Below are 72,089 nucleotides of genomic sequence, written 5' to 3' on the forward strand. Positions count from 1 at the left end.
CATTTCAATTATAAAGTAGTAATTATATGGCTGGTAGGTTATTGAGAACCACTTGAAGTAATTCTAGCGAGTGGTACCAGTGGCATCAACGGGCATGGCTGCATCCATGGCTGCTCTCAAGAAGGCGATGGAGGCTCTGGTAGCAGTAACTAAGGTAGTGTTCCTGACCATCCTTTTGGAAACAATGGCGAGCACGGAAATAGTGGTGGTGGCGACGGTGGGGGTGGCAGCGGTGGTGATGCCTGCAGCCATGGCTGCATGAACTGCAACGGCCTTGCCTGAAAATGCAAAAAAAAATCTATATTACACTTTTGAAGCATACAGCTTTCTTTTTGCAGGTTGAATGGAATTTTTTTGTCAGTTTTATAATTGTATCCAACCTGTCTAAACTGACTACAATATGCTTTCGTTGCTTTGTTTTTGGTTCAATACAGTGAAATCTCATCTTTTCAAACATGCTAAATAATAAATAACAATTCACGGGAGAGTGAAAACTCAATGTGTGACATCTAAAACGACAGTATTATCAACATCAGTGCCCTACACACTGAGAAATTAGGGTAAATGCACGGGAACAAAGGCGCCGCAGTAGAACGTTCGTGAAATGGTCCTTATGATGTCGGACAAACTGTTTACATTTATTCCCTAGTAATCAAACTAGCTCACTAAATAAGGAACCTTCCAAGCATCAAAGGACGTAAAAAATTCTGCTTGTTTAGTTGTTTGGCTCATGAAAAAAAAACCGCCGGGAGTTACAATGGGGAATGACACAAGTGGTTAGAAAAATCAGTTTTTTTCTGGTTAAACTAGACAGGCCGTGCCATCTTGCGGGACTTAATGGATTCAAAAGATGTCTGCCATCACGGAGCCTATTGTAGGAAATTGATCGATGGCCGGTGTAGCTGTTGCGGCTCCTGGTGCTTTAGTTCCGCTAGTAGTGTCGGCAACCGTACAGTAAAAAGCCACGCAACGTTGTGGACGGCAACAGTGACGTGAAACTTTCCGCTTCTTGAGGCCGGTAAATTGAAGTGTGCTACGTGATGCAGACCACTAAAACGTGATTTTATTTCAAAATGAGCACTTCCTTGGCACAAAAGTTTTCTGGGCCGGTAATCCAACATTGAAGGTCGATGACTTTGATTCTCCAGCTCGCAAATTTGCCTCAACTGTACTGCTGACATCACTTTAAGTCGACCTATGAGAAGTCTCCGTTGTTAACAAAACGTGGCAGCGCAGCCATTGTTGCCGAGGCATATTTGAGTGAGGTTCGTAGTACCATACTGGTTCGATTGTGCCACCATAAAGGTATTTTCTCATTGATAAGTTGGGCAGCAATGTGTGATGATGCACAAGGTTGACTGAATATTGCATCAAAATGTTGTGAAATCGGCTAATCATAATTGAAGCAGGAAAACAACAAATGGGCACAGTTTCATTCGCCTTCCACGACTGCTTTTAAACAACAGATAACAAAAATTATCTTTTTCTTTTAAGTCGATTGTATTGACCCGCCACGACTCCCAACAGCTTTTTGCGCTCCCAGTTGTTTTACAAATGCCTCCGGGATAGCCAACCTTAAAACAAGCAATGCCATTATGTGACGTCGTGATGACACGACAAATTGGGGAAACTCATTTCTGACGCCACGGTGATGGCATCACAAGGTGATATTTGTCACATTTGTTAGTGCTGACGGCCACTTTTCTCACTTAATGAAACATCCTAATGCGTTGTCATATGCCCATACCTTTTCTTGAATGCTCCTGTGGGTGGCCTCATTTTCATAGGCTCCATGATTATTTGATGCGCTTGTGTGGCATTGGTGGTGGCAACAAGAACGGCCGGCCAATGTTTCTGGAAAAGAGCAAATGTGAAAAATAAAGAGGGTACATTTCTTAATGGCGTCCTCAACGAAGCATTACTTTTTCAGAACTTCAATATATCACAATTTGATTATTACGAACACAATTTTGTGGTATTTGCTCAAATCTACACTAGCGTGTCAGGCTGATATTTTTCCCGATTTTACCGGAGTACTTTTTGCTAAATTCCTCGAGTGCCATCAAACTCTTTCATACTCTTAAGTGCTCCAACCACGTTGCCTTACCGCTTTACTCTCTAGAAAACCTGTTATAAACAAAAGGAAATTAATGCCATGCATAGTGTAGTATACACTCCACTCAAAAGATGGGTGAAGTTGAGATATTGACAGAAGTCTGTTAAGGTGAGAACATGATAAATTTATGACACCAACCACGAAAAGGAATACAAATAGGACATTCCAGCTCCCATGATGGGAGTCTTGTTCAGAGTGACAGCAAGACAGAGTGAAAATACGCTTATGAGGTCTTCAAAAGTGACTCAAAACAGCGAGTATAGATAAAAAAGGAGGTTCCATGTGTTATCCTTGTTTACATGTGTTATGTGTATCCATTGTTTAAATCAGCATTGATTATTAGTGGTGTCCTGAAGAGTTTTTTTCAAGCTTATGCCATTATCCTAACCTATTTTATTGCTCAAGTTTTCAGGGTGTTTTGCCAAGGCGTTGGAAGACACCTTTACCTCGTTGACATCATTGACATGCTGTCTGAGTTGATGTTCGAAATTTCCTGTTTCACTGATATATACACACAGTCTACAAGGTATGCAATAAGCATCAAGATACCTTTCTTTTTTGTCCTTCATCTTTACTTGGCGATAATGCAATTTGTTTGTAGGAACGGAACTACTTGGACATCGTAATGCCTGACTCGCACGCATCAGACACGTACGGTATAGCGGCACGTATTCTTGGAAATACACGGTCAAATTTTTGCGGCTGAAAGAGCTGGCGTTTAACCAGAGTTCGGATAGCCGGATGCTAAGAGATCTCTGTGCACTTGCTGTAAGTCAGGAGCCCTGCTAGTCTGCGTTGTGCAGAGGCTATTGGTTCTAGCGACAAGTGAGACAACCATTGATATATTCTGGTTTGTCAGTTGCAGCAAGTCAATGCCGGTACCTGATGCTGTGGATTTTTTTTTCTGTAGACAGGAAACTTGAAACTGGGCTGGTCATATTTGACTACGACTAGACAGCGTGTGGCCGCACTTGCTGTCTTCCAGAAATGCTTTGGAAAAAGAAGTATCGTTGATGGCACTTGGCACCACACGCCGAATTTTGGAGTGGTTTGTGGCTTCCTCGATAAGCTCCGCTTTTTCAAATAGATGCCGCAAAAAACAGGAGAAAAACGAGAAAAAAGAAGCACTGCTCGTTAAATTGGCACGAGGGAACACATTTTAAAAACGACGCTGTTGGTTGGCGCCCAATGTGCCATATTCTTTGCTCCTCACTGCTGGAATTCAAAATGGCACTATAACATTATTGGCAAGCTCCCAAGCAGGTTATTATTCAAACACATTCCAGTTCTGCCTGCACAATGAAATGCAGGTACAAAAGCAACTAGCTCAATATCAAGAAGGTAGGAGTCAGCTACCCCCTGAGAATAAATGTAGAAATGGTGGGTGCATATCTCGCCACACAATGCTAAGGTGACAGCATAAATTTTTGCCATTGTAAACACGTCTCAGCTCATTTCCGAAAAAAAGGTTACCACATACGCATGCCCTAGGTAATATTGCGATACGGGCGATACATCGTAAAAGTACTTCACTACTGGGATACAAATACATTTTCAAAAAGTATCTCAATACAGCAATACAAACACTCAAAAGTATCTCTGAAATACAATCTCAATACTCTTGTATCGCGATACTGCCCAGCCCTGCTCTCGAGAAAGTTGTACGCTAACAACTCCTCTAAGCGTCAGACAATTCAAACTGTTCCTCATAGTTCCCAAAGGCAGTCCTCTCTATTGGTTGATTTCTGCTAAAGAGATGCATTTTTGTTAGGGAATTTTTTTGGAGAAAGCTAATAGTTCTGGCAGGGTGGGTAGTGACGTTATATGTTCCTCCTCTGCTTAGCCGCCTGACCCCCCCCCCCCCGCCGTTACACATTAGTATAATGAGAAAAAAATGCACTTCAGTGGGTGGGGTCGGATGGCTTCGTGCCTAACGCCAATATATTTTCTGTTACCTTGCGTGAGCCGTCTCCAGTTGGTGAAAAAGGGTACGAGGAGCGGAGTCCATTCATACAGAACATATGCTTTACTGGCTGCCATTTCCTGCTAGTGCTGCTGTAACCACTGCGCTGTCGCAGAAGGAAACACCATTCAGCAACTATCACAGCTGTTTTCATACTAAGTGGCCACTCTTTCACACATATCTGATTCCATAAAAGACTCCAATGGTTCTTTTATCTCTGATCATACAATTAACGTCCGATTTCTCGGACGACGGAAATCCTGGGCATGCGTGAATTCCCGGACTGATCTGTGGCATCATCAAGTTCCCCATGGTGTCAATGTAATAAAAAGTCCAAAATTTCGGACATTTATAGCTTTCACCGTTCGGTTTTCAAACTTTTTACCACCAACAGCGGACTTGGCCACTATCAGCGCCACTATTTTAGTTGTTTTCGTACCCTCGAACCCTCTGAGATCTGGCTGCCGTACCCTCGACACCGCAAATGCCGGAATCCAGCGCACGCCAATTTGTTGCCAGCCATGGTTTAGACAAACCTGTGGCCACAGCTGCATGGTGCTGCTACTACTGTTACTATTAGGCTGTGGTGCGGCGGGAAAGCTACGCTGTTGACCTATTGTCTGCCATTGGCATGCTTCCGGACTCATAGAAGGCGGTAACGCAACAGATTCCCAGGAACTGTTTTTGCCACGCCAGCTTGAAAATGTACGCCAAGACGGCAGTCTCGCCTAGAGAGGTCAGCGTTCGTAAAGAACTTCCAACTGCGGTCGTTGCTTCAACGACCTTCACGGTGCTGGTGTTTCCATTTCAGCCGGGATAACTTCGAGGGCTTCGCCGACGCTTTTAAAAACCTTGAGATGTGTGCGGAATTGACCGGTGATGAATCTATTCAAGTTACGAAAGGTTTCGACAACTCCGACACAGGGATAAAAGAGGCAGAGCCTACACAGGCAACCAGTTCGGTGCTGACGTGAAAATGACATCGTCATAGGTGTACAGTGACAGCACCACATAAGCTGATATTGAGGCTGACATAATCGGGGCAAGTGGAGCTCCGCGCAAACGAAAATAAGCGAGTCCGTTTAGCGCCTAATGTTTACAAATGCAGTAGCGTCGGTCACATCAATTTTTTTCTTTTCGCTTTTTTATTACAAATGACTGTTTTCAGGGCTACCTAAATGATGCACTTACTTAATTGCAACGAGAATCCTGTAGTCTTGCCGTTACCTTTTCCGTCAGTGAAAATACCTATTTAAAAAGGTGTTTTTACTTGCATTCGTTTTTTCAGACTGCGTGACTTTCCGAACATTTCGCGATCCCTTGAGTGTCCACGAAATAGGATGTCGACCTTACGACAATAACTCAAAGGGCTATTTCAGGTACGACTTCCTTTTTGTGGAACAAAAAGCATTGAAATAACATGAAGATGCCAAAATTGTGTTAGGGTACACATTACCACAACACTCACTGACTGCATGAAAAATCATTTTTTTAAAAAATCCTTAAAGGTGGCATGGAAGAAATATAGCTTACTGAGTTTGTTTCGCAGCATGTCTTTCAGCTTGTTGTTAATCCTCTCAAGTATTTCTACTCTTTGCTGTAGTCTTCTTTTTTTTTTCTTCAGCTGCCTTTTCCTAAGGTCCTTCTCTTTTTTCAGCCGACTCAGTTTGACGAGCTCTTCTTCGGAGCTTTCACTGCTGCGGCGCTTCTTTGCTGTTCTCGGTTGCTCATTTTTTTTCTTTTTTGGATGCTAGCAAATAAACACATCAATCCAAAGCCAACATCAATGATTAGAAGCCGAAAACGAGCAAATATGCCAGGAAACATACACGCTCCATTGATACAAACATAATTCAGGTTGTAGCAAGTACCTAGCGTATGAAGTTCAGTAGGGTTGAGAGCTGGGCTAGTTGGTGAGATATCATTGCAACATATAGTGTAGTAGCGCAAATTCGACGGGGACACAGAGAACAAGAAAACACGCCACTGCATGTGAGACTAGCGAGTGCCGCGTTTTCTTGTCCTCAGTGTCCCCATCAAATTTGCACTATTACACCATGTGTTAAATTGATACGTAGCATATTCCAGTCATAACTAGTGAGCATTCTAACACCCTTTTACACAGAAAATCCGACGTCCTTCGTTCGCGATGTCCTTTCTTTGCTGTCACACGAGGAAACTAATGCCATTTGATGAAAACGACCTTTTCTGTGGAACAAGTTCCTGGAACACATTCGCATTCGATTTCTGACGGAGTAGTCTCAATGCCAAGGACTTTTAGGGAAATGGCTGTACCTTCGGTATATATAGATTTTATAATTTTTAAATAACTTTGTCCTTACTTGCTTAACTTATAACTGGTTTGATTACATGATAGCACGAGCAAAAGTTAAAAAATCAATTAATTGACCCTAAAGCTTTGTTTTTAGGAGTTGAAGGCGATAAGGATATCCTGTTGCTACTGCATGCATCGAACACTTGATGCATGAAACCTTTTCGAACTTGTTACGCACCCACTATGTGGCCTCAAGGAAATAGGTACAGTAGCGCATGTGCCTTTTGTAGTGGGTTACTGGTTCAAATTACGAAGCCATTATGATAATGACATGTTATGACGCCTGCTAAAATTGGCAGCTTGTACCACGCATTAGTACTGCAATATTTCATGTTGCGTTGTAAAGCACGTGTACAGGACCTGTGTGTTTGTTAAGTATGAAAGGTAATTTCACTGCATTTCCAAGCAGAGGAAGTTCTTTCAGTGTATTTCAAAACAGATGCAAGGCCGTGTGATGGAACATTCACTTGTCATGCAAACGCACTGCAATAAATCCTCACTCTGTCTCAAGAATTTTTATTGTTTATTTGCATCATTCTCGATTTTTCAGTAGTGCATAAGATGATTTTTCGCTCACAACCAATAATGCCGACGCCGAGATTTCTGCAAATCGAGCTCTCTGATACCATCGCATCAAAAAGAAGCTACTTTTTATTACAGCGGCTGAACGCAGGGCATGTTTTGTTAGTGTCCTGTTGTCGTTATTGCCTGTATTGTGGATGTTAATCATGTGGTGACCAAGGTGGTGACTTTCTCATTTATCGCCGTCTCATTTTTGCAGCGGGGGAGTCAGTTGTGCACCCTGCTTCAGTTGACTGTACTCATGCCCGGTCATACCATCGGCCAACGGTATTCGAGCGTGTTGTGCAGCTGTGGCAAGTTTTTATTTAAAACCGCCACTTTTTTATTATAGGTGCACCTTTCCACCTATAAAAATTATTTTTGTGGATACACGCATGTTACATGCAAGTTTTATTATATGTTTATTTTTCCCTAAGCCATAGGTCAGGAGGGTCATCAGGAGGGTCGTGGGATTTCAAAGCGACATTTGTTTTTGTCGTGGGACAGCTCGCAGTTAAAATGAAATTAGGTCCGCTTAATGTAATTTGTTGTACATGGCGTTATATTTGCCATGTGACAAAAGTATAACATCTCTCACAATGCAAGGTGTACCGATAACCACCACAGCCACCGCAGTTGCAATGATCTTCGATTTGAAACAGTGCATTTTCCGCACGCCCTAAACGTGCACCGAATTGTCTAGAAAAATTCTTAACTGCATCATAACATCAACAAACACATAGTTACCTTGACTGTATTAAAACAAAACTATTTTTGCCACATAATATGATAAAAGCGACAACACTAACACACTATGGCATCAAATAGGCTGAGAAATGCATATCTGTAAAATTTAACATGGGTCACAATGTAAATTGTAACCAGAAAGCTGGAAGTTTCTGCTCTGTGCCTACTATTCTCTCTACTGTCATTCCATGCAAGGCAAAGTTACCATTTGTGTAACAAGCAGCCATATTACGCATACCTATCTTGGTTTAGACTGAGCAGATTTATACAAAACGAGTTTCAAGTAATCAATTACATTTCAAAAACTAACATTCTGGGTAATTAAATTATGTTTACTTGCCATTGATTACCAGTTATAATTGACGTTTTTTATAAATAATCAAGTTATAACCATTATTCTACAGCACTTTTTGTCTTGAAAACCTGTAAGGGCCCTCCTCCCCTCTTTGTCAGACAATGGCCACGACAGACTGCACATGCATGCTCCTTTCCTTAAGGCCATCTTAACTGTTGCGAAAGCAATGGGAGAGTTTCTCAGCATGTTTTGCCACCTATTGGTTGTAAGAGTGCTGCAACCCTGACTTTGCATCTCCTGTGTCGCGTACACATCAGAAAACTGGTGCTCGATGTAAAACCGCGAAATTGGAATTGTCCCCGCGAGGGCGATTATTCAAGAAGCTGTAATTTCATCACCACTTCAAAGTTGATGCTCAGTGTACACTAGCTGCAATATCTACACATACTGCCCCGTAAGAAGAGCTCTCCAGGACTTTTGTCCTTTCAAAGAACTTCTGAGCCACTTCCGCTGCTAAGAAACTGCCAAACACAGTCACGGGGGAACATCTCGTCCTTGTTTTGCAGCTTCATGAAATTTAGAAACATGCCATTTCAATACAGTTAAAAGTGCTATAAGTACCAAATCTGACAGCACAGTATTAGCATCTATATTTGAAAATGCAGTAGTCACTTCTTGCCCAGGTGCCTGATGCAAGTCACTGTAAATTTCAAAAAAACAAACAAAAAAGTTTCAAGTATGTCACCTTTTCAGTTGTCTCTTCTTCACTGTCTATGTCATAAAAACAGTGTCAGGAACCGACCGCCGTTTTTTCCCATCTTCTGGACAAGGTCACTGAAGGTGGCTACAGAAATTATCAAACGAAATTAAATATTAGCAGGCCACTAAAACACCAATGTGGTATGATGACCACAAATGCATGCAAAGTACAACTACAGATATATCTATTCTACCACAAAAGTTTGGTTCTGCAGAAATAAAGCTGAGCTGTACGTGCATTCGCTTCTAGATGATGCAAGTCAATGGCTGGTGGTAAGAGTTATGCAAGTATTTAAACCTTGAGACAAGCCACATGTTGCTAGTTATAGCACAATCTTAATTAATTTACCAGGTGATCACATATGAGCTATTGGAACACACATCATCAAAACAATTAGTCGAAGCTTTTGAACGTAATTTAGTGTCTGTGCGAGCAACACCATTCCTAGGAGTGCTTATACCTTGCCCCGCAGCTGCTTTTTGAAGTTCCAGTTTATTACCATTGCAATCTATTGCAGAGAAAAAATTATCTACATATATTAAGTCGTCAAAATAATTTTGGCATTGCCATTTTTTATAGCTTCGACACGTAGCAGTTCAAAGATCTTGTCAGTTGAAATGTTTAGGTGCAAAGATTGCATCAAGCTCAAACTAGAACAAGATGATCAGAAAATATGAGTAGCTCAGCTGATCACAAGTTCGGCATTTATGGCGTTGTTACAAGACATAGTATATACCCGCATTGTCAAACAGGCCTAACCTGCTTGAACTGCCTATATGCCGACGGATCGCACGCTTTAAATTACTCGACCAGCTGCACAATATAACATTCCACGGACTTCCTAATCAATCTTTGCGTCCACCGGGATGACTGTCACTGTGAATGAGTGCACAATTTGTCTTCTGTTTCCTACAATAAAGAATGATCACATGCTCGCTGTTTTTCCTGCTACGCACGTGTTTTGATTAAGCCCTATTGTGGTGCGTTTGTGGACTGAAAGACTGCTGAAACATTCCAATGACATTCAGAGTATACATGAAAAATGTTTTGCCTCTTTCTATTGCAGCCCGCAAAGTCATACCGTATTGCAAATCATATATTGAGTGCCCGAGACGACCACCACGTGCACACGAAAAAAGCTACGTGGGCTAATAAGCATGAACAACTTAGCAGTAGTTGCACAACCACCACCAACGGGTCAAAGAAGGCACACTGAAAATACACAAGCGATTCCGTGCGCCTTATTTTGACTACGCACCGAATAACACACGTACGAGCAGCGACGTCTGCCACGCATTTGTCCTGTATTGCAAAACAGATTCCAAAACGCCACCAAAATTAACACCTCAAAAAAGACAGAACTCAGCACCAAGGAGGATGACGTCTCCTCGATAATAGCCTTCGTCGACGTGCCCTCCTTGAGTGCTCTTCCAGTATATTTCTTGGTGTTTGTGGCAGTCAGCCACACTCACCGGCTCAAAGTCCTTAATGAGCTTCACGCTCACTATAGCCCGGTAACCGTCGTCGTAAATGACGTAGGCCACCTTCGGTGCTGCCGGCATAATTAAAGGGAGCGTAAAATCTACACTGACTCCAAAAAAAAAGACGGCAAAGACTACTACCGTGGCACGCCTGATAGGACTCATTCAAAACATCTATAACGTCAAACGTAGAGAACTGCACTTGGAATGGCTAAACTAAACAAGCTAATGACCCAGCCTGTAAATCGTTCAGTAGTTATTGCGCCAACTATTGAGTAAAAAATAAACCTGAATTTGTGTATTTTGAAATAAATGTACGCGTAAAATAATGTATTTTTGTCACTAGAGGACAGAACGTGCTAGTAAGTTAAAAAAGGGTTGTTCTGTTTGATTTCTGATGATTTTGACTGTTGTAGAACAATGTAATTACAACTCATTCAACTCGAAAAGTCTGCTTAGTATTTTTAGTTTACTTGCCTGTATTCCTTCTTCAGGGTGTTTTTTACGTCTATATTTCGTGGGGGTTAATGGGTTTGTGGGGCAAACATGGTATAAGGTAGTGTTATGTTTAAGGAAATGTGTTACGATACCAGCTAGGACATTACAAAACTTGTTGTTTTCGCGGATCCAAATTGCGAACACACGCCAGATCTACCACTTAACAGGACACTGGAGGAATAAATAAAATGTACTTGATTGCATCTTTTTTTTCTTGCTTATTTTTAAAGACGTTGGTAGACGTGCGTGTTTTACACATTACCCGTAATCCTATTTATGAATATATAGGCGCAACAATATCGTGCCAATCAATTAATGAAGAAACCAGCCTATAAACCACTGGACTGCTTTTATGTGATATTCACTGAACGACACAATAAAAAAGAAAAGCGCACGGCTTGCTATAATTATCGAAACGATATTGCATTCGCATATTAGAAATGTAATTATGGAATGCTAACACTCGCAATAACAATATAAATGTGGCGCTTTCACATTCCAAAACGATGACAAATGAGAGATGCGCCTCAGCGGAGTGCTTGAGAAAATTCGACCACATAGAGTCCCTAGCCGCACACCGAAATCTAAGTACAAGGGCCTGAAGCATATTCGCTTCTACTAGAAATCCGGATTCGAACACACACTTTCGGGATCAGCAGTGAAGCAACGGGAAAGAATTGATGCACATGCCACACGGCATGTGAGTGTCCACCTTCGGGATCGTATTAGGCTAATTTAGGACTAAGTAATGAGTTCATCTTGGTAGGAAGTGCAGCCACTATTACACAGAACATAAAACACAAGCGCTTGTGTTGTGTGTTCTGTGTAATAGTGGCTGCACTTCGTACGAAAATGGATTCATACCAACTGACCCGATACAATTGTTTATTGACTTACATTTTTAGTTCGGCGGGCTCTTCATTTTTAACGTCTCTTAAGCGCTTCTATTGTGTGTTCTGTGTAATAGTGACTGCACTTTCTACCAAGGTAGATTCATGCCAACTGGTCCGATACAATTGTTTAATAAGTAATGAGCCAGTCTTGCAATATCAGCCTACTACTTCGACAGGGACGCGAAGATCAGAGCCAACATTGCCTTTATGGGAACCACATTTGTCGCGACATAATATTTTCATCTCGAGTATTTGGGCGTACAAGTCGTCAATGCAAAAAAAAATAATAGCCCGATTTATCCCGTCAGTATACCCCTGTGCGTAACATGTACGTCTATGCATTCAGATCGGCGAAGGAGGACCAACAGTAATACTGCAGCGATTGATGGCACCCTGCAGCATAACGAAAAATGAAAAAGTTCCATGTCGACATTGGCCAGCAATCACGTCTGCATCTTTTCAGGTTAGATTAATGCAAATATATGCATGTGCACTCAGAGCACCTATAAGCGGCTACATTTTGTTACGTCAATCTCCAGCGTGTTTGCTATCCGAGGTTATCCGAGGTGTCTACCTGTATCCAGGACCCAGAATGTAGCCAAAGATTTCTTTTGGGGTGGGGGCAGGAGTTTGAACACCCCTAGCTACTGCAGTGACCTGGATGGTAGTAATGCAGGTGTGACCTGGTGTGGCTCGAGCGCGTGGAAAGCGGATATGTGAGCTTGAAGCACTGCGCTCATAGAACTGCAAACGTGGAGAAAAGACGCATATACACGATCAGTAGTGTTTAGTGATATTACTTCACCCTTTTTCCGGCTCTCTTAGTTGATTCTGTGGATAAACGTTTGGGTCAGGTTTCTGGGAAGTGCTGTTGAGACATGACAAATTTCGAGAATATGGATAGCTGCCGGTGGAAAATTCTCGTTTCGGAGCAGGCTCTTTATACAGAGGCATTCAATGATGGACTTATGAAGAAAAGTAATTTTAGGTAGCAGCCTCAGTGGGCAATAATAACAGTTATGAGCAGACCATTATTTTATGAAACTCTAACCACGGAAAGACAATCTCTCGGTCCCGTCCTTTGCTAAAAAAAGTCTGTGCAGTCATAAACTTGCAGATAACCAAAATAGTGCATTCCTTGAAGTGACTACTTTTATTACCACCTGTTAAGTGCTCTACATAGCAAAAGTACACGTTAATTGCAAGAATCTAAACACCACTGTCGACGAGAACGCCAATTTTTGTTTAGTGGGTCGCTGATCGTCACATGTTTTGCTTTAACACTGTCAGCATTCCGCCACTATGTTTATTTGTCATACGTTTACATTCCAGGCACTATACCGAGTATATTGCTACTACGGTTAATGCTGTCATTCATCCTCGTCATCCGTATCGTTACCTCCACCATCGTATTGTGGTGATCAGTTGTGCTTTGGTTAGTTAGTCATGAGTCAACTTACTGGAAAGAAACGTCGAAAGTTGTATTTAGGACCAGACACTGAATTTGTAGTACCCCGTTCGACGCTATGGTACAGCCAGCACTCGACCAGCAGTGCTTCGGCGACCGCTACGACTCGTCTCGTGGGTGTTTTGAACTCGCCACCAGACAGTTCTAACGCGTCCCAGGCATCACCAGAAGATCTATGTGTCACGAACGGCTGTTCTGTTGATACTCGATAGGAGTACGAAGAGAGGTGCCAGAAGGAAGCGACGACTCCTTTAACAGCGTTCATGGCGTAGGCGACAATGCATACCATAGCCCCGAAGAATGCCCTGACCACGAAAGCAATCATTCAGAAAATGATAGTGAAGACGGTGACACTCGACCTTTCCGAGATACAGATCAAGACCCAAGCTCTGGAACCGAAGAAGATTGTGGTGACTATCTTTGTGGCAACGGTGCTTCGGTAGATCGAGACGAAAACCCTGGAGCCGAAGGAGACATTTCTGGCGACCGTAGTTCTGTGCCCTCGTTCGACGAGTCAGAGTTGCTTCCCAGATGCATCGCGGATTTTGGAACAAGGACACTTCCGGGATCAGTAACCACAATTGCAGTCGCTATCGTTCTAATATTATCGTTCATAGCGGCTCACGGACTTACCTGGTCTGCTGTGGATGACTTGTTGAAACTTGCGGAAGCCTTGTTCGGTTTCGAAAAGTGCGGCCTGGCACAGTCGAATTACCTATACTGAGGAAATTGTGGCCCACGAAATGCGATTCCGTCAGCAAATACCATTATTGCTGTAGTCAGTGTGGCAAGCTGCTAGACATTTCTAGCGACTAAATCCACCTGTGACGAAGTGATTCTCTCGCAGAACGCTTGTGCCCGTGTCTCAGTATTTTCAATTTGTTTTCCTGGAAATCCTGGGAGCTGCCGCTCCCTGCTTTGCGGTGATGCTTCAGGACACACCTGAGAATGTTTCAGGCGTGCAACTGTCACGCCGGACTTCGTCGTCCAGGAAGCGTAGCAACGCGTCGAGCGACACCGACAGTGACGTCGAGCGCAACCGACACCGACCGACGTCGAGCGCAACCGATTTGTATTTGGACGGCTTTGAGTCATCGGATGATGACTTCACGGTCGTCATGAATCGATCTACAAAATGAAGACTGCTGCGAACGGCATCGTCGGCAAGTGTTTCCACCATTAAGACTGCACCACAGCGGTGGCCGCACACCATGCTGTTTATGCCCGAAGGCCCTGCATCTAACTTGCGACTCCTCAACAGGCAAGTTCTTTCTGTGCTTCTCGAGAAACCGCGCCGAATGAGATCAAAGATGTGAGGATCAATGCACGAAAGAATGTCCTTGCTGTAGACGTTATGCACCGTAGCGCACTGCAAAGCCTTCGGCACATAACAGAAATCGGCAACGTGAAAGTTCGGCCAATGGTCACTACAGGTTGTAATGGCACTGTAGGCGTCATTTATGATTTGAATCTTTCCATCTCAGCTAATGACCTGCCAATACTAATAAAGCCAGCGACTGAAAGCACCCGCATCACGCACATTACCAGACTCGGCAACTCACGCTGCTTGAGGCTTGTGTTCGAGGGAGACAGTTTTCCTTCGTATGTCAAAGTTGGCCACGTTCGCCACTCAGTGCGTCCTTACATACCGAAGCCACTGCAATGCTACAAGTGCTTCAAGATGGGACACGTAAAAGGTGTCTGTGAGAACAAAGTTGTGTGTCCGCGGTGCGCCGAGTCTCACTCAAAAGACGCCTGCAGTGCCACCATGCTACGATGTCCAAACTGCCACGGCGCTCATGAGGCCTCATCCAAAGATTGCCCGCGTGTGCGAAACGAGCACGTGGTACTCAGGCGTATGGTGCGGGACAATTCAACGCACAGGGAAGCTGCCGCTACACTACGCCGACGACGGCGTCGTGGGCGAAGACTATCACGGAAAAACGGCTCTACCGATAGAGAGATGTCATCCTCTATAAAGAGGCTGACCCACAAACACCGAGCTCACTGAAGACGGATACTGCCAAACAGAAGAAAGGGACAGCAGTCGCACCTTCTGAACAGTGGCCCTCTCTTCCACGACGTCAACCTACTTCGGAGCTGCATCAAATCCCGCCGTCCTCGACGACCCCTCAAACCAGTGATGCGATGAATGAAGATGAAGTGATAAGCTTGCTGGAATCGCTGAAGAGTATTACGCGTGTCCTACTGAGTATTATGAAGAGTTCGGCTGCGCAGACCGCACTGCATGTGCTGGACATCTTGAGTCCGGTGCTTGCAGCTCTAGGGTAAAACCATGTCCAGCGAGGCACCGTCGTTTCGAGCAGGAGTCAAGAATGCATCTGTCTTTCAGTGGAAAGCCAGAGGACCGAAGTCGCGCATGTCTGACTTTAGACAGTTTGTATTTGTGAGCCGCTTCCCCATTATCGTGATTTGTGAACCCAACCTGTGTGCTTCAATCAAGCTGTCAGGATATGAGTGCTTTATGCCCTCCACTCACAGAGACTGCAGCAAAGTTATTGTATTCATGCGCCATGACCTCACTTACGTTCACCACAGAGTCTCGCCTGATGAAGGGAATCAGTATGTGTGCCTTACCGCGAAGAAGGATAAGGTTGCGTTCACGATTTTCGGAGCTTACTTATCTCCATCAAGCCGCCTTGACTGCGAGCGCTTACGCGGTATTCTGACATCGACTCCAAGGCCATGGGTGATCACTGGTGACTTCAATGCCCACCATTTCCTATGGGGAAGCTCCAGGGAAAACTCTAGAGGAAGAAAATTGGTGTCCTTGGCCTCGGAGTACGAACTCTGCGTTTGTAACGATGGAAGCCCTACATATTTACGCGGATCAGTCTATAGCAGCTGCCTGGACCTTACATTGGTTTCTCGCTCACTTAGCAGGAAAGTGCACTGGTTTTCGGATCTGGAAACGCGGGGCAGTGACCATATACCAACTTGTCTGTGTATAAAAGGTTTCACCAGCTCCAAGTCCTCAAGAGGCCTCAAGTACACCGATGAGCCGAAATTCAAAATGTTAATGGAAGACTGCTGTACCGACGGCTCATCATATAACCTAGAGGACTCGATAAAGGATATCTTGCAGAATACTACGCATACACATTTGACTAGTCGCAAGCGCACCGACTTCGACATCGAGCTTGAGAAACATCGAGCTTGAGAAATGTACTGTCTAGATTAGGTATCTCATTTTAATAAATTGAAACTGTACCCTCTCACGTTCTCAACAGAACTTTGCCTTTGCTCATTGGCTGTTCATGAACATTTATTCCAAATGCATCCGTGAATTTCATTGACTGATCCTGGACATTATCTAGGAAGCTGACTTGAATCCTCTTTTCTTTATCCCGGCTGCGGCAGGTGCATTTCCAATGGGGGCGGAAATGTTGCTGGCCAGTGTGCTCAGATTTGGGTGCACGTTAAAGAATCCCAGGTGGTCCAAATTTTTGGAGCCCTCCACTACGGCGTCTCTCATAATCATATGGTGTTTTCGGGACGTTAAACCCCACATATCAATCCACTTGAATCTTTTTGTTTTAATCCATGCCATAGAGCAAACGGGTGAAAAAAACAACAAATCCACAACGATACTTCAGAACCACTCAGCTGGTTCAACAGTGGCACACATAAACTCTTCACAGTGGTAGTCACAGATACCATCGAAGGTTAACACAGAAGTTCACGACTGAATACACTGCAATATGCTGCACCTTGCAAAATTTGCTTGATTTCAAAAGTGCTGGCATGGTGCAGGTTCAAATGTAAAAGCGTGAAGGCAGTGTGCTTGTCATGGCAGTTGTTGTGGCGTACCCAATTTTCTATGAACAATTGCCTTGTGCTCCTGTTTGGTGGTTCTCGCGTCCTTAAGCGAGGTCTATAGCACTTACTCAGTGAAATATTCATCTTGCTTCTGCTTTGTTACACTGCAGGGCGCCTAATAAACTTGACTGCAGAACCTGATGTGGAGAGGACATCAGCAGGCATCCCAAGAGACATGACCCTGGCATCTAGACTAAAGACCCCAGTCAATGGCTTGAAAGGGGTGTCACCACTGGTGAAACTCCCACACTTCGATCTTGTGTGGGGCTATACAGTGGAGTATATGCATAGTGTTCTGCTGGGCATAACAAGGCAGTTTGCTGATTATTGGTTCGACTTGTCAAAGAGCAATGAGCCATACCATATGGGTGAGTGCACCATACACCTCATGGTTGAAGTTTTGCGGCTAAATATTTTAAAACAGCGCAGATTGCCCATTTTTGAATTGCTGCCAAAGTTTTGACATACATGTGTTTGCATGATGCCGTCTCATGTACATTTTGAAATTTTTCCTATTTGAAGGTTTGCGTGCTTGAATGGGTGACACTTTTTTTTCCTCTCGAAAGCTTCTTCTGGGAAATAATGGAAATTGGTTTCAGAAAAGCCTAGCATTTGACCAATGTAGAAAATAATGTTGTGAACAATGGCGCGTAGTCTATGAATCAATCAATCTAGGTCCACGAAACCAGCCAGGGCCTCTTTCAAAGTGCCCCTTCTAGTGTTCAAATGTAAACAGCTCATTGTCTTCTCAAACAAGAATACCAATGCCACCTAGCGTAATGTCTTGCTGTAACAGGAATGCTGTTTGGGGGTTTCACATGCCAGAATCACCATATGATTATCAAGCACACCATATTATTATCAAGCCTAGTTGAGTTTTCTGGAAATTTTTACTACTTGGAGCTCTTAAAAGAGCACTGACATCAAATTTACTAATGTCCAGATTTTCGCGTTAACGAGTAGCTATCGTCCGTTTAGCAGCGATTCGCGACCTGAAACGCATCTCAGGTACGAATGAATATCTGTAATATTGATTTATATATCTGCTATTGAACGAGGTTCAATGCTGTCAGGGCTACCTCGCGGCCACACCTAGGCCACTGCTTAGCTGATGTTGCTTTCACAAAAAATGGTGACGTCACGCACACTGGCATTTCGTTTGCTAGGAGCGCACGTGCAGTCAGTCCAGCTGTGTGTCTGATTAGGTAGAATAAAGCCTCTCCATGCATTTTCGGCCGGCCAGCTTAAGCAGCACCTAGTCGTTCTTCCCCTCTTCCTTGAGCCCCGGCTCTCAGGAGGAGCCTCATACTGCCAGTGTAACCCACCTTATTCGCCAACACAGGATTTACCCTGCAGCAGCTCAGCGCAAAGTGAAGCGAGCAAATGTGGCTATTCTTAGGCGTCCAGTCTCTCTGTCCATCAGCGCATGAACCCACTGGCTAATATAAGGTTCGTGGCTCGGAAAGGCATGAAACTCCACGCTACTTCCGCTTTTTCCACGCCTCGACATGCAGGTTGTCACTGCGCAGTGGTTCCTCGACATTCTGGCACGTATTGTCACTTTGAATGATAGTACTCATGCTGTGGAACACATGCCAAATCAGTCGATGCGACACGACAAATTGCACGCACGCTTCAACACAGCAAGGAGAGCCACTAGTGATCAGCACTTGATAAACAATGCCCAAGGGCAACTGCCGACGGCATTAGCCCATCTAACTACAAAACAGCTTGTCTGCCTTGCTGAATAACATGCACGGCCTGTGACAGCACGGGAGCATTCACGTAGCAACGGATGAGAACAGCCGTACGTGTTCGCACTTGACAAAACAGCCGGCAATGCAGTAGCTCTGGCCTTCGGAGATCACGGGCTTTGTAGGAACACTACAATAAAGTTGTTTCCATCCATCGTATTAACACTTCGCCAACGCACTGGGGTTTCATGCATGTGCGTCCCGTCCCGTGAACTGTGTGAAAGCATTTATTTCATCGTCGACCATGCCCTTCACGACAAGCAAAACTCGACAGCAAGAACACTTTCAGCTTTGACAACACCACGCTGGGCATTGCAATCTAGAAAATGCAGTACGTCCAACAACTATAATCCGCACTTCACACTGAGAAACTTTATGGCGCACACTCTCAGATGAAGCTCCGGCACGGTGGATGGTCTCGCTAGCTCCAACCACCAGGTTCAACTGGGCATCGAGCAATCACATGAAGCAGCGACGACACAAGGCCTCCGGTCCTCCTAGGGGGCGGCCTAGGCTATGGCCACGATCTCATCGGAGTTTTCCACCACCTACACACATCGCAGGCCGCTACCATCTCGCAATGTTTACCTTTTGCAGCCGCAGCGCCCAAGGCGCCCCCTGTAATTAAAGTACTTGTAATATGTGTTTAGTTAGGAAACCTAGGCTAATTGACTCGTTAAACACCTGCTTAGTAAAGGTTTTGTATGTTTAACGCATTACACATGAATGATTCACACATTCAATTAGTTTTAGATAATAATTTTTAAATTGACGTCACTTCCGTGTGGTGCAGGAGCCACTTCTGTGTGGTGATGGCTGCTGCGCCGCGCAGCACAGGAGACGCTGCCATTTTTTTCTTCACGCTACCAAAAATTGTATTTTGGCTTCCGTAGTGCGGCTGTCAGGTGGGCTTGACTTATGGCTTGTAAACATCCGGTCGCGCAAAAATGCAAATGGCAGCTAAGCATTCTGCAATGATCCCGTTGATTCTCATCGACGCAGTAACAAACTGGACCTAACTACTGCGGAGAGCATGTAAATAAAAAGCTTTTTTGAACTTCACTAAGTTTTCCAGCTGTATAATGTTCAGCAGCAGGCCGTGACGGCATACGTTAACTGGCGTACATAAGCATACATAATCGCCAAAAGAACGCGACCAGTACTCCCAACTTCGAGGAGACCAACAGAGCAAAAAAACACATAAAAAATACAATTCATCTATGTTATTCTAGATTAACGACGAAAACATGAAGCGCAGATCTGCGAGATGTTGGCTTATTTTCGTTCGATACACAGGGTAATGGTAGAGATATTCTCGTCTGGGACTCGTAACTAGTGTGTCGTGTTGTTTAGAATTTTTTCACGAGCCGTAAGTGTTACATTTAGTCAAGAAGTTCGGCATCTGTCAAGTCAACTAGGTCATCCTCCAATACGACTCCTTGGACCGCGTTCATCGAACGGTCAGCGGAAACAGTGATGGGGACATCACAAAAAGTCTTCAAACTGGATAGTTTATCGCATTGTTCCTTGTCTCAAACTTCAACGAGAAGTTCACCGCTGGCCATTTTTGTAGCTTTGTACCCTGTTGCAAGTGTGTCCATTAGGCACCTTCAAACTAAGGATGGTGAAAGTTTTCAGACAGGCTTTGCTGGTGTGTCACTGTGGATAACGTGGTAGCGTGGAAAGTTGTTTTTGTTTAGTTGAAATAGCTGAAAGCTTGCTTCGGTGTGCGCCCGCTTCAGGGAGCTATCAGTAGAGGGTTGGAAGTTTTTGGCCATAAAATATGGAGTGTGCTCAGTGGCGGTGGCAGCCACCCACCACCGAGCCCAGCGAGGGGACGCTGCAAGACATGAAATTGCTTGCATTGGCCAGCTGTACACCGCCACTATAACCTTGGGTGAGGCATACCAAGGTGGGGTGAACACACAAGGTTAAACCTTGCTGCCAGAAAATAAACGGCAGTAACCAGAAGAGACAAGTCGACAGGACAGACAAAAAGTGACAGATAAAGACAACGTCGTAGGGGAGAAATATAGAAAAAAGCGACTGCCGAATTTCCCTGGCTGGGTCAGCCCAGGGGTGCCGTCTGCGTGAAGCCGGGGCCAACGGGGTGTGTTGCCACTGCCGGGGGACCTTAAAGGTCATATCACCCAGCATCAACTCAACCCCCAGGATCTAGGCGTGGGAAAGAGTCGAAATCCTCCGTTAGCTCAGGTCCGTGGTCTCACTACATACCAAACGCCTACTTGCGCAGGCGTCCCTGAGGGGTTTGTATACTGCTGAAATATACGAGGTGGCTGAGCGAAAATGGCCCCACTGGAGAAGCCTCTAAAGAAAATTTTTCAACTCATGTTTGTGTTAGCTAAAATGCCGTGTGTACTAGGTCAGGCTGATTGATATTACCTGTTACTACTGGTTGATGTACAGGTAATCAGTGAGACAATATAAGCGCCTTTGCAGTGAACTCTGGTGATTTCACTGAATAAACTTGCAGTTTGGTCTTCTGTACATGGCACTGCAATTTCGCTTCTAGGCCTGCTGGCAACGCTTTTGTGTCTTAGCCCAATCGGCGTCCTTGTCAGACCAGATAATCATATGGTGCGTGCTCTGGAACTAGCCATTCAGAAAGTGCTGCTGTGGAAGAACATCAGTTGAAGAGAAAGGTACTCAATGAGCGCGTCTAAATAATAAATGCTCATTTTTATGGGTACCCTGTAAGCAATTGTTTGCCTAGACAAGTGGAATGGTATCACTTACCATCGAGGTTTCATTTGAGGGTGAGGAGGACTAGGTGTGGCTTGAGAGGGGAGCGCACGCATTGAACCAATTGTTTTCTTAGCACGAACGCGTTTTTCATCTGTCTGAGTTATTACGCCTTTGTTTTGCTTCACTCTGATGGCGGAGACACCTTTATTCTACAGTTACAACAACATACATTACACCTTCAGTATCTCAGTATGGTAAGCGCCGAATAATTATTGCTGATGTACACTCCAATTTCGAGACAAAAGCGAGCGCAAAAACAACAGCTTCGAATTTTCTCACTTTCTGATAAACACACTGATACCAATATATTCTTGCTTTTATAAAGGCATTGAGAGCTAGTACATTTAAATACAAGAAGTGAGCTTAGTTCTCACCACTATTTCGTTACAAAATATCATTAAACAGCGCTAATGGCAGCAAATAGAAAAAATAACGATTTCTTTCTTCATAGCGATCGCTCTCGAGGCTTCGCTCTTATATGAGCGCAGTTAAAGAAGCGAATATGGCCTCATTTTCATTTGTCATAATTGCAACTAGATTCAATTGGATAATAAGAGGTGTAAGAAAGAAAGGAAGGCGAAGAAGTGAACTTGTAAACGTAAGTTGTTATTGAGAAAACTGTACGACTGCGGCTTTCGGCGGAAAGGTGCTTTCAGGTGGCATCCGCACTGCGCCTTTTCATGTTCTTTTTAGAGTTCATTGGCGTGTGGAACGCCCTATCCCAAGGTGCATCTCGCAACCACTTAAGGTTGTCTTTAGCATTAAGCTTACGCGAATTCGAAATGTTCTTGGTGCGTTCAACATCCGTATTGGGTGTGCATAAGGCTACTATGGAAAATTTGATTTAACCCTTGAAAGCCCTCACGTTCTAAATTTGTTGTGATGTCACCGAACCAACGTATTTGGGAATTGTTCAAGTATTCCAAAACGAGAGTCTATGCCCCGCCTGAAACAAAGTTTCACCACTGGCGGCATCAACCTAAAGCGATGTGAAAAATCCTCCTTTGGTAACCTCCCACGTTTTTACGTGACGGCATCCAAGTCCCACGAAGGGAGCGGCCAGCCACGGTATCGCCATATCATCAAGTACGCAGTATTAAAAGAGAATAAGGGCGTGGGTGGTAGAAATATGAAGGGTGCGACCGGCAAACAGTCACGCGTGAAGCCGAAGGGAATGAAAAACCCTTCTATGTTCTTTTTTGCATTCCAGGCTGTCAGATAAGTTCATTAAGAAGAGACCGTATATTAGCGGCTGGACAGGAACGAGGTGGCTTGAGTCGCATCACCTAAAGGAATATGGTCCTTTTCGTTGCCTGAAGAGTAGACGGCGCAGAAAAAATGTGATGTCACTTAGTAGGTAATTGCAAGTGTTTCAGCAACGTCATTTCTCATCGCTGCTCGTGCAAGAACCAAGCCCAGCGGCGATTGAGATGGGTTCCACCATTGCTGGCTTTCCTCCGTTGCGTGTGTGCTTCGAAATGTGTAGCTGACGTAAGGCCCCATGAGGTGAATGTAAAGGTAAACATGCGCCGGCACAGCTAAACACAGCTAAGTAGGTCTCGGGGCAAGGTCTACATCGGCCTTATGGAATGTGGCCTCGATGACCGACTCAGAGAACACGAAATGAATCTAAATAGTAAGAAAAGAAGTCACCTCGTCAACCAAAGCGGGGCATCCTGGCATTATGAAGCGCGATTTTGACTTGCGAGAATCCTAGCCAGAAGTAGTCAAAGAACGGCTCGTGAAATGTTAGAAACATTTCCAAAGCCAGTGAGAAAAACTTGAGTGACACTTCCGTTTTGCTGTACGGTGCAAAGGTCGAATTTCTTTCGCGTCTTGTATGCACGTTTTGGAAATAAAAAAGAAACGAAAACGCCCCGAATTCTCTTGACGGTGCGTATGCATAGCTCGTTGATGTAGAAAGCTTTTAATCTACCTATGATGAAAGCAGTTGTTAGTGTGCACCTGTGCGCACCTGTTCGATTCTTGCGTTAGTATGTTGGCAATAGAGTACGATAACGGGGAAACCATTTCGTTCTAGGCCCGAACAGAAGATCTATCTTGTTCAGTATGTGCCTCTGCGGCATCCAGATTGAGGTGAGGAAGTGGGCACTTTAGCTTTCAGAGGTATAGAGTGTGCAAGAAAAAATGGCTTCGGAGGACGGAACGCGAATTGCCAAAATAGTCATGGTTCGCTACATTGCACGAGCTACAAGGCGGGTGCTCTTCGTTGTGCTCCATGAAAAAAAAGAATGGGTCAATGTTACATGGGCGCTCTTTGCTTGGCTGCTCTCTTGCAGCTAGGTAATGCAATGTTTAGTGTGAACTCGGGCCTCCATAAAGCAACATTTCAAGAACCCGAAATTTACACGAGTCATTACTTTTCTAAAATGACGACAGAGCACCTGTGTATGAGGAGTTCTCGAGGAGATGCCCGCATTGTCACAGCGAGAAAACCGCCAGCCTGCACCGAACGCGCAGCACTGTCACAACTAAATCTGGAAGAGCGGCCTTTGAGAGCCTTTTTTGAACACTCTTTGAGTAGCTGCTGGGAGCACACTCGCGGTATACCAACTGCCCCATTATTCATTGTGTAGTAGGAAGACATTCACCATGCCATCCTTCGTCATTCTTCGGAGAAGCGTGGTACCTGCTGCATGATTGAAAGAAACTTTGTGCATTTTTGGGGGAACTGTGCTTGACGACAATGAAAAATTATGGCAGAAGCATTTGTAATCCCGCAAATCCCCTGCCTCCGTGGGCATGCGCCACAGTTACAATGTGAACAAGATCAAGCTGTTGTAAAGATATGGAGCGTTCCACCACCCTCTCGTTGCGCAATTTGCATTATGGGACACCTTATTGTTTCTTTGGTGTTCGAAAACACTTTATTGCTCATAATATAACAATTCATTTCCTTTCATCAAGCCTGCCTAAAGGCAGTTTGCAAAATAGTTGCGAGCACTAGCGTGGCTGAGTGATAGAATAGCGGGCTGGCGTGCAGGGAACGGGGGTTTGAACCTCATTGTGTCCTTTTTCATTTACCGAGTTTTTCTAGTATTTCGTGCTATAGTGGTTACGGACACTGGCAGCGGTGGTGGTGCCGAAACACTAGCCATGTTGTGATTTCATAATATATTTCTCTGTAAAAAGCGAATGTGGTTTAGGGAATGCGACCACTCGCTATTTAACAAACCTCTGTTTGATTTCCTATACCTATTTGCAATATCGATGGGGTCAAAGCGCACGCAAGTTAACGCGAATGCAAGCATGACAGGACATTGTATTATGTGTATTTGGAAGTGTCATTCTAAAAAGCTGCATTAGAATATCTAATTCCTTCAGTTGTCTTTCTCTGCACAGTAACCTTCTCCATGTTTATCAGGATATTCAGGTGCTTATAAGTTAGAGGAAGCCCCTTTAAACAACATGAAGGTATTGCGGACCGGAAAAGAAAATGCATATTGACCCAGAAAACGATAAGAATGATGTGACACGCTTAGAATGCTCCCTAAATTTATAAATAGAATGGACTCTCTTGTACTAAGACGCTATTGTAATGAACCAGTGTTCAACATCAGTTAAGTCTCTTGTGCAAAAAAAGTGAGTGCTTTCTGGATAGATAGATAGATAGATAGATAGATAGATAGATAGATAGATAGATAGATAGATAGATAGATAGACATTTGTCGCGGAGGTGATTGCCTGCTGCGCTTCTCTATAGTCTGGTATTGGCCTCTTCAAAGTTGTACCGGACTATAGGCGGATCAATACAGTGCCTGCTGAATTAGGTCGTGAGAGCAGAAACTGCAGCAAAAAAGTGACTAGGACTGAAAAAATTTCTTTGACGACACTTACAGAAAGAGAAATAGAGAGATGAGTTCGACTCACTTTCTTCGCGTTTACTTCGCCTGTGCTGCTGCGATACGAGTTCAAGTGCCTGACAGCGAGGTTCCCCGTTCTACGCACAGAGAACACCGAACGTTTGCAAGTTGATTATTTTTCCGCATAAGAAACTCCGTACGCTTTTCATTTTCCCGCAAGGAGTGACAGTGCTTCCTTGACGTACTGAGCCACTCTTTACGTTAGCGTGCCGAAAGGAATAAGGAGCCTGGCATGCTAGCCGGCGTGGGAAAGGCGTCGCTCGAGTGATCAGAGCCCTAATAAAGCGGCCCCAAAAGGTTAATTAAGAAAAAGGTAAGAAAGGACGTGGCTCAGTTTTTCTCCGTTGGGTAAGTCAAAAGAACTTGTCCTTTCTCTCACGCCATCGGGCTCTGTTATCGTCTTCCGCGGTTGTCCTGACCCAAGAAAGAAGGTTATTTTGCTGATAGATCTTTTTCTTAGGTGAACAAGTGCGAATACACAAAACTAGAACATCCAGTGAGTTGGTGCACGGCTATTCCTCAACATTATCTGGCAGACTAAGTAGCGGCTTTGAGACCGCATAGCTTGTTGTCAAAGATATGTAGCTACCATTAGTCGCTTAATGAGATATATCTAATAAATATTATGACTGGTGGCTGTTGCTATAAATAATGGCAGTGATTCTCCCATATGTTATGTTGCTCTACCTGTACTGGGCGCGTGACTTTATCTTCGCATTGGCATCGTCTGTGCGAAAGCGTATGAGTATGAGTATGAGTGTGTCTGCGTATAGTGAACTGTCCGTCTCAGCCGCGCGTGTGTTTTTTGCGTATTCAGAAGCGCAGTGCCAGATTTCGAAGCATGCTGCCTGATGCGCAAGCAGCGACGGCTGCATTGAGTGAGTTGCCATGCATGCGACTAGCTGAAAATTGAAGTTTTAAAACAACAGTATAGCACCTTGAGGATGAATCTTCCTAAGGTGCGAAATGAAGCTGAGATCGACCGACACCATTTTGGATTCATTCCTGGTGTATTCAAGAACAATGTATTAAGACAGAAGACTTGTAATGACGCAATGAGACTTCCAGCCCGGAACCGACAACAATAAGAGCAGTTCTGCGCCACGTTTACACATCTAACTGCACGTTCATAGCTCCATGTTGCACCTGCAATGCGGTCTTCGTAGATAAAGCTGGTCGTTGAGGCTGTGCGCAGCCGCCACAGCTCACTGTATTGAGCACAGGGCCCTTGTCTTCTTGAAGGTATTAACCGATGGACTGGTGTCGCCTGTCTTGCTGGAAATCAAGTTGTCCTTTCAGACATCTTGCTACGAATCAAACTGCAACTCCGTTGCCGTTCGATTGGCGTTGATTTTGAAAAGCTAACCGTGGTAAAGCTTTGTTTCATGAGGAGCGACGGAGTTGACGGTACCATAGGTGTGCGCATCACAAGTGCCCCTGTGAAGTTGTGCCAAGAAGCAGCATGTCGAAAAGCATGAGGCGATTTATAGTAGTTTGGACGCATATTTCAATGGATCGGCTAGGAAGCTGTTTGTAAGGTCTGGCGTAGCAGGCCAGGGGGGGGGGGGGGGGGGCAGTCCTCTTTGTCGCAAAGGGTGCGCTTCCTAAAGAGCCGATTCTCAGAAGATGATAATCCCGGCGTAAGGACGCCCGTTCTGTTAAGAAGACCGTGGTCGGTCGCCGCTTTTAACAACCAGCTAGGTTGTCCCCGACCAGCGGAGTGCCGGCGAGCGACGTGAGGACATCCGGTGTATCGACTCCATCCATCTGGATAAGAGTCCGTGGGACGGCTGTCCCGCTAGACAGCCTGGTCATCTTGCAGTAATTGTATGGGCGCGCAGCCGAAATGGTGTCACCATCATGTGTGTCCACACAGTTCGCGAAACATCGTGTGCAGGTCGGTGCTTTCGTCTCTCTCTCTCGGACCCAGGGGTCGAGTGCTTGAATAAGAAAGCGAGAGGAGAGGACTGCAACAAGTGTGTTTAGTCTGTCCAATAAACGTACTAAATTGTTATGATTGGTCGTGAGGAGAATCGGGAAGGTCAACCGAGATGTTAAAACCTGGCTCCCGTTTCCTCCCAGTCGTTCTGGTCACAGTAAACAGTGCTCTGCACTATCGGCTCTGCCCAAGGCAACATGCGACCGTTCCAACGATGAAGAGTCTTGTAAATTCGAACACAAGTTCCTCTACATAAAGTCGAGTTATTGAAACGTATTGAAAGGTGCTGGTCTCCACCCTTTACAAGCAGCAGCAGTCACGACAAGACAAGACGGACACCATGCAACCATCATGCCACTTCCTTCTATAGCAACAGCCGCTACGCAGTTGAGAGAGCTATGCTAAAGGGAACAGAGGGAGTGGGTAGAAGGTTGACTTTTCCTCTGTTCAATCTTTCATGGGTGGATTTCGCTATTAAAGCCATATGGTATTCTTGTTGCCGCTATAGAGTTCTTGGAGTGTCCTTGAGGCGGGATGATGAGAATGGTCAATGGCAATCGAAAGCCCACACTGACTAAGCTACGTTCCTTTGAGTACGCTTCAACCCTCCACCCTAGGAAGGCTGCAGCATGCAGGTGTTGAGCATGAGGGATGCGTTATATGTAATGCCTTTACTAGAACCAGTTAGCTGCCCGTTCGCTTGTTCAGCTACATCCATGACGTAGATGATCCCGCTGTCTTCTGACTGGGCAGCTAGAGGGGGTTGGTGGCACGGTGTAATAACGGTGGCCTGTTGGTTTGATTATCGGACAAAAAAATCTTGTGTCCCGAAAAGGTGGCGCTGATGCTCCTGCATGTTTCCTTTCTGACGTGCCTTTTGACAGCCGGCTTGCGTTCTTGTTCAATTTCTCGTTTACTTTTGTCTTTCTGGAACACATGGAACACAATGCTCTGGCTTTTCTTGAACTCTTTATGTTGCCACAGACCGCATGTCGAGAATTTCTAATAATTGTTTTTTATTTATAGTGTCACGGGGTCATGACGTGGCCGAAGACAGGATAGTTTGTGTTGGGATTTAACTGTTTATTTGGGCGAACCTGTGCCTGGTAAACGGAAAGTTCGATTACAGTAGCAGTCTTGCACAGATAGCAATGAACGGAGCGTCGGCCGTCGATCCACTACTGACAAGCGGCGAAGTGCGTCGGCATTCATACTCTTGCCATCGAATGTTCTAGCGTTATCGCTGGCGGTGGCGTAGGTTCTAGAATAATCAGTGCAGTTCGTAGAGTGGGCGCGATCTTATCGAAACGATTCACTTAAGTCCGGAAGCTTCTCGAAAACTGCAGGCGCGGGTTGCGCTGAGAATTGTGTAGTGTTTTGTGGCGATAACAAAACTTGAAAAATGGAACGTGGCGTTGCCCCAGTCAATAAAGGCATCGTTCCGATGCTTTAATTAAAGTTAAATGTACAACAATAATGCAAGAAAGTACAGTGAATAAATTACGATACAATATTGATACAAAAAACACTGTTTCAGTTTGTTAACGCACAGGAAACGGCTTGAGGCACGTGACATGGACGACTTCAGGTCGCGATCAGCGTCGTTAAGAGTTCGTGATACCGTCGGGGACAACATCGTAACTAAGTGGGCCGAGACGCCGAAGCATCCTGTATGGTCCGAAGTACCGTCGCAGAAGCTTTTCACTTAGTCCATGTCGGCGTATCGGCGTCCTCACCCAAACACGTTCACCGGGCTGGTGTTCCACGAAGCGTCGTTGAAGATTGTAACGGTGGCTGTCGGTCGTCTGTTGACTCTTGATACAGAGACGCGCGAGTTGTCGGGCTTTTTTGGTGCATTGAAGTACTCACTCACATCGAGTTTTTCTTCGTCGGTGATGATGGGTAACATGGCATCGAGCGTCGTTGCCGGGCTCCTTCCTTAGACCAATTTGATTGATTGATTTGTGGGGTTTAACGTCCCAAAACCATTTGATTATGAGAGACACCGTAGTGGAGGACTCCGGAAATTTTGACCACCTGGGGTTCTTTAACGTGCACCCAAATCTGAGTACACGGGCCTACAACAATTCCGTCTTCATCGTAAATACAGCCGCCGCAGCCGGGAATCGAACCCGCGACCTGCAGGTCAGCAGCCGAGTACATTAGCCACTAGACCACCACGGCGGGGCCCGTAGACCAATTTGTATGGAGATATCTGCGTCATCTCCTGCACCGCCGTGTTGTATGCGAAGGACACGTACGGAAGAATGGTGTCCCACGTCTTGTGTTCGACATCGACGTACATTGCCAGCATGTCGGCGATTGTCTTTTTTGCCGCTCGGTGAGGCCGTTGGTCTGTGGGTGGTACGCTGTCGTCCGGTGGTGGTTTGTCTGGCTGTATGCCAAGATCGCCTGAGTTAGGTCAGCAGTAAATGCTGTTCCTCTGTCGGTGATAAGGACCTCCGGAGCGATATGACGTAGAACGATATTTTCGACGAAGAAATTAGCTACATCGGATGCACTGCCTTTTTGCAGGGTTTTTGCCTCGGCGTAGCGGGTGAGGTAGTATGTAGCTACCACGATCCACTTGTTTCCGAAGGCCGACGTCGAGAACAGCCCCAGTAGGTTCATACCAATCTCCTGGAAAGGTCGGCGAGGTGGTTCAATTGGCTGCAGAAGTCCCGCTGGCCTTGTCGGTGGTGTCTTGCGTCACTGACAGTCCCGGCATGTCCTCGCATAACGAGTGACGTCGGTAGTAAGACGTGGCCAATATTACCTTTCTTGTATCCTCGCGATCGTGCGAGAAACACCGAGGTGCCCTGCTGTAGGATTGTCGTGCAGGGCCGGCAGGAGTTCCGGTCAGAGAGCTGAAGGCACCAAAATGAGGTACTTGGCTTGAAGCGGTGAAAAGTTTTTCTTTTCGAGAAGACCATTTCGCAGGAAGAACGACGAAAGTGCGCGCTTGAATACCTTCGGGACTTCGGCAGCCCTGCCTTCGAGGTATTCTAGTAGGACCTTAAGTTCCGGGTCAGCCCGCTGTCGTTCAACGAAGTCGTCGGTACTTATCGACCCCAAGAAGTAGTCGTCATCCGGGTCGTCGGGTGGTGGTTGGTCGACAGGCGCACGAGATAGACATTAGACATCAAAGTGTTCCTTGCCGGACTTGTAAACGACGGTAATGTCGTATTCTTAAAGTCTCAGGCTGCATCGTGCGAGGCGACCTGAAGGGTCCTTCAAGGTGGCTAGCCAACACAACGCGTGGTTGTCGCTCACAACTTTGAATGGCCTGCCATAGAGGTAGGGGCGAAATTTCGACGTAGCCCAGATGATGGCGAGGCACTCCTTTTCTATTGTGGAATAATTGGCTTCTGCTTTAGATAGCGATCGGCTGGCGTAACTAATAACCATTTCAAGTCTGTCAGCCCTCTGCACAAGAACGGTGCCAAGACCTACGCTGCTTGCGTCAGTGTGTATTTCTGTTTCGGCGAATTCGTCGAAATTAGCAAGTAACGGAGACGTCTGGAGGCGATGTTTAGGCTCCTGGAAAGCGTGTACCTGCGGCGTTTCCTACTTGAACTCCACGTGGGCCTTGGTAAGGTCTGTGAGTGGATCAGCAATGTTGGCGAAGTGTTTCACAAACCACTTATACTAGGTGCACATGCCCAGAAATCGGCGCACCGCCTTCTTGTCAGTGGGCAGCGGGAAGTCGGTGATGGCGGCTGTTTTCCGTGGATCGGGACGAACTCCAGAATTGGTATTCACGTGCCCCAGAAACAAGAGCTCCTCGTACATATATATGCACTTATATGGCTTGAGTGTGAGTCCGGACGTCTTGATGGCTTGAAGTACAGCTTCAAGGCGCCGAAGATGCTCGTCGAAACTCGAGGAAAACACGACTACGTCGTCCAAGTACACAAGGCAAGTCTGACACTTCAATCCTGCCAGTACTGTATCCATACGCGTTGAAAAGTTGCAGGTGCTCAACAAAGGCGAAGGGCATCACCTTAAACTCGAAGATGCCGTCTGGTGTTATAAAAGCCGTCTTCTCTCGGTCTCTTTCTTCGACTTCTATTTGCCAATAGCCAGTCATGAGGTTCATTGACTTAATGTACTTGGCGTTATGGAGTCGATCAAGTGCGTCGTCTATTCGTGGGAGAGGAAACACGTCCTTTCTTGTGATTTTGCTCAGTCGGCGATAATCGACACAGAAACGTATGGTCTTATCTTTTTCTTCACTAACACCACGGAGGACGCCAATGGACTATTGAACGGCTAGATGATGTCATTTCGCAGCATTTCATCAACTTGTCTCTTCATGGCTTCACGTTCTCGCGTCGAAAGCCTGTATGGACTCTGACAGAGTGGTATGGCCTTTTCTTCAGTTATGATGCGATGTTTCGTCATTGGGGTCTGCCGAATTTTCGGGGACGATGAAAATCAATCTTTGTATCGCAGGAGCAGGGCTTTGAGCTGTTCTTGTCTATGGTTCGGAAGTCTAGGATTGACGTCGAAAGTTGTGGGAGGGGCTTGGTTCCTCTGAGCAGGTTCCGCAGAATCGGCGAGGGTGAAAGGACTGATGGCGTCCACAATTTCTTCGATGTATGCGACCGTTGTTCCTTTGTTCACATGTATGTACTCATTGCTGAAATTCGTGAGCATAATCGTTGCTTTGCCTCCCCACAGCTCTGCAATTCCTCTTGTGACGCAAATATTTCGGGTGACCAACAGATGCTGACTGGCTTAAACGACGCCTTTCAAGTCAGGTAATTTAGGAGGGCCGACTGAAATAATGACGCTGGAGCGAGGCGAAATGGTGACTTTTCTTCCGGGACATTCAAGGCATGGTTTCCTGATGGCGTGTGCGGCGGTAGTGCTTCTTCTATGGATAAGGTTATCGTTTTTGTTCTTAGGTTGATGACAGCACCATGGAGGCATAAGAAGTCCATGCAAAGGATGACATCTCTCGAGCAACGCTGTAGGACTACGAAGTTTGTAGGATAAATACGGCCGTTAATGGTGACTCGCTGTGCAGACTCCTGCAGGCGTTACGAGATGACCTCCGGCTGTGCGGATTTCAGGGCCTTTCCAAGCTGTCCTAACTTTCTTTAACTTTGCGGCGAACGACCCACTGATGACAGAATAGTCGGCTCCAGTATCGACGAGAGCAGTCACACTGTGGCCGTCGATAAGAACGTCGAAGTCGCTAGTTCGCCGTCTCGCATTACAGTTAGGGCGTGGCGTCGAGTCACGGCTGCGTCGGCTTGTTCCGCTGCTTCCATGTTGCGTCGTCCGGCCACCTTCGGTAAGTGAGCTTTTGCCTTCAGGGCTTTGCCTGGTTGGTGTTCAAAAAGCTCCGTCGCGGCGGCGTCGTCGTCGGAGGATCTTCGGTAGTTCGTCGCACAGCAACCGCACCTCCATCGGTTGCTGCCCTTAGTTTCCCGGATACGGGCTAGGAGACCGGCCCCGCGTTGGGCCAGAGTACTGCCGGAGGTGCGGTGACATGCGGCGGCTGGGCGACGGCGAACGGGAAGGACTTCGTGGTGTCCAGTGAGTTCTTGCGAGGTAGTCGGCGATGTCACGTGGCCGATCTCCTGGCTGCGGACGCGGTGCATTAACGGCGAAGCCACGCAGTCCCATCTTTCGTTGCTGGCCACGGCGGTATGTGTGCCCGGCCTCGCCGATTTGGTAGCAGAGCGGGCGGTTGTCAGGTGCACGCCAAATTTCTGTTTTCCTCGGCGCACTGCGCTGGCCCGCTGGCGAACGGTAGGACGTCGGTGGGGGTGGTAGCGCCGGTGGCGGCGGGGGCGTCTGGCGACGGAAGTGCGACGGGGCGGCGTTGCGGCGTTGCGGCGTTGACGGGGAGGAGCGTTGTGGCGGACTGCAGCGGCGTAGCTCACATTTTCTCGCTCGGGCAGCGGTGTTTGGGGAATTCGAAACGATTGCCGAACTACTTCTCGCACAATGTCGGTGATCGAATCCACTTGAGGCTTGCGCAGCTGTTCACGCACGATTGCTCGTATTGTTTCACACAGGTCTTCGGGGTCACTGGCTTGAGCAGCAGCACGATCTGGAGTCAGGCGATGATTATACTGTCTGGTGCTAATGTCCAGGGTTTTTTCGATAGTGGTCGCCTCGGATACAAATTCTTAGATGGTGTTGGGTAGATTCCTCATTAGTCCGCGAAGAGCTCCTATTTGACCACTCGCATGAGGAAACGAACTTTCTTCTCCTCAAGCATGTCTGGGTCAGCGTGACAGAATAAGCGGGTCATCTCTTCTGTGAAAATGGCAACCTTTCCATTTCGGTAGCTGAACCCGGGTTTCCTGTAGAGCAGTGGCCTGCTGTTTGCGAGCAACGCTCGCGAACGTTTGCAGGAATGCGCCGCAGAAGACATCCCACGTTCGGTGCGTGGACTCCCGATTCTCGAGCCAGGTCCTTGCGGTGTCTTCCAGGTAGAAGTACACACGACGGAGCTTTTCTTCGTTGTCGCAGTCATTGAGGGCGGCCACGTGGTCGTATATTTCTAGCGAGGTTTCTGGGTCTTCAAACGATGGTCCATGGAACGTTGTTGGTTCCCTGGGTTGATGAATGACGATCGTGGGCTGGGACGCTGCGGTTGTCATTGTCACTGCAGTCGAGGTCATGGCCTTGGTCTTCCGCGCCTGGTCTTGTAGAAGCCCGTACTCCGATGGGAGACCTTGCTGTCGGCGGCTTGTTCGCTTCTCTTGGTAGGCGTCGGTGTCTTCTCCGTGACGTGGGCTGGGTTCACGGCTTGACGGGGGCGTCCGGTACATGAACGAAGCAGCACCTCCACCAGATGGGAAGGGTCGTGACGTGGCCGAAAACAGAATACTTTGTGTTGGGATTCACCTGTTTATTTAGGCGAATCTGTGCCCGGTGAACTAAAAGTCCGATTACAAGCGCAGTCTTGCACAGATAGCAATGAACGAGCGTCGGCCGTCGATCAACTACTGACAAGCGGCGAAGTGCGTCGGCATTTATATTCTGGCCATCGAATATTCTAACGTTATCGCTGGTGGTGCTCCACTGCACAGATTATCCAGAATAATCTGTGCAGTTCGCAGAGTGGGCGTGATCTTATCGAAACAGTCTACTAAATTCCGGAAGCTTCTCGAAAACTGCCAACGTGGTTTGCGCTGAGAATTGTGTAGTGTTTTGTGGCGATAACAAACTTGAGAAATGGAACGCGGCAATAGTATACTGCAATCACAAAGGATCATGCAGGTGGGAAATTATACAGTTGCAAGTTTACAAGCATAGTAGGAGTCGTAGGGCACACACGCTACAAGAAAATGAAACGAAGCAAACCTATCAAAATATCTTGAAGTATTACGTAAACAAGAACCCAGTGCGATCTGACTAGACAACAAAGTAAAAAAAAATTATAGTTCGCAGTATACATGAACGCGTAAGTAGGATAAAAAAAACAACCGCACTCTTCCGCTCCTAATACGCCCATTATTGATTGCAAAACATATAGTAGCTGGCAGTCGTAGAGAAAATACAAGCAAAAAGCTCTCCCCGAAATAACTGGGGCGTGTGAATACAGTATATGCAATTTATGAAGTAACACTGCATTAAAAAGAACAGTGAAAAATTACAAAATACAAAAACGAAAGCGAAGATAAAGCAGATAGAAAATGCCACATGAACATTCTGTAGTTCACTGCACTTCATGATGGGTAAGTAGCGCACTTTGAAGTATACAGTCCACCGCAGAGGTATACGGACCACGCGAGTTGATTGATTGATATGTGGGGTTTAACGTCCCAAAACCACTATATGATTATGAGAGACGCCGTAGTGGAGGGCTCCGGAAATTTAGACCACCTGGGGTTCTTTAACGTGCACCCAAATCTGAGCACACGGGCCTACAACAATTCCGCCTCCATCGGAAATGCAGCCGCCGCAGCCGGGATTCGAACCCGCGCCCTGCGGGTCAGCAGCCGAGTACCTTAGCCACTAGACCACCGCGGCGGGGCCGGACCACGCGAGTGCACAGCCGAAAGCCTCTTCACGACATTTCAGCCATGTGAGCAGCGTTTCCCCTAATCAATGGCCTGTCCCTTTTCTGACTGGGTACAAAAAATTTTTACCTTTCGCTTTTCGACGCGACGCGCTTTTGGCATCTGCGTCTACTAGCTTCTGCCTGGACAGCTGTCGATGAGCATAACTGTTATCCGCCAACATCATTATCACAAATTGGCCCCTATCGAACAGAACGCCATTTGATGCACGCCGTGATAGTTTTGATCCTCCTATAAAAACAGCAATGTGAAGGTCATACTGCAGTTAAGCGCTTCTCGTGAAAACTGCGAACAATGACCTGAGCGGCAGTAGAAAACAAAGACCGGTGAGTAAGAAGACCCGTATCCAGCCCAGAACAGCGGTCGACAGTAGATGACGCACCGTTAGGTGGCGTAGACCGGCAGTTTGGCACGTGCGCAAGTATTCCGCAAACATTTGTGGTCGAATGTAGGAGCAGATTCAAAAGAAGCAATATTTTCACGTAGCGAAGTCTAATCGAAAATGGCTCGTGGAAAAAAAGAGTACTTGAAGAGATTATGCGCGTTTATTAGGCAGGTAGATTATGTACATTTCGATGTCTCGGCGTGCACGACAAAAATGACTGAGGATACACATGCGCATTCGTTAAGTCCGTTGTTATAAAGCAAAAATAAAAAATTAAATCTTGATATTTTTCTGCACTGCTCTAAAGTTATAATCTGATTTGCAAGAATTTGAAATGAAGGTGAATATGTTCTTTTAAATTTTTAAATATGAGGCGTACTGCCCACCTCTGTACCACCACAAAGCTATTCTTTTCTTTTTTTGTAGCCGGGATGCCAAACTGCGCTTGCGTATTCAACTTTAAGGCAAACATAGGTATTGTAGGCGAGAAACTATGTATTGGGGTTTGCGTTCCTAAGTATTCGGGCAACACTCCTGATGCCCTATCTTCTGGAACATGTAAGAAACAGCCACTGTTTCACGATACGGAAAAACACGTATACTAAATTATTTCAAGATGACCTTATTGGTAAGCTGTTACCTTCAAATGAGACCATGGCAATGCCTTTGTCAAAGGGGGCGTGCCTGCAGGATTAAGTACTTGTGGCAGTGCAATGACTTCATGAGTTCGTGAGAAGTCATGTCTCCAGCATTTCAAATATTGCATCTGATTTGATTGCGATTACCCGCTTCGTAAGCTTCAAATTTCACTTCCTTTCCGCCAATTGGCAGAGACGCTACCACGAAAAGGGCGTTGCACATCTCCGGTGCGGCCGTGTCGACTGCGAGCAGCTTGCTATGACCTAAATTCCTCAACTTCGGCAGTGGGCAATGCTCACAGACATTGAGATGAGCCTAAATGCGGTGAGCAAATAATCTAACCAATCGTATGAACAGCTCATCCTTGATACGGCACTTCGGCTGCAGGGTGACGGTGCACTGATAAACATGCGGGGCAAATGAGCAGCGTGTCATCGCGACCGCCACACAGCACTGCTGGTTACGGCGATAGTCCATTGGTACCCAACGATCATTTTTGTTTTGGTAACGAGTGGAAGTAGGGAGCGTGAGACGTGCGCTTCTCGCGCTAAATCACCCCTCGCCGTGCTAGTGTGCTGTCAGTCCGGCGTCGACAAGAGTGAGCGTCGCACAGGTTCCTTTTCATCCGGTGCGGTAAAAACTGTGCTAGTTTGATAAGAATTGTCAGACTTACCTTCAGTGCTATTTTTGGCCTCGAGCTCCCAAAGCGAGGCGGATGTGTTGCTGTCTGGTAGTAGCAGTACTCTTGATGGCATGGTAACGGCAGCCGAGTTCTTACGTGAAGTCGGCCGTGTCACTGAGACACTTAGGTTGCAAGCCTGTGGATTCGTATTTTCAAGTAGTGACACATCAGTGGCGAGCACAGCGGGCTCCGGAGCGGCCATGAAAGCAAAAACTTTTGCCGGGTAGATATTAGAAGCAATAGCCGCTGGCAGCAAGCCAGGATGCTATGCCACCTACGAGCTCAGGAAACGATGCCGCAGATATCAGCTGCTGAAGCTGGTAGATAAAGAGCGAACAAGAAGCTAGCGCAGCAACACCTGCGCCGATGGCTTGAAAGCTAAGCACCGTCCAAGTAGTTGGTATCATCGGAACAGACTCAAGCCACTTGCTCTCACATCTGACGTTGGCAGATAAAAAAAGGATATTTTCAGGTGAGCAGCTTGATTGCTCTCCGGGGCTTAACGTCCCCAAACCACCAAATGATTATGAGAGACGCCGTAGTAGAAAGCTTCGAAAATTTCGACCACCTGGGGTTCTTTAGCGTGTATAAAATTCTGAGTACATGGGCCTACAACATTTCCGCCTCCATAGAAAATGAAGCCGCCGCAACCAGGATTCGATTCTGCGACCTTCGGGTCAGCTGCCGAGTATCTTAGTCGCTATACCACCTTCAAGTGAGCAGCTTGCAGCGTAGTATCCTTTCGTCTGGCAGACAGGTTTGACAGCTGCTATGTTGGCCGTGAAACACTTTCTTGTTTTTTCGAGAATTCAGAAATGTTTACATTTTAGGGGCGAAGCTCCTTAGGGCGTGGGCTGTGCGTCTCTGTAGCCTGTATGTAGCCACCTCTAGTTTAGTTCTTGCAGTGTTCACTAGATGGCGGTAAAGTCCCCTGTATGTAGCCACTCCTAGTTTAGTTCTTGCAGTGTTCACTAGATGGCGGTACCGTCTCCTGTATGTAGCCACCTCTCGTTTAGTTCTTGTAGTGTTTACTAGATGGTGGTACTTGTAGCTGATGATGAAAAGATGCAAGATGTTATAAACTAGAAAGCGGTACTTGTAGTTGATGAAAGACGCGAGATCTTATAAAATAGGAATGATGTCACATATGGCGCGTGTCATTGGTTGAAGGCAATCGTTCGATTTAGTGCGGCGACGTACGCTAGGGGGAGCGATGTAATAAAATTGAGTGGGCAAAATGTACAGAGGATTCATGGTTTACCAGGTTTACCTCCGGAGCTTCGCCTACTCATCATCATTCACTTCGTGGATATGGCGGAATTTTTTATTTCTCATCTTTTTGCCTTAATTAGACCAACTGCTCTTAAATGGGGGCCTACCCTGAGTGTTGAATAGTTCATAGAGCTTACACACCTGTGCCTTTAGGGCACTTCATGGCATGCAAACGCGACAAAGAATGCCTACATAGATTTTGCATTTCGCCCTTGTTCATCGTATCTTGTATATTCCTCGATGACTTGATAGATCACTCAAATAGGGCGCATGAATTCGTCCAGTGCGCGTGGAGACGGCAGTCTAATGTGCAAAAAATAATATTTTATTCGATCAATCAAACTTATTTCCTTTCGATAGGGGGATTATGGTACTAAAAGCGCGACAGAGTCCTGCCCCCGTTACAGGTTGGCGGACACTTGAAAAAATGGCAGATCCCACGTACAGTGGGAACCGATAATATGCGAAGCACAAATGAGGAATGTTAATATCTCACTTTAATATCAACACAACGTTACGAGGCGGAAGTAAATTATGCTTTATATTACTTCCATGTCATAGTTATCATATTTGCATGGGCCATTTACTTTCGGCATCTGTTGAGGTCACTCGATACCAAGCTTGGTATATGTGGAGCTAGCGAAACGGCGGTGAGCGCTCTATGATAGTAGCATGTAGTCATGTTTTAGATGACACACATATTATGATTCTCATTTTCGGACATGTCATTTACATTATCCACCCATTCACGTCACGAAATACCAAAGTTGCTGTATGTAGAGCTTTGAATTGGCCGCGAGCACGCTAAGAGCGTAGCATTTAGTGATGCTTTACATGACACGCATATCATGATTATCATGTTTGGACGTGTCATTTACCCTTGTCGTCAATTCACATCACGTGATCTCAAGTTTGCTCTATGTGGAGCTGTTGAAACAGCCGCCAGCGCACCATGAGCGTGGCATGTTGTCACGTTCTTACATGGCACGCGTGTCATAATTATGCTTGTACAAGTCACATACCTTCCTCATCCATTGACGTCCCAGAACTCCATATTTGGTTTATGTGGAGCTAGCGAAACTGCCGCGAGCGCATCGTAAAGGACCTTATATAATCCGAGGTAACGTTGACGAGCACGCACGCAGGTCACAGCAACGCTGCGCTAGTGAAACGGACGGCAGGTGTAACCGGCGTGACAAGTGTCTGTCGGCGCGGCCCGGCGGCAAACGGGCGATATCTGTAACATGCTGCATTTCGCACCCATGACGTTACCCAGCTCTACACCGACAGCACTGCGTCTGCCTCTCTTTGTGATGGAGGGACGCCGGGCGTGCCGAAACGCGCGTGCGCCAAAGCAACGCAGCACGGCGTGCACCTGCAGGTACAGTGTCTAGAAATATAGTGCCTAGTGTGCTGAGCGCGGGCTAGGAGATGGCCCCGCAGCTGATGACTGCCTGCGGCGCCCGCATGGTGCGCTGCTGTGTGAGTGGGTGCAATTGCGTTCAATCCTTGCTCTCCGCAAGCGCTGTGAAGATTTCAGGAGGCCGAGCTGTGCGAGGCCAACTATTATTTCCCTGCGTTTTCGAAGTGGTATTTACATAATGCTTTATAAGAACTACTGCGTTTCTTTCACAGTACTGGCGCTTTCCAATACCAAATGAGGAATATTTTGCGACATACATATCGCCATCAGCTACTGCCCACAAAAAACAACAAAAAACTGGCAGATTCCACGTAACTTGGGAATCAATGCTATGCAAGGTGACTCTGTTGTAATTTTCTGAAGTTAAACATTATAAAGTGGTGGTAGATATATGCTAGAAATTGGATAGTCAACACTGGAACGAGCATTGGCGTTTCGCGAACGTTTGCCTCTTCTTACAAACTATTTCGAAGACCTGGCGTAGCTCTGTAGTATAATAATTGGTTTCCACGCAGATTGCTTGGCTTTGATTTCGATGCTAGGACACAAACGTTTATTATTTTTATTCGTAGAGTCAACGTTACCAATGCCAGCTTAACTCTCACGCGTTAAATGAATATGCGGCGAGAAGAGTTTGATGGCGTACGTGACGGGATTGTGAAATCATTCATGTCAGGACCAGCGAGTCATATTTATGAAACGTGTTGGGGCACGTTCGTATGGACGCACGTACGTAAGCGACACACGTGATACAAACAGCTTCTTCGCATCTAAGAATGTTTTAGTCATTAGTAGAACAATGGCCGTATGCTAGGAGCAATACGTGACGGGAGCACATTAATTCTGTCGACATGCGCCCCTCTATATTACCAATGGCCATTACTCGATTAACTCATTCGAAAGAGATCCTCTACCGTAAATACATACCGGGTAAACAGAGTTGAAAGGAACACCCTCAGCAAACAAAGGTCCGTTCCAGCTGCATGCATACGAATGTCCTGCATGCATACTTATGTCCTGTATCGGCACGCGTTTGAGCTGCGGAGCTTTAGTTTGCGAGTCACGTTGCGTTGTATCTGATGCAGTACAGTTTACAATGGTGCACACAACAGCGAGTATGCGTTTAGCATTCGAAATAAGTTCGCTTCGGTTGTGCAGATGTGCAGCCTGCAAAAAGGAGGCTTGGGTATTCTTCTCCGCCTGTTCGCGTGTTTTGTATTGGCTGACTGGATACGAAGTGTTGGTATGTGTATTCTCCCAGACAAAGTAAGAGACTCCGTTTGCAATTGTAGTCACGATTGCGTGTGTCTGCTCCACACACGCATTTCCTTTTACTGCTGAGTCTACTAACTACCCTGAGCGCGACCAACCGGTAGTAACATTTGAAAAAAAAGGATTAACTCAGTTGGATCGGAGTATTTATTCACAATTTATTTTGACTCCAAACTGCGCATGCGGACAGTCAATTGCTAACGTGTGTTGATGAACAGGGCTACGATGTGTTGGGCTGAAATAAAGAAATAGGCTATCGAAATGGTTTAGAATGTTTACCACGTCCCCTCCTGGTGGAAACAGGTGGCCGTATTTCCAGCTGTTGCTTCGTTTTTGTTTTTCTTCAAATGTTGAGAACTGCTCTTGTGTGCTGTCGTAGTCGCTTTCTCGAACGCTGGCAAGACCACCTAGTGTCCAGAGCCCGTTTTTCTCCTTGCTCGCTCAGATCCAGGCACCTATACGCTCCCGAAGGCATACTCTCGCACGCAGATGGTATTTTGTTTTTGGCTGCCATGGCGTGTATAAAGCAGCCCCTCTGGGATTTCATTAGGCGAAAAAGTGCCTGTTCACCCCACTCCCACTAGCAAGAAGTCGTCTGGGCACCACTGCGCCGTCTTTTGGATGGGAAAACCGTCAGCGCCAGAAGAAGTTATTACTCAGCACTGCGCGTGAGGATCACAGCACGACGCGGGAATCGTGCTCGTGCGGTGTTACCACATTGCTCAGAGTTTCATCTACAACGAAAAACGCCAAGTTCCGCCACCCATCTATAGCGGCAACCAAGAGGAATAACTACGAGCCCAGTAAAAGTGCAAGCGTGAATACACAAAATTACTGCTTGCATTCAACCATGACGCCCGCTAATTCTCTTTGCAGCTGGAATTTGTGTGCGGTATGCCTGTAGTATGCAGCACCAAGTCATCGCCGTACTCGTTCGCACGCCTCATGGAAATAAGAGATGATGCAACATCTTTAGCCTATGTGAGCCAGCCCATTGTGCCGATTTATTACAAATGTAATAACGCACTACTATTATGCACAGAAACGTCAACAGCGGTAAGCGAGGTTTCTGACTTGGCCTAACTGTGACGTGTTTTGACTGTCGCTACGCGAAGCAGTTTTTTTTTTCAGATCGCGTAACCGTAGCTTTCTTGCATCTTGCTTGGGCTGGTGCTTCTGCACCGTGCGTGTGTTACAAGTGACCGGTACGAACAGCAAATAAGTAAACACAGTGCATGAGCCTAGGTCGGAGCAGGATTGTAGGGCAACGCGGCAACGCCAGGTAAAAGCCGATGTTTTGCTAGCGACAGTCAAGGCGCGTCGCAGTTCGACTGAGTGAAAAGCCATGATTTTCACTGTTAGCGTTTCTTCTATCGTGGTAATATATAAGCGCTTGATGAAGTTGCTTCCACACTTTGCGATGCATGTGCTGCAGACATTACGGACTGTAGAGTAAGGTGTTCCCTACATTGCAAAGGAAAGCAGCACACAGCGCTTGAAATGCTGTACACAGAAATGGGCAGCGAGAACTACAATACTGTGTTTTGTAAAGAATGAAAACTCTTTCTCCGTTAGGTTGATAGCGCCTGTGCTTATGCAAGAATCATCCATTTTTTGCGAAAACAACTCGTGAGGTGATGGAGGTGGAGGAAATGGTGAAAGCGGTTGATTCTTGCATCAGCACAGCTTCCATAAACTTAGCATAAAAAGTTTTCATTTTTACACAAAACACATCAGTGTGGCTCTGCACATGTTAGTACATGTGCAGCATTTCAAGTACTTTCATTATTCTGGTTCTGTTGGAAGCGCATCGTCCCTTGGCCTTTTTTAGCCAGTGTCTTTGTTGCGTGCCCAACGTTCTCGAGAAACCTCACTTCTCGCATGCTTCTTTTTTTATTCGCGAGGGCGATTTATTTTCGGGCGATCCAGTACTGGTTGTGGGTAGGCGAAAGTTGATTCTCAGCCATTTCTGAGTATATATGTATACACGTTTTTCCGTATATGATGAATCGGTGGTGAGCATTGGTGTTAACTCAATATTGAGGCTCATGCCCGAATATTAGAATGATAGTTCCGTGTTACTTTATACAAAGAGTGATTTTATAAAGAGCTTCAATGCTGAAAAAGTCTAACCCAATTACTGCATTGCGTACTGAAGGCGAACGGGCTAGACAGAAATACTCGGAAAAGTATTCTTGCATGCAATTATCGAAACAGAGATACCAAGATACATTTGCCTTTGAAATAACACGTAGTTTAGTTTTGGGATATTAAAACCCACAAAACAATTGAAGTAACGCGTAGAAGGTTATTTCAAAGGTGCTTCCGTAAAAAGACAAAATGTTCTTCATAATGCAGTTACATATATACATATACTGAAATATTTTCTGTGTATTTTGGAGATGCTCATACTCAGCAGATACTTTTTAAAGTGCAGCCCAATTTTGCAAAGAAAGTTGTAGCACAATGAAGCTTCCAATTTGCCTAATTCTAATTCATTTGTTACATGACTCTTATAGCATGATTAAGATATTAACAAACGGGGGATGTTACAAAGGTTAAAACGATAGTTTTAGGTGTCGCGCACTGAGAAATGAATGCATGCAAAGTGTTCTAAAGCCTATGTTGCAAGGCAGTATCTGCGTGAGGGCAAAGAAGTAATGTCTTGCCACCCGTAAAGACTTAAGCGTGCAGTGCTGGTCCTGAGAGACTGGAACTTTGGTCGGAAGAGGCCGACAAAAGGGTCTCAGCGATTCTGCCATCAGTGACGTCACACGCTTTACCCATGGTACATTCTGGGTTCAATAGAAAATCGTAACCGACCTTGTTACGTCACCCATAAAAGGTGCCCTTTTTCTTGTTTTAACACAAATAGGAAGGTTCAGTCCACCTTTAGAACACACCTCAGCTCATTTCCGACATAAGATAATAACAAGATATCCGTGTCCTGTATGGTATCGGCAAATAGAGGCGAAAGTGCTGTAGGCCTGTGAGCTCATATTTGGGTGCACGTTAAAGAACCCCTGGTGGTCGGTTTTCCGAATCCCTCCACTACGGCCTCTCTCGTATATTAAGGTGGTTTTGGGACGTTAACCTCCGCATACCAATCAATCATGGTTTTTCGATACAAGAGATACACCGTAGAAATATTCTACTAGCGAAATAAAATGCATTTCTCATATGTATCTCTGTATAAAAATACAGATACTGAAAATATCACTGCAATACTACCGTGATACTCTTGTATCGTGATACTGCCTAGCCCTACAAGACGTTATCTTTTTACCACAAAATTCAAGCATCCGACACTCCCATTTGATAGCAAACTGGAACTGCAAAAAAAATAAAACAGTAGCGTTGACAACAGGCTGAAAAATTTGTACGCGTTTATGGTGCACGCCCCTGGGCTGCCATTGATGGAATGATGTTGACGTCCCCATGTGGAATGCTTTAATTTGTAGCTGGTGTGCTTAGTCGACAGCAAGCCAGGTCATCATAGATCGATTGCAATAACCTATAAAGAACAGTGACGCTATGTAGCGCACTCGTTATTTTAATTAGTAGTAAATATGAAGATTCTGACGAACATTGTGTTGAAAGCTCTCCACGATGCCCTGAGGAGGCTATGAGAGGGGGTTCAGTGCATCTTTGTTATCAAGTCTAAAACTCTCCGTCGCTGTGCAGTAGAATCTATTATGGGGTAGTGTCTTTGTTATGAGAACTAGCTGGCGTGTGATTAAGTTAGATCGCCTTCGTCCATATCAATAGCCGTCGTCAGGGCATGCTTCCCAACGTGTACCGATCTTCCACACGGGAATGGTCACAATCACGAAACAACTATATATATATATATTGTTACGGAAGAGAGATGCCGAATCGACGAGGCTATCTATGAAATATATTTCAAACCAGCAGCACCAGCGCCGTGACCGGTAGACCATACACCGAGCGGACACCACTCTTCGTCTTCCTCGTCAGGCACACATATGCGTCGCCCCATATAATCTGAATTCGCATGCATGTAGCATAATCCCTGGCGGCAGAAGCGCCGTCTAGGTGCATCTAAATGTCAACGTCGCTAAGAGAGTGGTAGGGCTTCAAGCGCGCAGCATGTACAATAATGGTAGCCTGTGGGGCACATGAAGGCGATGGGGCGACAGGACCAATTTCATATGTCACAGGAATAACCACGCGCAGGACTCGGTATATACCTGTGTAGCAAATAAGCAGTTTTTCTGACAAGCCAACTTGAGGGGTCGGAGTCCAGAGCAGGACCAACAAACCGGGAGGAAAGTGTACGTCGTGGTGTCGTTGGTCATGCGAACGCCGTTGCTTCTCTTGAGAGGTCGGAATGCGAGTACGGGTTATTTCGCGTGCGTGAGGGGACCGAGTGATAGCGTCCATGGCATATTCTTTGGTCAGTTCCGCAGGGGACGAAATGAGGGCGTCTAGAGGCAATGTTGGTTCTCGGCCAAACAGCACAAAAAATGTAGAACAACCGGCAGTGTCATGACGTGAAGAATTAGAGGCAAATGTGACGTATGGCAGCGCTAGATTCCAGTCGGTGTGGTTGGTAGAAACACACTTATAGAGCAGGTCCGTAAGAGTTCGATTTAGACGATTCGTGAGTCCATTGGTTTGCGGATGGTATGAGGTAGTCAGCTTATGTCTCGTTTGACAGGACTGCAAGATGTCGGCTATCACCTTCGACAGAAAGGTGCGGCCACGGTCTGTCAGCAGCTGCCATGGGGCTCCGTGTTGCAAAATCACGTTCTTGAGGAGGAAGTCGGCGACGTCTGTGGTGCAGCTTGTCGAAAGAGCTCGTGTGATGGCATAATGCGTGGCGTAGTCGGTGGCCACAGCTATCCACTTGTTACCCAAGAAAGACAAGGAAAAAGGGCCAAGTAGGCCCAAGCCAACATGGAAGAACAGTTCTGACGGAATGTCAAGTGGTTGAAGGCATCCGGCGGGAAGTGCCGATGGCGTTTAAAGGCGCTGACATTTCTCACAAGCCGCAACGTATCTTCTGACTGAGCATGCGAGCCCTGGCAAGAAGAAGCGTCGGCGTATTTGGTCGTAAGTGCGTGAGACACCAAGGTGACCGGCCGTCGGAAGGTTATGAAGTTACTGTAGAACTTCCGAGCGAAGGTGTTTCGGGATTACAAGCAGCAGGACCAGTCCATCCGGCTCGCGATTCCGGTGGTATAGTACACCATCATGGAACACGAATGAGCGATGGGACTGATTGGAAAATGGTGATTCGAGGCGCTCAATAATAACACGCAAGGACGCATCACGGCGCTGCTCGTTACCGATGTATGTCGTTTGCGAAAGGGAAAAGACGCAAGGGCCGGTGTCGGTGTCAAGTATAGTGTTCGACTCATCAACAAATTAGCGGGATAGACAGTCTGCGTGTTGATGTAGGCATCCGGACTTGCGCGTCACCGTGTAGGTATACTCTTGCAGTCGCAGAGCCCAGCACCTGAGCCGGCCAGTAGGATCCTTCAGTGATATAAGCCCACATAGCGCATGATGGTCAGTTATTACAGAGAAATTTGTGCCATATAAATATGGGGAAACCTTTGAGACTGCCCAAGTAAGAGCGAGACACTCATGCTCTGTAGTGGAAAAGTTGCCTTGATGCTTTGACGAGGAACACGAAGAGTGGTCTCCGCTCGGTGTCTGGTCTACCGGTCACGCCGTTGCTGCTGCTGGTTTGAATATATTTCAAACCAAGAGCAGTAGCGCCGTGACCGGTAGACCAGACACCGAGCGGTGACCATTCTTCGTCTTCCTCGTCAGGCACACACGCGCGTCGCCCCTAGAATATGAATCTGCATGCATGTAGCAATACTATCTATATTCAAATGTACTCACTCTCCTTCTCAACTTCGTGCATTGTGCCTTTACCAGAAGAGCAATGTCAACACCATTCGTGCTGTACAGAGAGTTGGTGTCTTCGACAGAACACGCTCTACTTTCTTTTGAGGTGTGGAGCCTATACGCTTTCATAAGAAATGAACGCTATCAATACGCATTTTTAACAATTTCACAAAGATGGCATACTTTTCTGGGAGAACACCTTCTGGTTTGCAGGTGGCCTAGGTTCGCTTCTCGCCTGTAGTGATCATTTTTAATATCATTTTATTTGCATCTTTCTAGAGTCACCGACAACATAACAATTTTTTCTCACAACCAACGAAATCTACACCGAGGCTGATTGCTGAATTTCTGCGAAACAAGCTTTTTATTACTGTCGTCTTATTACAATACGAAATATTGCACTGTAGCCGATGTCTCTAGATGTTACGAAATGTTTTGAAGACAGCACAGACCTATGCAGATAACAATTGATTGATACGTGCGTTCAATGTCCCAAAACCATTATATGATAATGAGAGACGCCAAAGTGGAGGGCTCCGGAAATTTCGACCACCTTGGGTTCTTTAACGTTTACCAAGTTCTAACCACGCGGGCAAACAGCATCTTCACCTCCATCAAAAATGCAGCCGCCACTGCCGGGATTCCATCCCGTGACCTGTGAGTCAGCAGCCGAGTACCTTAGACTAGGCCACCGCGGCGGGGCTATCTGAATCTTAAGCTGGACATATCAATCCAAAAATTTGCACTGCGCAATGAAACTCTAAGTTACAGAGTAACAAACAGAAAGAAGAAACATGGGCCGGAAAGAATGCTGAATTCAACTAAAAACAGCTGTAACTAAAAAAATGCTGATTGCGAATCACCCACTAGCCCAAGCCGCCTTATGAAACATGCACCCACAGTAGGCCTAAAACGTCCCCGAACGATCTCCAATTTATTTTCTGTTCAAAGAGATGTATTCGCTCCAATTCTGAAAGCATTTTTACTTCATCACCCTTCTCGGATATGCGGTGCTCTCATTAGCGTTTCCACCCATCGGATGGTATATCTTCTGTAATGGGTTCCATGTATTAAATGCGAACCATTACTTTGAGTACTGCAGGCATCTTAAGCATCTATCTATCTATCTATCTATCTATCTATCTATCTATCTATCTATCTATATATATATATATGTATATATATATATATATATATATATATATATATATATATATATATATATATATATATATCTAGCCGCCTACCACTCGGTGCTCTCATGATCACCCTTTAGCTTGGGTTACACCAAAAATAGTACGGAAGGGAAAGATGGCTTGAAGAATACGAGTCACTGGTCATGAATAGAATAATATGACAATCTCGTGGCGCACGTCGTCCAAGACTTCAATAAAACTCCCAAGCATTTCCCCGAGGGTGAACATGGTTAAGTGCTCATACACGGGGGGATGCTATGAGGGGTATTTATTAATTCGCACTATTATATTTATTAATCACACTATGGTGCCTTTATGGTGTTATGGTTCCTGGGAATCGCAATTTTATCACACGGGGGAGTTTACGTTAACTCACTGGCGAATGCCAACGAATTTAGCTTTACCCCCCCTCACGACCCGCTCTCGACGGGAGACTGAGCGTGAAGGCGGGCGCGCGAGAGAGAGGGGTGTGCGCGCAGCTGCAGCGAGCGAGGAGAGCGGAGGAGCGAGCGAAGGGAGAGGGGGTATAAGGTGCGTTACTGACACCGATATCAGCGTCGCGTCCGTGGCTTATTCGGTAGAGCGTCGCGCTGCGGCCCGCCAAGTCCTATTTCTTTTAAAGATAGAGAGAAGACTGCGGACGCCGCCGATGGCGGTGGATGGTTTGGGGTCGCTTATAAAGTGTATTCACACTTAAAAAAACGCTGGCACATGCCCGGGAGGGGGTGTGTGCCACCAGTTATTGGTATTTTCTTGTCCACCTGAGAAGGAAGAAGGGAAAGAAAATAGGGAGAAAAGAACGGCAGGGAGGTTAACCTGGAAATGTTGAAAATACACATGGGCCCTGTTAACGCGTGAGCGTGAAGGAAAAGCTCACATCGGCAGGGTTGAGCCGATCGATGCAAAGAATAAATGTGAGCGTCCCAGCAGGAATTGCACACCGGAATTCTGCGTAGCAATCACGTATTCTACCCAACAACCACTGAGGGTCTCAGAACTGTTTTTAAAATAGACCCTAATGATCATAAACGCGTATTGTGCTTGCAGTGTTGGTGATTAAATTTTGTAAACATTACCTATGCACTCATATGATACAGCTATCACGTCGGGGTGAAGAAACTCTAGCTAGGTGTCATGTGAACCCTGGCCGTCCAGAGTGCCCGTGAACGGGCCGCTAAGCTCGGCTTGAAGGTCCCTACGTGAGATTACCCGTGTGGTGCGGGGTCTCCCTTGCGTCTTCTCAGCACCAAAGTAAAGTTTTAATCAATCAATCAGGTACCATGTGCTCAAGTTGATTCGCAGAGATATCTGTGTTTCGTATAGGCTCTCACATAATAATCATAACTTTTCTAGTGCACTTTACAATATTATGAACTAGTTTACATCGAAGTATTCTGAAGATCCGTGTCGACAAAAATTACAGTCGCGCCCGGCCCGGGTCCTGTGGAGCCATTGGTAGGGCTAAGAAAAAGTGGTGAACGATTTAGAGTACTTGGCACTCCACTATAAGAGAGCATACGGTCGTCGTGTGGGCCACCGCAGAACACTACCACATTGGTAGTGTGTTAAGAAAAAAAATTGGGGGATGCCAGGTACTGTGGGAATCTAATAAATGCGACGCACGATGAGGGAGGTTTATAAGTTATTTTAAAATGAGCACAACGTTACGAGGCTGAGGCAAATTAGGCCATACATTTCTTCCTTGTCATGACTATCATGTTTGAACGTGTCATTTACATTCGCCATCTATTCATGTCACCTGATCCTAAAACTGGTATATGTGGAGCTAGCGAAACGGCCACAAGCGCATCGTGAATGAATACGCTCCGTCAGAACGTTGACGCGCCTGCACGCTGGGCACAGCAACGCTGCACTAGCAACGCTAGCACTCTATAATCTGACGCCAGGCATGACCGGCGCGACCAGCGTTCGTCGGTGCGGCCAGGCGGCAACCGGCGCGAAATGTGACATAGTGCATTTCGCGCCCATAACGTTACCCAGAGAGCACTGCGTCTGCCTCTCTTCGTGACGGAGAAACGCCCGCTGCGCTCACACGCGCATGCGTTTAAGCAACGCAGCGCGACGCACGCCTGCGAGTATATGGCAGGCAGATGGGTGCCTGGCGTGGCGTCACCGTCGTGACGCGACGAAACGAACGCCGGCGCACACGCTCGCGTGGTGCCGTCGAAGTGTATTGGTGCCTTGAGTGAGGCATGTAGTCATGTTATTGCATGACACGCATCTGATAGTTATCATGCTTGCACCAGTCACATACCTTCGTAATCCATTCACGTTTCGTAATACCTAATTTGGTATAAGTGAAGCTAGCAAAACGACGGCGAGCGTATCATGAGTGTGGCATGTGGTCATGTTATAACATGACACGCATGGTGCCACGTAACACAATATTGGTGCCACGTAAAACAAAATTTGGCATATGTGAAAGCGGATTGGCTGCGAGTACATCCTCAGTGTTGCGTGTAGTCCTGTTGTTACATAATACGCACTTCGTGCTTATCATGTTTGGATGTGCCATTTACCTATGCCACCCGTTCGTGTCGCGTAATATAGAGCTTGATAGATGTAAAGCTAGCGTGGTATGTAGTCATGTTGTTATATGACACGCATCTTATGTTTATCATGTTGGAACCAGCATCAAATCTTCGTCATTCATGCACATCCCGTAAAACCAAATCGGTATAAGTCAATCGAGCGAAACGGCCGCCAGCGCATCGTGAGTGAAGCATGTAGTAATGTTGTTATATTACACGCATCTCACGTTTATCTTGTTTGAACCACTCACATATCTTTGGCATCTATTCACGTACTTGAATACCAAATTTGGTACATGTGACGCTAGCAAAATGGCTGCGAGCTCATTATGAACATGGCATGTAGTCATATTGGTACATGACGCGCATGTCATGACTTTCATGTAAGGATCTTTTGCTCGTGTTCACCATGCAATCATGTCATACAATACCAGTTGTGCAACATGCAATGTGAACAAAACAACCGCAAAAGCTGCAGGACCACGAATTGTAAATTATGGCATTCATGACATACATGTGACATTTTTTATGATATTGTTACGGAAAAAAAGAGACGCCGTAATGACGAGGCTGGGGATTAGATATATTCAAAACCAGCGGTAATGGCGTGCCCGGTTCACCAGCGAGTGAGCGGAGACAACTTTTCGTCTTCCTCGTCAGGAACACACGCGTATCGCCCCCTAGAATATCAATATATATGCATGTAGCATAACCCCCGGCGGCACAAGCGCCGTCTCGGCGCATTTAAATGTCAACGTCACTAGGAGATTTCTAGGGCTTCAAGCGCGCAACATGTACAATATCCGTAGCCTGTTGAGTACATGAAGGAAACGGGGTGGCAAGTCCAATTTCATATGTTACAGGCGTAACCACACGCAGGACTCGGTAGGGGCCTGTGTAGCGAGAAAGCAGTTTTTCTGACAAGCCAACTTGACGGGTCGGAAACCGGAGCAGTACCAAAGAACCGGGCGGAAAGTGTACTTCACGGTGTCGTTGGTCATACAAGCGCCATTGCTTCTCTTGAGAGGTCAGAAGGCGAGTACACACTAAACCAAATCTGACCCTTAAGGGTGTAAATGAGCTTGTCGCCAGACGAACACCCTTTGCTCCCTATTGGGTGTTCAAAAAAGGGTGCTGAAAAAGGGTGCAGAGCTCAGCACCCTTAAGAAAAGGGTGCAGAGCAAAAATTTTGAAGGGTGTAATGAGTGCACCCTTTAAAAAAAGGTGCTGTGATGTCATAACACCCTTTCAAATGGGTGCTGGAAGGGTGCTCCACATCGACGTACCAGTGGGCCAAATCTAGGATTGATGCTGGAGATGGCTAAAAATGCAGACTGCTGTATACTCTGTAGACCATGCTGAGTGACAGCCCACATACGATTTGTTAGTACTTGAACACATGTACTAAGTCGTCCATTCCACCCTGAGCACGTGCACCATGCACGCGGCCGGCCCTCCACAGAGTTCCTTCCACAGGCGCTTATGAAACTAGCACTGAAACACAGTGACAGCTCTAGGTGGGGTTTTACATCATCGTCTTTTAAAATACACAGTGTTTCTGCAGGGAAGCTACTGGTAAGTTGGCTTCAGTGTTTTGCTTTCTCTATGTGTAGGCAAATAGAGAATCCGGCACTGTTATTGAGAAGTGCTGCAATTGCGCCTTACCCTGTCCAGGTGCTGTTCCTCGGGTTTTCGTTTTTGGCTGCTCTGGATAGAACAAGCTGCACTTCTGAAGAACAGTGTCAAATTTTAGATAAGTTTGTACTGTTGCAAGAGCAAAGTTAGCTTCACCACAAAGGAAGTGTGATTTGGCGAAGACGCCGTTCTCCAGCAGTCAACAAAGTGGAGGCCAACTTACAGCTGTCTGTACGTTTGTGTACTAGTTACCAAAGTGCCCCCAAGAAACGCTCGGCAGAGTGCCGGATGCATGGTGCAATGTTCAAGGTGGAAGTAGACAATATGTAAATATATACCTTAAAGCAAGGTATTTTGAATAAATATGTGTTTTTCAATAATCATGAAATTGATCCCAGAGTGCATATATGGCCTGTGCTACTTATTTTTGGTCCAGAATGAATGTAATCTATTCAAGTCCCCTTGCTGCACACATGCATGAACAATTTATGGATGCTTGGTCACCATACAGACATGCATGCCTGCAAATTAAAAATTCACAAGTTTCGAATACTGGTGATTATTTCAAATGCCATATACTCACTTTGAAAGACACACAGATAATATGCACTAAATACAGAACCTTACCACATTGCGCTCTTTTAAATTATGTGTAGCAGACGTGAGCTTTTATGCATGTTAGAATGCAAGATATTAGGCCCCAACAAAAATTTACGACAAATAAATTAACATGATGCAAATAGTCACTATTTTATTGTACATAGCATACAACCGAAAAAGATTGACGATAGTAAACATGAGCTATGACCTCCTGCATCGATTGTAATGGTGAGATCTTTGTGAGTGAGGATCAATCTTCTGTTTTTCAAATCTTTTTTTCTTACGAGTAGACAGCTTTTTTGTGACGAGACTTCTTTTTAACTTTTAACATTCTGACTTCCCTCCTTGCATAGTAGGTAACAAATAAATTATTTAGAACAACAAAATATAAGTTAGAGGCACCAGCAGTCCAAAGGCGCTTATTGAGGGTGTTGCCAGTGCCCACAAAATTGAAAAAGAAAATAGATAGGAAAGTAGGTGTGTGGTAAAACATGTGGGCTTATATAACATGCTTTGATCATCATGCTAACCGCCTTGACTACAAACTTGCTCAAGGCTTATTTACAGCTCTCCCTTTATATATGTGTGTGTGTTTCTAAACTTGTGCGTTACAAAATCACAAATATTGGCAAAGTAATGCAAGTGGTGTTGGATTCATATAATGTGATCATTCAAACACTTGCACAATCCATCTTCAGCTGCCCAGGCGACTTTCGTTCCTTTTACAAAAGTGTGGTCAGGGCGCTCCTTCTCTACAGCACATCCGCACCCGGAAGCCTAAAATAAAGACAGAAGTAATCACTAAGAGTTTCACAAGACAGACTGTCCAAGATACAATATGCTTTGTCATGCTGGAGTGTTCTTAGTTCTATGTGAGTAGAAGTCAGCATCAAAATTCGCTTTGTTTTCAACGGAAAACATGCTTGTTGGAGGTCCCCCAGGCAAAAAACTGTGTAAACAACTTGACAGTACCTGGGGGCCTACAGAGGGTAGCATGTACAACAGATTTCACATACAAAAACAAACAGCATAGTAGAAATGAAATATATACACAAGAAACATCTGAGCAATGATTCAGCATGATGCACACGTGAAACATGAGTTAGGTTTGAGTAAAAAAGCTATTCATCAAGTAATTGCACACATCCGATTTGAACAAACCGAATAAGGCACTGAAGTTAATCAGGGTTTTTAAAGAATTGTAAAGTGCCAATAAGCAATATTCTAGTCTAGCTCTACAATAGTGGGCGTCTCTCATAATAATATGGTGGTTTTGGGACGTTAAACCCCACATATCAATCTTTACAATATTGTGTCATGTTTGTAGTACTAGTATTTGCCTGTTAGGTATGCTGTAGTCATGAACATATTCAGTTTTCCTAATACCTAAAGCTTAGTATGTTGCAGTCCAGCTGTTCATGTTCAATAAATAATTGTTTATGGTAGCATTTGGTTACAAAATTGATGCTAAAAATTTGGCAGACCCCACATACTTTGGGAATCGATGTTATGCGAAACACGCATAACATGTATTTTAATTTTTTTATTGAGCGATTTTATGAAGTGGAGCTCAATATAAGTACACATTCTCGCACACACATACGTTAAACAGCCGCATATGTTTCATTTGTTATGGGGAGATGTCACACCTTTGACAACATTAGCAGTTATTTGCTGTTTCGTAACGATGCCAACAGAAACATGGATATTAGCCACACTAGAAGTGGTAGGCTGGTATGAAGCACTGGTGTTTGCGCTGGCACTCGCGACGATGGTAGCCCTCAACACTGCTACACAAATACTTCACAGGACGGTGCCTGACTACAATTGACTTTGATTTGACCTCACGGCTGCATCATACGAGTGCACATGTAATAGTTATAAAATTTGATAGCCTGTACTGCAATGACAGTTGATGTTACACAAACATTTGAGACTATTTAGAAAGTATAACCGAGGCTGGGCATGGCTCAGTGGTAGAATACTTAATTACCAAGCAGAATACTAGGTTTCGATTCCTGCTAGGACACTTGACTTTATTTTTTGCATTCATTTGGTCAATGCTGCCTATGTCAGCTTTTTAACATGATAGCGTTGAAGAGCTCGTGTCGCAGAAAACCCACCGCCGGCGTCTGCCCCGTTGGTTGTGAGCGAAAAATCGTCTGTGCATCTGTGACAGAAAAATCAAATTACCTAGTTTTCAGAAACTCGAAATTCCTACTTATGACCTAATGGAGGCGTGCTAATTGCTGCAAACAAAACCCCCAAGTCGTACTACTAGACACTCAACACAGGGCTTAACACACGGAAGTCTATTGATATCGGCAAAAAATTAATGTTAGATGTACAGCGCTATTCCTTTTTCTTATTTCATGAACTACACAATGCCATGATAATTGTACCCTGGTATTTTTGGTGGGCTGTATCGCACAAAAAAATACAAAGATTATGTCAAAATAATGGCATCAAATTTTACCGACATGTCATGGAAATAGAGACACAGGCAACTAGTCTTATTTAAAATGCTAAGAGCATTTAAGGTAAAGGCATTGATGATAGCTGGTGGCCTTTTTCACTATCTAGGTAACAATTTTTCACTATCTAGGTATCGAAATTCTGCCATGTCAGTCATAGTTTACTGACATTGCAGGCTCAAGAAAAGTGTGGCTCTGAAGGCATCAACACAGCGTTTCGCCAGATCTTCTAAGAAGGCAGTCTTTAAAATTGCTAATGTTTTCAATTTTTTTTGCTATAAATTTCGTGCTGTGCATCCAATTGAACCTCCATCCTACTTGTTTTTTTTTGCATTCGTGCTCTCACTAACTGCTTACCTTGTCTTGTCAAGTGTTCGTTGACATAAATAGGACTACTTGATCTAAAAGGAAAGGCCACTGTAGACAGACGTAAGTTTTTTGTCTTATCCAGAACATTTCATTTGTAACATCGTTCATAATGCACTACTATTTCTTTTTCGAACTAGGCTTGTTTGTTCCTACTCTGTATGCAGTGTCAATATCATCACAAGTAATGGTTTTTCCATGATCGCCCAAAAATTTCGGACAGCATCAAAAGAAAACCCTCATCTGAGACGCCTTTGATGTCGGATAGTTCAACCTTGAATACAGTGTGAATTCTTCAATTTTCATCTGAAGTTGCTTATTTTCACCTGGAAGTTTTTTGTGCCTGTTTCAAGGTGCGACAGGCTCTTCATGCAAAGCCTTTATTTCTATAGAGAGCGCGTCGACATTGTCACCACCTTCGTTCCACACTTCTTGAAGGACCAAAGTTCAGTATGAATTTTGTGCTTGAAATCCTCTGTTTACCATGACAAACAATTCACAGGAAACATTAGTACTCTTGCTTGGCAGGATTGCGTGCAGTAATACTAACACAATTAAAGCAAGAAATAGGTGTCTCACCTATGCAAAAATGATTTTGGCAAGCACTGTGAAGACCACACACTGCTGCCAAACTGAGGAGAATATGGAGAGTACTTCATATAAGTAGGCAGCGTCCAGTAGCTTGGTGAGGCACAGGGCATAAGCAGGGTGAACAGAGCTGATGCTTGAAACAATGGTTCAGAGTTCGCTGGTGGTTGGGCTCCTTGACCTTGTCAGGAAATTTCCTTGAACAGCCTCACTCAAATGAAATGACAGACCGTGCCGAAGAACTTCTGCACCAGTGCAAAAAATTATTTTAGTGAGGTTTGTCTAGACTTCATACGCAGCTTGCCAAATTGCAGTGAATGGCTACAAACGCATGGCCAACATATATTTAGTGGCACGCAACTGAGAAATACAAAAAGGGCATGCTGCAATATAAATACAACGAAAAACATGCTGCTACAGAGCTTTTCATGTCGATGTCATACATGTGAATTTTCATTCACCTTTATAGCTCATTCATGCACGAAGATGAAGTTAGAACTCTTAGATGAAGACACCCCCTTTTAGCTGTATCGACTGCGCGTAATTAAGAGATAAGCATGCGTGAGTAATGCTGTTGTTTGCAATCAATAAATTCTGTTCTTGAAGCTGACCAAATATATGCACGAGTGCATCCAGAGAGGCACATTTGCATTTGTGTAGTTATGATACCCATGTGATGTGTTTCTTAAGTAAATGCCATGCAATATGCACCATATGAATATTTTATTCCGTAAAATTGCAATACCACTGCATATACATGTCAGTATGCGCATATGCATCCACTGCAGATAAAGCATAAAATTAAAGCAATACTGACACATGAATTTTTTACCAAGGTATTGGAGGGCTCCAGAAATTTCGACCACCTGGGGTTCTTTAACGTGCACACAAATCTGAGAACACAGGCCTACAGCATTTTCACCTTTATCGAAAAAGCAGCCAGCAAGGCCGGAATATCATCCTGCGACCTTCGGGTTAGAAACCGAGTACCTTAGCGACTAGACCACTGCGACAGGACTTCAATCTTCCTGTTCCCCCGTGTAGGGTGATAGACCGTCTTTGCTGGTCTGGCTAACCTCCCTGCCTTTCCTTCTCTACCATTTATTCTCATGAGTTCAACGAATGAAGCTTTCTTCAAACGGCTAACATTCGGACGTTTATAATTTGCCTGAAGTTGAGTTCACTAAATGAATATTGTGTGCTGCTTCATAGTGATCATTGATCTAAATTGTTCTGGTTGGCTAAAGAGGCACTACTCCTCACTTCTAATCAAACAGCACAAGCTGTCTAATGACCATAGGGGAGCAAAAGTGGAAACGCTAAGACAAAACATCCATCTTGAACCCCATGCCATCACAATGAAGAAGGCAAGCTTCTGCAATATTGAATGGCAACCAGGATCTCAGACACTGCAGATAGCTACATAACGTAATGGTTTCCCAACATGACGTAAAGGCAGCAGAATCACATATTGTCTAACCTGCTTAATTATGATAACGATGAGGCCATAACGTTATTGGCCTCTGTATGCTAATAACAATTTACCTTGCATACCATGTGACATTAACATTCAATATGACGTCATAAATCTTGCATCCCACCATGTGGTCTAAGTACCAACAAGGCGGTTTCAGTGACGTCGGTGCAAGGCAATAAACAACAATCACTTGGTGAACATTATTTTTGATATTATTGAATTGGTCTGATGCATACATCTTCAAAAAATGGCAGTTTAGATTTGTTCATTCTTAGATAAATACAATGTCTAAGTTTGCATGTCAGCAGCAACATATGCACGCCTTTGGCACGCATACTGTGATGTATAACCTTATTGTGTTTTGAGCAATAAATTAGGCATTCGTACACTGCACATATCACAGGTCACTTGTAAATCTGCAGCGAGGTCATAAAGAATTCATGATATCAGATAAAGCGTTACACTTGTATTCGAAAGTGTCATTGGAAGTTTCGGTAGAACTTAGTTTTAGAATGTTTGTAGACGTATAGGTATTCGGCAAAGTTTTAACTCCAAAGTGGGCTGCAGCGCCCACAATTCTTTTACAAACCAGAAGAATGCAATGATATGTGAACAGGGGGGAACAAGCAGTACCACCAAAATTGCACTCGAACGAGTGAACTACTGCTCAACCTAGCGCTTGCACAGCTAAGGTACGGCTATGCGGCCACTCATAGAGAAAATGTATTGACCCAGGCGTAACTGCACGCTTTGAGAACCGCACCTACAGCACGCTGTGTCAAGTTTACGCACACTTATATAGGCTGAATATCACGGTAATTTAATATTATACGTGCCCGGTGGATGCAAACACATTTGGTCACACAGGAAAACACATCTACCTTATAGTAGTCACACACATTTAATGATCATGTAGCTGTTGAAAAGAGGACGCGTAACATATAAAACTTTCTTCATATACCTCTTTGGCACAGAAAACGAACAAGGCCGCGTATATACCAACGCGGACACCACGTTATTCTTCTCCATTCTTCTAAATTAAATACGTAAAGATCTAATTCAACGCGAATCACCGGAATACTCAAACGCACGCGACACACAGACCACGCTTACGGCTTCCATGCGCAGTCCCCGAACGGCGTCCGACGGCATTGCAAAAATATTGTCACGGGGGTCGTGACGTGGCCGAATACAGGAGACTTCGTGTTGGGATTGAACTGTTTATTTGGGCGAACCTGTGCCCGGTAAACGGAAAGTCCAATTACAGCAGCAGTCTCGCACAGATAGCAGTCTCGGACTGACAGCGGCGAACGGAGCGTCGGCCTTCGATCAACAACTACTGACAAGCGGCGAAGCGCGTCGGCATTTATACTCTTGCCAACGAATGTTCTAGCGTTATCGCTGGCGGTTGCGTAGGTTCCAGAACAATCTGTATCGTTCGCACAGTGGGCGTGATCTTATCGAAATGATCTACTACAGTCCGGAACCTTCTGGAAAACTGCAGGCGCGGTTTGCGCTGAGAATCGTGTGGTGTTTTGGGACGATAACGAAAACTTGGGAAATGGAACGTGGCATTGCCCCCCTCTGAAAAAAAGGCATCGTCCCGATGCTTTAACTAAAGATGAAGGTACAAAAATAATGCAAGAAAGTACAATTACGATGAAACAATAATACAAAAGAAACACTGTTTCAGTTTGTTAACGTGCTAAACGGCTTGAGGCGCGCGACATGCACGACTTCAGGTCGCGATCGGCGTCGTTGAGAGTTCGTGATGCCGTCGGAGACAACCTCATAATAAAGTGGGCCGAGACGTCGAACCACCCTGTACGGTCCGAAGTAGCGTCGCAGAAGCTTTTCGCTTAGTCCACGTCGGTGTATCGGCGTCCACACCCAAACACGTTCACCGGGCTGGTATTCCACGAAACGTCGTCGAAGGTTGTATCGGTGGCTGTCTGTCGTCTGTTGATTCTTGATACGGAGACGAGCAAGTTGTCGGGCTTCTTCGGCACGTTGAAGGTACTCGCTCACATCGAGGCTTTCTTCGTCGGTGACGTTGGGTAACATGGCATCGAGCGTCGTTGCCGGGCTCCTTCCGTAGACCAATTTGTATGGAGATATCTGCGTCGTCTCCTGCACCGCCGTGTTGTATGCGAAGGTCACATACGGAAGAATGGCGTCCCACGTCTTGTGTTCGACATCGACGTACATTGACAGCATGTCGGCGATCGTCTTGTTAAGCCGCTCGGTGAGGCCGTTGGTCTGTGGGTAGTACGCTGTCGTCCGGCGGTGGTTTGTTTGGCTGTATGCCAAGATCGCTTGAGTTAAGTCGGCAGTGAATGCCGTTCCTCTGTCGGTGATAAGGACCTTCGGAGCGCCGTGACGTAGGACGATATTTTCGAAGAAGAATTTAGCTACCTCGGATGCACTGCCTTTTGGCAGGGCTTTTGTCTCGGCGTAGCGGGTGAGGTAGTCGGCAGCTACCACGATCCACGTGTTTCCGAAAGCAGACGTCGTGAACGGCCCTAGTAGGTCCATACCAATCTGCTGGAAAGGTCGACAAGGTGGATCAATTGGCTGCAGAAGTCCCGCTGGCCTTGTCGGCGGTGTCTTGCGTCGCTGACAGTCCCGGCATGTCCTCACATAACGAGTGACGTCGGTGGTAAGACGTGGCCAGTAGTACCTTTCTTGTATCCTCGCGAGCGTGCGAGAAACACCGAGGTGCCCTGCCGTCGGATCGTCGTGCAGGGCCTGCAGGAGTTCTGGTCGCAGAGCAGAAGGCACCACAAGGACGTACTTAGCTCGAAGCGGTGAAAAGTTTTTCTTTTGTAGAAGACCGTTTCGTAGGAAGAACGACGCAAGTGCGCGCTTGAATACCTTCGAAACTTCGGCGGTCCTGCCTTCGAGGTATTCTATTAGGGCCTTAAGTTCCGGGTCGGCCCGCTGTCGTTCAGCGAAGTCGTCTGTAGTTATCATTCCCAAGAAGTAGTCGTCATCCGGGTGGTCGGGTAGCGGTTGGTCGACAGGCGCACGAGAGAGACAGTCGGCGTCGGAGTGTTTTTTGCCGGACTTGTAAATGACAGTAATGTCATATTCTTGAAGTCTCAGGCTCCATCGTGCGAGGCGACCTGAAGGGTCCTTCAAGGTGGCTAGCCAACACAAGGCGTGGTGGTCGCTCACAACTTTGAAGGGCCTGCCGTAGAGGTAGGGGCGAAATTTCGACGTAGCCCAGATGATGGCGAGGCACTCCTTTTCTGTTGTGGAATAATTTGCTTCTGCTTTGGATAGTGATCGGCTGGCGTAACTAATAACCCTTTCAAGTCCGTCAGCCCTCTGCACAAGAACGGCGCCAAGACCTACGCTGCTTGCGTCAGTATGTATTTCTGTCTCGGCGAATTCGTCGAAATGGGCAAGTAACGGAGGCGTCTGGAGGCGATGTTTAAGCTCCTGGAAAGCGTGTTCCTGTGGCATTTCCCACTTGAATTCGACGTCGGCCTTGGTAAGGTTAGTGAGAGGATCGGCGATGCGGGCGAAGTTTTTCACGAACCGCCTATAATAGACGCACAGGCCCAGAAATCGGCGCACGGCTTTTTTGTCAGTGGGCGGCGGGAAGTTGGCGATGGCGGCTGTTTTCCGCGGATCGGGACGAACTCCAGACTTGCTGATAACGTGCCCCAGAAACAAAAGCTCCTCATACGCAAATCTGCACTTTTCTGGCTTCAGTGTGAGTCCGGACGTCTTGATAGCTTGAAGTACAGCTTCAAGGCACCGAAGATGCTCGTCGAAACTCGAGAAAAACACGACGACGTCGTCCAAGTACACAAGGCAAGTCTGCACACTTCAATCCTGCCAGTACTGTATCCATAACGCGTTGAAAAGTTGCAGGCGCTGAGCAAAGGCCGAAGGGCATCACCTTAAACTCGAAGAGGCCGTCCGGTTTTATAAATGCCGTCTTCTCTCGATCTCTTTCGTCGACTTCGATTTGCCAATAGCCAGTCTTGAGGTCCATTGACGAAAAGTACTTGGCGTTATGGAGCCGATCAAGTGCGTCGTCTATTCGTGGGAGAGGATACACGTCCTTTCTGGTGATTTTGTTCAGGCGGCGATAATCGACGCAGAAACGTAGGGTCCCATCCTTTTTCTTCACTAACACCACGGGGGATGCCCATGGGCTCTTGGACGGCTGGATAATGTCATCCCGCAGCATTTCATCAACTTGTCTCTTCATGGCCTCACGTTCTCGCGTCGAAACCCTGTACGGACTCTGACGGAGTGGTCTGGCATTTTCTTCGGTTATGATGCGATGTTTCGTGATTGGGGTCTGCCGAATTTTCGATGACGACGAAAAGCAATCTTCGTATTGCAGGAGCAGGGCCTTGAGCTGTTCTTGCTTATCGTTCGGAAGTCTGGGTTTGACGTCGAAAGCTATGGGAGGGGCTTGATTCCTCTGAGCAGGTTCCGCTGAATCGGCGAGGGCGAAAGCACTGGTGGCTTCGACAATTTCTTCAATGTATGCGACCGTTGTTCCTTTGTTCACATGTTTGTACTCATTGCTGAAATTCGTGAGCATAACCGTTGCTTTGCCTCCCCGCAGCTCTGCCATTCCTCTTGCAACGCAAATATTTCGGGTGACCAACAGATGCTGACTGCCTTCAACGACGCCTTGCAAGTTAGGTGATTTAGGAGCGCCGACTGAAATAATGACGCTTGAGCGCGGCGGAATGGTGACTTGTTCTTCCAGCACATTCAAGGCAAGGTGTTCTGACGGCGTGCGCGGAGGTAGTGCTTCTTCTGTGGATAACGTTATCGACTTTGTTTTTAGGTTGATGACAGCACCATGGAGGCATAAGAAGTCCATGCCGAAGATGACATCTCCCGAGCAACGCTGTAGGACTACGAAGTCTGTAGGATAAATACGGCCGTTAACGGAGACTCTCGCTGTGCAGATTCCTGCAGGCGTTACGAGATGACCTCCAGCTGTGCGGATTTCAGGGCCTTTCCAAGCTGTCCTCGTTTTCTTTAACTTCGCGGCGAACGACCCACTGATGACAGAATAGTCAGCTCCAGTATTGACGAGAGCAGTCACACTGTGGCCGTTAATAAGAACGTCGAGGTCGCTAGTTCGCCGTCTCGCATTACAGTTAGGGCGTGGCGTCGGGTCACGGCTGCGTCGGCTTGTTCCACTGCTTCCATGTTGCGTCGTCAGGCCACCTTCGGTAAGTGAGCTTTCACCGTCAGGGCTTTGCCTGTTTGGCGTTGTGTTCGGAAAGCTCCGTCGCGGCGTCGTCGTCGTCGGAGGATCTTCGGTAGTTCGTCGCACAGCAACCGCACCTCCACCGGTTGCTGTCCTTAGTTTCCCGGATACGGGCTAGGAGACCGGCCCCGCGTTGGGCCAGAGTACTGCCGGAGGTGCGGTGACCTGCGGCGGCTGGGAAACGGCGAACGCGAAGGGCTTCGTGGTGTCCACCGAGTTCCTGTCAGGTAGTTGGCGATGTCACGTGGTCGTTCTCCTGGCTGTGGACGCGGTGCATTGACGGCGAAGCCACGCATTCCCATCTGTCGGTACTGGCAACGGCAGTATGTGTGTCCGGCCTCGCCGCAGTGGTAGCAGAGCGGGCGATGGTCAGGGGTGCGCTAGACGTCAGTCTTCCTCGGCGCACTGCGCTGGGCCACTGGTGAACGGTATGACGTCGGTTGGGGTGGTGGCGGTGGTGGCGTCTGTCGACGGAAGTGCGATGGGGCGGCGTTTTGGCGTGGACGGGGAGGAGCGTTGTGGCGCAGTGCAGGCGTAGCTCATAGCTTCCGGCTCAGGCAGCGGTGCGTGGCGAATTTGAAGCGATTGCCGAACTTCTCGCACAATGTCGGCGATTGAATCCACTTGAGGCTGTGCCGAAGGCAACAGCTCGCGCAGCTCTTCCCGCACGATCGCTCGGATTGTTTCACGCAGGTTTTCGGAGTCACTGGTGTGAGCAGCAGCGCATTCTGGAGTCAGGCGACGATTATACTGTCTGGTGCGCATGTCAAGGGTTTTTTCGATGGTGGTCACCTCGGATACGAATTCTTGGACGGTGTTCGGTGGATTCCTCATTAGTCCCGCGAAGAGCTCCTGTTTGACCCCTCGCATCAGGAAACGAACTTTCTTCTCCTCAGGCATGTCTGGGTCAGCGTGACGAAATAGGCGGGTCATCTCCTCTGTGAAAATTCCAACCTTTTCATTTGGTAGCTGAACCCGGGTCTCTAGTTGAGCAGCGGCCCTTTCTTTGTGAGCGACGCTCGCGAACGTTTGCAGAAATGCGCTGCAGAAGACATCCTACGTTCGGAGCGTGGACTCACGATTCTCTAGCCAGGTCCTTGCGGTGTCTTCCAGGTAGAAATACACACGACGGAGCTTTTCTTCGTTGTCCCAGTGGTTGAGGGCGGCCACACGGTCGTTAGTTTCTAGCCAGGACTCCGGGTCTTCGAACGATGACCCATGGAAAATTGGTGGTTCCCTGGGTTGATGCAGGACCATCGTGGGCTGGGATGGGCGGTTGTCATTGTCGCTGCAGTCGCAGTCATGGCCTTGGTCTTCCGCGCCTTGTCTTTTAAAAGCCCGTACTCCGGTGGTAGCCCTTGCTGTCGGCGGCTTGTTCGCTGCTCCTGGTTGGCGTCGGTGTCTTCTCCGCGAAGTGGGCAGGGTTCACGGCTTGACGGGTGCGTAAGGTACATGAACGAAGCAGCACCTCCACCAGATGTCACGGGGGTCGTGACGTGGCCGAAGACAGGAGACTTCGTGTTGGGATTGAACTGTTTATTTGGGCAAACCTGTGCCCGGTAAACGGAAAGTCCAATTACAGCAGCAGTCTCGCACAGATAGCAGTCTCGGACTGATAGCGGCGAACGGAGCGTCGGCCTTCGATCAACAACTACTGACAAGCGGCGAACCGCGTCGGCATTTATACTCTTGCCATCGAATGTTCTAGCGTTATCGCTGGCGGTGGCGTAGGTTCCAGAACAATCTGTATCGTTCGCACAGTGGGCGTGATCTTATCGAAATGATCTACTACAGTCCGGAACCTTCTGGAAAACTGCAGGCGCGGTTGGCGCTGAGAATCGTGTGGTGGACGATAACGAAAACTTGGGAAATGGAACGTGGCAATATAGTGATTCGTAGCGTGAAGAGCATCGCCCGCCGACTCACAGCATCACAGCGCACATTGCTTTAACCTCCTTCCCCACAGAAAAAATTCATCCGCGCGTAACGTCCCTGAGCTTAGACTTGAGCCTAATGAAATCAGACACGCCAGCAGGCTCGCTACGTTAATAAAAACTCACTTATCGTCTACCAGCTAGAAAAACCTTAGTTCACAACGTTATTATACTATAGCGCTTGCGGTGTTAACCGCGGGAGGAGCCGAGAACGCGAGCGGTAGCACAACAGCCTGGATCGGGCACGCCGCGGCCTGGCCGGAGAAGCAAAAAACAAAGCCTCGACAGCAGAAACATCCACCTACCTTTTTAGTTTGGCGAGCGCTCGACGGTACAAAGCAGCCGGTCCTCTCTTGAGTATAGTGCATCTTCGTAACAAGCAGCACCGACAGAACACGAAAGACAGCGCAAGCACACTTTGAACAACATAAAAAATCGACTTTAAACGCGTGGCACACGGCCGTTGCGGCCTCCAGGAAGATACCGCCATTTCTGTCCTGCTGACGCCACCAATCTGCATTTGCGCACACAATTTTTTTATATGATAAGTAAATACATTATTTCTGCTTAAATTTTAAGTAAAAATTAGTGAAAATAGAAGATACGCTAGTGTGTATTGCGTGGAATATTTTTTTCTTTGAAAATGACAAAATCACATAACGCGTATTTGCGCGAAATTTGAAATGTGAAAGAGCGCGCGAAATTTGAAACGTTTGCTTGCTTGTGTATTTCTTGTACCAATACCTTGTTAACATTTGTACATTGGTTGTGTGGTTCAGCTGGCTGTTAAAAACAGTGTTAAAGCGGTTGCATATTAGTACAAAGTACAGGCAGCAAGCAAAATTTGTCACAACAAAATATGCGTATTAGTTGGCAAGCAATATTTTAGCTGTCTTTAGTGAATTTTTTATAGGAAAATGTTTAAGTCAAGGCTCAATTTAACTTGTTTCGAATAATATTTCTATGAACAAAATCAAGAAAACGTTTCTTTAATGTTATAATATCAAAACGTCAAAGTCCATAGCCCGCCATAAAAATTGGTAACACGTTACAACTGATACACTGTAAGGTTAACAAATATTTGTACAACACAAAAACTATTTTATCTACCACGGTCTTGTTGGTTTGTATTTCTTTGCATTAACAAATGTATGATTTATATATACTGTCATGAACGAAGCTTTGTTTTCAATGTTAGGCGCAAACGAGGCCGAGAGCTCTATATGTGTAAGTCACAATCCTGTTGTAGCTCTACAAGCTGCGTACTCCGCCATTGGCTAGTGAGCTTGTAGCGCATGGCTTGGTCAGCGCCGACCGTGAGGCGACGAGAAAAAGGTAGCAAGAATGCAAGAACCAGTGCAGAACTTACGTTCAGTCGGGCACTATCGCTATTCAGATATCCGTTACTGCGGTGGGGCTATTAATGAGACCATGGTGTCTAACCAGTAGACATCTAAAAGCTGTTGGTTATGCTCTATGACCACGTTACTCACAAAGCTTTGTCGGCGACTGTGCACCCTAATGGGTGCTCATCAGCACCCATCAGTTGTTGCACCCTAGTTTCCACCCTTTTGATGTGTTCACCCTTAAGGTTCCGCTTGTAGGGTGCTGAGACGCGAATAGGGTGCTCAAAGGGTGTGCTTAGGGTGTCGGCACCCTTTTGACACCCTTAAGGGTCAGAATCGGTTTACTGTGTACGTGTGATTTCGCGTGCGTGAGCGGCCCGAGTGATAGCGTCTATGGCATATTCACTGGTCGGAACTCCAGGGGACGGTATGACGGTGTCTAGAGGCAATGTTGGTTCTCGGCGAAACAGCAGAAAAAATGGAAAGTAACTGGCAGTGTTATGGCGCGAAGAATTGTAGACAAATGTGATGTACGGCAATGCGAGATCCCAGTCGGTGTGGTTGGTAGAAACATACTTAGCGAGCATGTCTGTAAGAGTTCTATTTAGGCGCTCCGTGAGTCCATTGTTTTGCGGGTGGTATGGCGTAGTCAGCTTGTGTCTAGTTTTACAGAACTGCAAGATGTCGGCTATGACCTTCGAAGAAAGGTGTGGCCACGGTCTGTAAGCAGCTGCCGTGGGGTTCCATGCTGCAAAATTACGTCCTTGAGAAGGAAGTCTTATTTATTTATTATTTATTTTCACATACTGCAGCCCATTAAGGGCTATGGCAGAAGTGGGTGAAAAAAAAACAGAGCAGAGAATTACAAAAGTACCACTTCCGGGAACACTATATAAAATAACACATGAACAAAAATACAATATACATGGCATTTCCATTCAGTACAAAAATAAACATCCAATGAATGGGCACTGCGGGACGTACATATTAATAGAACAGAGCAAGGAACTATTGGTTAGATACGACTTCTAAGAGAAGGCAGGAATTGATTTATCGGTGCACTCCTAATCTCACCCGGCAGTAAATTCCATTGTTCTATGGTTCTAGGAAAAAAGCTAAATTTGAATAGATTGGTGTGTGCGTGAAAATGGGCGAGGTTTAGGGCATGATTATTTCGAGTAACGGTTGGCATAGCATACGTAAGATAGCTGTTATCGGAGAGACGGTTAACTGAGTGAACGATGCCATGCAAGAATTTGAGCGACTCGATATCTCGTCGAGTAGAGAGTGAGGTTAAATTTAAAGTGGTAATGGCGGATGTAGGCGAACAATGGTGGTCATAGCGTCGACAAATGAAACGGATTGCTTTTTTTTGCACAGATTCAATTTATTTTATTTCTCTTTTTTTGTACGGACACCAAACGATAGAGGCATAATCAAGAACTGGATGAATTAGTGTTTTGTACATAAGTAATTTAGTCTCATATGGGGAAGTTCTGAGGGTACGTCTTAGGTAGCCTAGTTTTTTAAGAGATTTGGTGCAGACTGAATTGATATGTTTAGACCAGGAGAGGTTAGTGGTGAAAATCACGCCAAGGTATTTATAGTCTGAAACCCTTTGGAGAATCAGATCATTGAAAGAGTAGTTGAAAACGGAAGTCTGCGTTTTGGTAGTAAACGACATCAAGACAGTTTTACGGAAATTGATATTCATTTGCCATGTGTCACACTAAGAGCAAAAGGCACTAAACGAATCATTGAGAAGATAGTGATCTTGAACGGAGTTAATGGTGTTATATAGAACGCAGTCATCGGCGTAGAGACGTAATTTACAGGTAATAGATTGTGGTAAGTCATTAATAAAAATCAAAAATAATAAAGGACCAAGAACGGATCCTTGTGGTACCCCTGATGTGACTTTGATTAGAGATGAATTGCCAGAGTTAAAGCTAACGTATTGGGAGCGATTAAACAGAAAATTGGCAATTAGGTTTACTAGACTGGAATTTTTTAGGATGGCTTCGAGTTTTTTGAACAACTTAGAATGTGAAACAGTGTCGAAAGCTTTTGCGAAATCAATGAATATTACGTCGACCTGGTGGCCGCAGTCAAGACTTGCAGAAATGTCCGATGGAGGCGGAAATGTCGAGGCCCGTGTGCTCAGATTTGGGTGCACGTTAAAGAACCCCAGGTGGTCAAAATTTCCGGAGCCCTCCACTACGGCGTCTCTCATAATCATATGGTGGTTTTGGGACGTGAAACCCCACAAATCAATCAATCAATCAAAGACTTGCAGAAATGTCATGGGTAAACACTGTCAATTGGGTTAAAGTGCTGAATCCCCTACGAAAGCCATGCTGCAGATTTGATAAGACGTTGTTAGTCTCAAGAAAGTCGATTATATGTTTATTATGATGTGCTCCAACAGCTTGCCGGAATGTGGTGTCAGCGAGATGGGACGATAGTTTGGAAAAAGCTGCTTATCGCCAGACTTATAAATCGGCCGAACCTTGGCCAGTTTCCAGGCACTAGGAAAAACACCCGAGGATAAACATTTCTGAAATATGATGGTAAGGTAACGAGATCTCCATAACACATACCGAATTAAAAAAGAGTTTGGAATACCATCGGGACCGTCTCCCTTTTTTGCATCTAGATTCAGAATAAGATTGAACACACCAGCATGACTGATAGTTACATCAGTAATTGAGCCTATATCGGAAGGGGAGTTAAAGGCAGGGGCAATATGATTATCGACGGAAAATAGAGAGTGGAAGTAAGTATTAAACGCACGGGAGATTTTCTGGTCATCAGTAATAGTTTCACCGTTAATCAAGAATGAGGAGGAAGAGCAGCTACTAGGCAGAACTGATGTCCAGAATTTGCGAGGATTATTTTTGAGTAAAAAGTGTAATTGTGTGCCGAAGAAAAAATCCTTAGCAGAAGCCATCATTTCGGCAAGCTGTTTTTTAGCTTTCAGGAACTCATTCGTGCTATTAGGTATATCAAGGTTCATTCTACGCCTCAGCCTGCGTACACGACGAGATAGGTGAAGAATATCTCTATTCATCCAAAGAAGTTTCTTATTCGTTTTTTTAGTTTTTATTGAAACAAAGCGATGAATGCACGATTTTACAATGTTTTCAAAGTATGACACAAGAGTATCTACGTCACAGTTGCTGCTCATGAATTCGAACAGAGAAAAAGCATCAGCAAGGCCATCCAAGATCGAAGTATCGTTAGCACGATTAAAATCCGGGAATGTTGTGAACGATTACAAGGTTTTAAACACAGGATAAGACAGGGTCACGATGACCGCCTTATGATCCGATAAACCTTCGGTAGTTTCACATATAAATCCAGCTTCCGCAATGTTAGAGCTTACAAACACTAGGTCGAGAAGTGCGTCCGGTCGAGTTGCATCACTAACCAACTGCACCAAGTCATGCGACAACAAAAAAGTCGGTGACATCTTTGGCGCAGCTTGTTGGGAGAACTCGTGAAGTAGTCGGTGGCCATAGCTATCCACTTGTTACCCGAGGAAGACAAGGGAAAAGGGCCAGGTAGGTCCAAGCCAACGCGTAAGAACGGTTCTGACGGAATATGAAGTGGTTGAAGGCGTCCGGCGGGAAGTGTCGATGGCGTTTTGTGGCGCTGACATTTCTCACAAGCCGCAACGTATCTTCTGACTGGGCGTGCAAGCCCTAGCCAGTAGAAGCGTCGGCGTATTCGGTCGTAAGTGCGTGACACATCAAGGTGACCAGCAGTCGGAAGGTCATGAAGTTCATGTAGAACTTCCGAGCGAAGGTGTTTCAGCATGACAAGCAGCAGAGCCGGTCTCTCTGGCTCAAAACTGTGGCGGTGTAATACACCATCGTGGAGCATGAATGAGCGATCGGACTGACTGGAAGATGCTGATTCGAGGTTATCAATGATAGCACACAAGGACGCATCATAGCGCTGCTCGTCACCGATGCATGTCATTTGCGAAAGGGAAAAGACGCAAGGCTCGGTGTCGGTGTCATGCATAGTGCTCGACTCAGCGACCGCGTAGCTCGACAGGCAGTCTGCGTCCTGATGTAGGCGTCCGGACTTGTACGCCACCGGAAAGGTATACTCTTGGAGTTGCCGAGCCCAGCGCCCGAGCCGGCCAGTAGGATCCTTCAGTGACGTAAGTCAACATAGCGAATGATGGTCCGTTATCACAGAGAAATTAGTGTCATATAAATATGGGCGAAACATCAAGACTGCCCAAACAAGAGCAAGACATTCAAGCTCCGTAATAGAATAGTTGTGCTCAGCAGCTGTGAGGAGGCGGCTAACGTAGGCGACAACTCGGTCTTGTCCCCGTTGGCGCTGGGCTAACACGGCTCCGATTCCGCGACCACTAGCATCGGTTCGAACTTCCGTCGGAGCGAATGGGTCAAAGTGAGCCAATATGGGTGGAGTCGTCAGTAGCATGATTAGGTGAGAAAAAGCAGCAGCTTGGTCGGTACCCCACGTAAATGTGACGTCTTTCTTTAGAAGCTCTGTGAGGGGTCGAGCGTTGGTTGCGAAATCTTTCACAAACCTTCTAAAATAGGAGCAAAGTCCTATAAAACTGCGGACGTCTTTGGCTGACTGGGGTACAGTAAAACTGGTGACTGCACAAATTTTCTCGGGGTCCGGCTGCACTGCAAACCAGAGGTGTCGACAAGATGGCCCAACACTGTAATTTGGCGGCGTCCGAAGCGGCACTTCGACGAGTTCAATTGGAGGCCTGCATTGCGGAATATGTCGAGAATAGCTGACAAACGCTGAAGGTGGGTCTCAAATGTTGGGGAATATACAACGACATCGTCAAGATAACAATGACATGTTGACCATTTGAACCCTTGTAGCAGAGAGTCCATCATTCGCTCGAACGTGGCTCGGGCGTTGCATAGCCCAAATGGCATAACCTTGAAATGATATAGGCCGTCTGGAGTTACCAATGCAGTCTTCTCTCGGTCTTTTTCGTCGACAGCAATCTGCCAGTAGTCGGAACGTAGGTCTATTGTGGAAAAGTATCGGGCGCCGTGGAGACTATCGACTCCGTCATCAATGCGGGGTAAAGGGTAAACGTCCTTTTTCTGATGACGGTAATCCACGCAGAAGCGCCACGTGCCATCTCTCTTTTTAACCAGCACAACGGAGGACGCCCAAGGGCTCGAAGAGGGTTCAATAATTCCTTTAGCTAACATCTTGGTGACTTCTTGTTGAATTACTTTACGCTTGGTGGCAGACACCCGGTATGGTCGCCGATGAATGGGATGAGAATCGCCTGTGTTAATGCGGTGCTTGAGGAGTGAAGTCAGGCCGAGTGGACGGTGGTCGATGTCAAATATGTCGCGGTATGAAGCCAGAAGGCGGCATAGTGCGGTTGACTTCTCAGGTTTAAGGTCCGAGGTGATCATGGAGCGTAAGGTCGCATTGAGGCACGTGGCATCCTGCGAGTGATGTGGGTGCTCGGGACATACGTCTGCCGTAAAACAGGTGACGTGGTCGTCAATTCAGGGCCTTAGTGTGGTGACCAAAATTGTTTGGGGTAGCACTTATTTTATGAAACCGAAATTGATAACAGGTAAATATGTTCAGTTAGAGGCCATGCTTACGACAGAGTGTGGGACAGTAATGTCACGCGCCAGGAGAACATCAGTAATCGGCGACACATTATAATCACCGTCGAGCACGGGAGAGGCTGTTGAAAATTCGATGATTGTGAGAGCTTTAGGCGGTATCCGGAAG

At 46.1% G+C, this 72,089-nt stretch overlaps 1 long non-coding RNA gene across 1 annotated transcript; it reads right to left on the minus strand.

Annotated features, from left to right (window-relative positions):
* Positions 1 to 5,719: 5,719 nt before the first annotated feature.
* LOC142786308 (uncharacterized) lies at positions 5,720 to 37,309 on the minus strand. Its single transcript, XR_012888999.1, has 3 exons — positions 37,046 to 37,309; positions 8,763 to 8,861; positions 5,720 to 5,829 (listed from the first exon to the last, which is right to left on the minus strand). It is a non-coding gene; the product is annotated as an uncharacterized LOC142786308 (long non-coding RNA).
* Positions 37,310 to 72,089: the final 34,780 nt, after the last annotated feature.

This window comes from Rhipicephalus microplus, unplaced genomic scaffold (genome assembly GCF_043290135.1).
Source record: "Rhipicephalus microplus isolate Deutch F79 unplaced genomic scaffold, USDA_Rmic scaffold_22, whole genome shotgun sequence".
In the NCBI taxonomy this organism is placed as follows: Eukaryota; Metazoa; Arthropoda; class Arachnida; order Ixodida; family Ixodidae; genus Rhipicephalus; species Rhipicephalus microplus.